The sequence below is a fragment of the Pan troglodytes genome, chromosome 13 (genome assembly GCF_028858775.2).
Source record: "Pan troglodytes isolate AG18354 chromosome 13, NHGRI_mPanTro3-v2.0_pri, whole genome shotgun sequence".
NCBI lineage: Eukaryota > Metazoa > Chordata > Mammalia > Primates > Hominidae > Pan > Pan troglodytes.
In genome coordinates, this window is record NC_072411.2 from 120,349,258 (window position 1) to 120,420,509 (window position 71,252).

At 45.5% G+C, this 71,252-nt stretch overlaps 3 protein-coding genes across 9 annotated transcripts in view; 2 read left to right on the forward strand and 1 right to left on the reverse strand.

Moving 5' to 3' along the window:
- Positions 1–3,574, forward strand: part of RUFY4 (RUN and FYVE domain containing 4) — a 22,480-nt gene extending 18,906 nt beyond the window's left edge. For 5 of the 6 annotated variants that reach the window (XM_063790302.1, XM_063790299.1, XM_063790303.1 and 2 more), the window contains 2 exons: positions 2,196–2,306; positions 2,896–3,574. In XM_063790302.1, coding sequence (XP_063646372.1) covers positions 2,196–2,306; positions 2,896–2,998 — 214 coding nt within the window. In that variant the 3' untranslated portion in view covers positions 2,999–3,574. Of the gene's footprint in view, positions 1–2,195; positions 2,307–2,429 lie in introns of all 6 variants that reach the window. The other variant, XM_063790304.1, reaches the window with a different exon arrangement.
- A 15,647-nt stretch (positions 3,575–19,221) lies between these two features.
- LOC129143258 (fatty acid-binding protein 5-like) lies at positions 19,222–19,833 on the reverse strand. Its single transcript, XM_054678836.2, has one exon. It carries the CDS (start codon positions 19,771–19,773, stop codon positions 19,366–19,368), a length of 408 nt encoding a protein of 135 aa, XP_054534811.1. The 5' UTR covers positions 19,774–19,833; the 3' UTR covers positions 19,222–19,365.
- A 19,888-nt stretch (positions 19,834–39,721) lies between these two features.
- CXCR2 (C-X-C motif chemokine receptor 2) lies at positions 39,722–50,944 on the forward strand. 2 transcript variants are annotated; one of them, NM_001102661.3, is given in 3 exon segments: positions 39,722–40,052; positions 43,014–43,065; positions 48,461–50,944. In NM_001102661.3, a coding segment is annotated over 1 exon segment (1,083 nt). In that variant the 5' UTR covers positions 39,722–40,052; positions 43,014–43,065; positions 48,461–48,485; the 3' UTR covers positions 49,569–50,944.
- Positions 50,945–71,252: the final 20,308 nt, after the last annotated feature.

Below are 71,252 nucleotides of genomic sequence, written 5' to 3' on the forward strand. Positions count from 1 at the left end.
TGTAAATATTATTCATTAATTTTTTTCAGTGTTAGAATCAACTTAAAAGCAAAGCACAGAAAGCAATTATGTAATTATAGAAACAGAACATAAATGCTACCACCTTAACAATATTATGTATAGAATAGAATCCAATAGAATGTTCTATAAAGGTTGTATATTTATGCTGTCCAGTATGGTAGCTGATAGTCACATGTAGAGATGGAGCACTTGAAATATTGAGCTGGTGCAACTAAGGAACTAAAGTTTTTATTTTATTTATTAATATTTTAATTAAATTAAATGTAAATAGCCACATGTGGGGTAGTGGCTACCATTTTGGATGCTGTGAGAAAAGATGGCAAGTTAGAAGGTGGAGGAAAGAGGTGAGATGAAAGGAAGAGATGCTGCATCATCATATTACAGAACAGGAGTCATAAGGATACTACCTATAGTTAGTAGATGAAGAAATAAATATGTGAGTATATTCTGTAAAAATTACAATGGTAGGCTAGGCACGGTGGCTCATGCCTGTCATCCCAGCACTTTGGAAGGCCAAGTCAGGTGGATCTCCTGAGTTCAGGAGTTTGAGACTAGCCTGGCCAACATGCTGAAACCCCATCTCTACTAAAAATACAAAAATTAGCCAGGCATGGTGGCACATGCCTGTAATCCCAGCTACTTGGGAGGCCAAGGCAGGAGAATCACTTGAACCCCGGAGGCAGAGGTTGCAGTTAGCCAAGATCATGCCACAGCACTCCAGCCTGGGTGACAGAGGAAGACTCTGTCTCAAAAAGAAAAAAAAAAAAATTACAATGGTAGCCAATAGAGGAACCAAAAATAGGAATATAACTATGTTAGGAGGGTGAGTTAGTGAGGATGGTAATAAATAAGCTAAATCCTCTGATATCAAAAGGAGGAGCTCTATAGAGAATGTTCTCTATTGGTAAACAAAGAAGGAGATATAGGAGCATATTACTTAAATTTGGAAGTAATTTCAAGGAGAGAAAGCAAAAAGACGTCAGAAATGGTTTGCCACTGACAACAAGAAAGAGAGGGGAGGCCTTTTGATATGAGCACTTTTGTACGATTTTATTTTTAAATCATATGCATGTATTATTTTGATAAAAATTTAAAACAACCCGTCTTCCTAAATATCCTTACAAGAGGGAGTGAAGGTGGGGAATGGTGGCTCATGCCTGTAATCCCTGCACTTTGGGAGGTTGAGGCAGGGTTCAAGACCAGTCTGGGCAACATGTCGAAACCCCATCCCTACAAAAGATTAGCCAGGCACGTGCCTATAGTCCCAGCTACTCAGGAGGCTAAAGTGTGAGGATCACCTGAGCCCAGGAAGTAAAGGCTGCAGTGAGCTGTGATCATGCTACTGCACTACAGCCTGGGCAACAGAGTGAGATGCTCTCAAAAAAAAAAAAAAGAAAAGAAAAAAGAAAAAAGCAGTGAAATTAGTTTTGCAAGGGCATACATGTAAATAAATACAAGACAGTTTGTACTAAGTGCCAGATAAGAGACAGTAGGCAAGATGTGCTGTAAGTGTCTGGAGCAAGAAACCCCAGGGGCCTCTGTGATCAGGGAACACTCCTTTGTGCTTAAATAATGGGTCCTTAAATCATGGGTCAAGGTTATTTTGGGCAAAGAGGAGGCCAGGTGTCAGATGCATTCTGATCTCTTGCATGTGTCTCTCACTGTCTCTTCATTTCTCTCTGTCTTTCTCTGGCCCCTATGTCTCTTTCTCTATCTCTCCATCTGTCTCCATATCTGTGTCTTCTCCTCTGTCTCCATTTTCTCTGTCTCTGTGTCTCTTTCTCTGTGTGTGTCTCTCTCCCTCTATATATCTCTCAACTTCTCTATGTCACTCTCTGTCTCTCTCCAATCCTCTCTCTCTCTCTCTCCCTCTTTCCCCTTCTCTCCAACCCTCTCTCTCTCTCTGAGTAACCATCTTTCTCTGTCCATCTTTGTATCCCTCTCCATTGCTGTGTCTCTATCTGCGTCTCTGCTCTTGTTTCTGTCCCTGTCTCTGAATCTCTTTTTATTTCCGTGTGTGTCCATGTGATTCCCTCCATCACCCTCTCTGTCTCTCTCTTCCTCTCTGTGTGATTCCCTCTGTTCCTCTCTGTCTCTCTGTCTGGGTCTTTTCCCATTTCTATCTTTTGATCTCTGTCTCTGTCTGTGTCTCTCCACCTTCATCCCCCCATCAGAGAGAAGGACCGCCTGTGGCAGAGGCTCCAGCATCTCTCTTCCATGGCTCCTGGGTGCTGTGTGGCCTGTAGCAAGATCTTTGGCCGATTTTCTCGGCGGTATCCATGCAGGTAAAGGGAAGGGCACAGAATCCTCCCTCTGGGACAGCCCAGTTTCCACCAGCTGACAGCCCCCACCCACCCCATGGAAGGGAGGGACACAGGAACTGGGTGTTTATAAAAGGCCACTTACAGCTGACTACTCATTCTACCACATCTGGCTTCCAACACTAAGCAGAGCCACAAAGGAGAAGAGCAGAAGGATCAGATAAGGAATGGGGTCCGGGGAGCGGGATTGGGTCCCCCTCCAAGGGCCGATTGAGAAATGGGCCTCTCATCTGGAAGGGAGCATCTGTACAGCGTAAGCTGCTCCCCCTCCTTCCTCTGTGAGCACAGTGCTAGGACCAGCCTTGGGAGAGAGGAAAGTGAGCCACCAGGAGAAGCTGCCATGTGGAGGTGGAGGCTCTGGAGGGGTCGGGCATCAGGACACCCTTCAGGAGAGGGGAGACCTCCTGAGACAAACCAAGGGCATTCCACTGGGAGATGAGAAACAGATGTCTCAGGTGGACCAGAAGATGCTGAAACTCCATGACCTCAGCGCCCACTTGGGGAAGTGCCAGCTGCAGAGGCCGCCCCAGGCTTTCCTGCCTCTGCCTTCCAGGCTCTGCGGAGGCCTGCTCTGCCACGCTTGCTCCGTGGATTACAAGAAGAGAGACCGCTGCTGCCCACCCTGCGCCCAGGGAGGAGAAGCCCAGGTCACCTGACCAAGACCAAGACCAGCCCATGACTGGCCTCCCACCCGCCTGCCCATCCCACTCAATCCTCTCCCTGCCCGTAGCTCTTCCCAGCCCTCTTGTTTGTCCAGTCCTCATTCTAGACACTGAAGATCTAAGGCACCAGCACTTCTGTGGGCAGAGTAGGGTGTGGGGAGTGGTTCCAGCCCTGCAACTACCACAACGAGCCAGGTGACTTTGGCGAAGCTCTCAGTGCTCAGGGCTTCTTCTCTAACGTTAAGAGTTGGGCCCCATCCTCTCTAAAGTCCCTCTGGGCTCAGCAAATCCATGACTGTGGATAAGACCCCAGCAGCCCTGACATTTCTCCTCCACACTCCCCACTCACCCAGCAGCGGTGCCCACCCTTCCTGATTCACGAGAAGTGAAGCCTGCACTATCTTGGACTCTCCAGCAGCTTCCTGTCTGGAGTCAGCTTCAGGGATCTGTGTTTGTGTTGCTGTGTTTCTTTTTATGTTTATTGAAGTACTACTGACATATGATAAACATCACAGAGTGTACAATTTGATGAGTTTTGATTTTAATAAACACCAATGAAACCATCTTCATAAACATATCTATCCACCCCAAAGTTTCCTTGTGCCCCTTTGTGGTCTCCCTCCCTTCCCTTCCCTCCATACCTAGGCAAACACTGATCTGCTTTCAGTCACCACAGGCTAATGTGCATTTTCTAGAATTTTATGTAAGTGAAATCATACAGTATGCCCTCTTTATTGCCTGCCTTCTTCTGCTGAACTTAATGATGTTGAGATTCGTGCCTGTTGCTACATATATCAAGAACATATTTTATTGTCGAGAGGTATTCCACCGCATGGATATGCCACAGTTTGTCTCTACATTCACCTGTGGATGGACATCTGAGTTGTTTCCAACTTGGGGCTATTACAAATAAGATTCACGTGAGTATCTGCTGACATACACTTGTTTCTCTTAGGTTTCTCTTGTGTAGACATATACTTGTTTCTCTTAGGTAAATTCCTAGGAATGACATGGGTGAGTCATTATGTTTAACTTTTTTTTTTGAGACGGAGTCTCGCTCTGTCACCCAGGCTGGAGTGCAGTGGTGTGATTTCGTCTCACTGCAAGCTCCGCCTCCTGGGTTCTTGCCATTCTCCTGCCTCAGCCTCCCAAGTAGCTGGGACTACAGGCGGCCGCCACCACGCCCGGCTAATTTTTTGTATTTTTAGTAGAGACGGGGTTTCCCCATGTTAGCCAGCATGGTCTCGATATCCTGACCTCGTAATCAGCCCACCTCAGCCTCCCAAAGTGCTGGGATTACAGGCATGAGCCACCGCGCCTGGCCATGTTTAACTTTTAAGGAACTGCCAAACTATTGCCCAAAGAGGTTGTACACTTGCCCTTCCCACCAGCAGCATGTGAGAGTTTCTGTTGCCCCCACCCCACTCCCACCAGGACTCCTGCATTTGGAGGGCAGGAAAGAGGCACAGACACAGAACTTGGACCTCTCTGTCCTTTCCTACCAACCGCTATAGTTCTTTATTGATCTCAAGTTGAGAGTACCTGGAGGGAAAGGCTGAGTCTAGATCACTCTCTGTGCAGTGTTCATTTGGCCAGACTTTGATAAGGACCATTGATGTGGACTATGTAGTACTGTGGCATAAGATCACATCCCTGTATTGTCCAAGAAGGCTTATGAAAGGGGTAGGTCATTCACTAGGCGCCTGATTGTGGTGCTTCTGAGAATAACTGTTTTGGAAGAAGTGCAGACCACACTCTATGATAAGGTGATTAGCTGCCCTACACAGATTCTAAGACACATTTTGTGGCCCCCAACAGGCAGTCACACTGTCCTTATCTGCTCTGTCTTGCAGGCACTGCCAGAGCCTCCACAGCGGTTGGGCAATACTGTGGCTCTGACCAGAGCTCTGGACGGCTTCTTGGGGTTAGGCCGCCCAGATTGCATCCCATTACCTTCACATGGAGCAAGAGTTTTGCAACAGTAGTTTCTGCCCTAGAGAGTTGGTGAGAACTTCTGCTTAGCAAACAGAAGGGAGGCTGTGGGGGGCTCCTGGAGCAATCAGATCAATAGAATTGCCACTACCCTAAAGGGCAGCAGTCCCTTTCTGGAAATGAGGCTTACTCACATGTCTTTACTAGGGCAGGATTCTTACTATAGCAGAAGAAGTCATATTCTAGCAGGAACTGCAGCACAAAATTCAGACCTTCCTGATGAATTGATTGGATGTTCGTGGGGTGGTGATGGGGGACTGGCTGAAGCCCATTTCACAGAGCAAGGAGGCTGCTCCTGGAAGAGAACTCATCAGATGGGAATCAGGGGCCAGGATTGGGGGAGCTGGACCTTCTCCCACTGTTTGGGGAAAAGAAGAGCAATGCTGAAGACCAACATCTAGCTCAACACTGCCCCTGAAGAGTCTGCACCAAGTCCAATGAAGAGCAAAAGAGTTCCAAAAAGAAATCAGAAAAGTCTGTTAGACTTTGGGGACTCTCAAGCAGAGAGACCCACGAAGATCACCATAGACCTCCCAGAGCCTGGCACTGCAAGTGCACCCGTCCTTCTTCAGTGGTGACTCTAGGGTGCATGTCCAGCAACTGCAAAGCCCAGAGAAGCATGTGGTAGACACCCCTAATAGACTCCCCCAGTCCCTGAGGAGCACATTACAGGGCTGAAGCCCAGCATGAATGCATGGCCACCGCAATCCAGGTTGTTTCTATTGACGTGACTTCATCTGTATTCATAGGCTGGGGATGCCCTGGGTAATTGGTGCAACATAATTATTTCTTTAAATTAGATGTCACTGGGATGCTCCAACGTACATCAGTTTCCCCTACCTGTCAATTCATTTAGTGCTCAACAAAAATGTATTCAGCATCTATGATATGCCAAACAATGATTGATTTGGAGATACGAAGATAAAAATATGAAAGCACTGCTTTCAAGAATCTTACCATGTGGGAAGGAGCAGCCAAATGGATGAGGAATTATAAACCCTTGGCTACATTTGCAAGGTAAAGGGAGAGTTGTCCAAACCAAAAGAGTGGGAAAGAGCATCCCAGGGAAAAGGGAAACACATGCCAAGACCCCAGAGGAAACTAGAACAGCCCCTTGGGGGTTGAGGGGACTGTAGGTGGTTCCCTGTGGCTGGAGTTAAGGGTTCCGTATTGGGGGTGGGGGGAGCCTGAAGTGACAGGGTTGGAGAAGTAACAGGAGTTAGATGGAGGGTACCAGGTGACCGGCTCGGGAGTCTGACTTTACCTGAGTGTAACCAGGGTCCTTGATGAATTTTAAGAGGAAAAGAAAGTGATCAAATTCATATATTAGGAAGCTCGTTCTGGCAGTAGATTGGAGGGTGGGTTAAAGGGGGAACTATTTGAGGTAGAGAACATTTAGGAGAGGAGGGGGAGGGGGAGAGGAGGAAGAGGAGGATGAGGAGCAACTAACAGAGCCAAGCATCATTCCAAGTGTTTATCAGTATAGACTCATTTAATCCACATAACAACCCCATGTAGGAGCTGCTCTTATTATATCCACTTCACAGATAATGAAACTGAGACCCAGTGAGATTAAATCACTTGACCAAAGTCCAGGACTAGGTAGATGGATTCTAACTCACACAGCCCAGTCTGGAACCCACAACTTTGCATGACCATTGCCTTAGGTGAGGTGAGAGAGAATAAAGTATTGCCTAACACTCTCAGTGAAGATGGTGAGGAGGAGATAGTCCGGAGTGTTCTTAAGGAGAGGAAGAGTAAGGAGCAGGTACATTTCTGGTTTGGCAGATGATTGAACAAGGAACCACTCAGGAGAAAGACGTGTCAGGAAATACAATGAGATTAGTTTTCTACATGTTGAATTTGCAACATCTGTAGGCCCTCAGGGAGATTTAAGGAGATAATTGCATGTCAGAGTTTGGAGCTTAGGGGAGACACTTGTTGGGAGCAGTAGCTATGGGAGACCCTGGCACATGTCGGATGGCAGCTGAAGCCATGAAAACCAGTGGACTCACCAAGAGGGGGCAGTAGAGTGAAAAGAGAAGAAAACCAAAGTAGAATCCTCAGGAACCTCAATATTTGAGGAATAAGTTAAGAAATAGAGCAATAAACAAGACAAGAGAGGTCAAGGGGAATAGAGGAGAATGGGTTAGTGGGATTCAGTGATATAGAGATCAAGTAAGACCTGAACGGTAACTTTCCACCATAAATAAAGATGAAAAGCATACAGCAGGCAGGAAGAAAATATCTTAACATAATTGACAAATATTCAAAACATAATTATATAAAGAGCTCCTATAAATCAATAACAAAATCAATCAATAACAAAATAACAATCCAAGGCTGGGCATGGTGGTTCACACCTGTCCCAGCAGTTTGGGAGGCCAAGGTGGGTGGCCAGGGATTCGAGACCAGCCTGGCCAACATGGCGTGAAACCCTGTCTCTACTAAAATTACAAAAATGACCCAGGAGTGGTGGTGAACACTTGTAGTCCCATCTACTCGGGAGGCTGAGGCATGAGAATGGCTTGAATTTGGAAGGCAGAGGTTGCAGTGAGCCAAGATTGCACTCCAGGCTGAGCAACAGAGTGAGACTCTGTCTCCAAAAAAAAAAAAAATTTTATTTCTTGCCATGAGCAGTGGCTTATGCCTGTAATCTCAACACTTTGAGAGGCAGAGGCAAGAGAATCACTTGAGGCCAAAAAAAAATAACAAAATAACAATCCAAAGCAAAAGGGAAACAGATAAGAATAACTAATTCAGCTGGGCCCAGTGGCTCACACCTGTAATCCCAGATATACAGGAGGCTAAGATGGCAGGATCACTTGAGGTGAGATATATACATATACATGATATAGTAGATATATCTTCTTTATTAAGAAAAGAAGGAAGGAAAACATGTTTGTATTTGCATAGAGAGAATTCCAGGAAAATGTACACACCAAGTTGTAGACAGTAGTTATCTGAGGAAAAGATATGGGTGAACAGAGGAACGGAAGAGAGACTTTCCAGCTGTGCTTTATATGCTTTTGTGCTTTTTTATTGCTTGTATTCTTTACAATATGCATGCTTTGTTTTGTCATATTAAAAGTTTTGTGTGTTTGTGTCTTTCTTTTTTGTTTCAATAGTTTTGGGGTACAGGTGGTTTTCTGTTACATGGATAAGTTCTTTAGAGGTGATTTCTGAGAGATTTTTATGCACCTGTCACCCAAGCAGTGTACACTGTACCCAATATGTAATCTTTTATCCCTCACCTCCCTCCCAACCTTCTTCCCTGCATCACCAAAATCTGCTATATCACTCTTAGGCCTTTGCATCCTCATAGCTTAGCCCCCACTTACAAATGAGAACATATGATATTTGGTTTTCCATTCCTGAGTTACTTTACTTAGAATAACGGCTTCCAGCTCTATCCAAGTTGCTGCAAAAGACATTATTTTGTTCATTTTTATGGCTGAGTAGTATTGTATGGTGTATGTAGGGAAAAGAAAGAGAGATCAGACTGTTACTGTGTCTATGTCGAAAAGGAAGACATAAGAAACTCCATTTTGACCTGTACCCTGAACAACTGTTTTGTCCTGAGATGCTGTTAATCTGTAACTTTGCCCCAACCTTGAGCTTATAAAAACATGTGTTGTATGAAATCAAGGTTTAAGGGATCTAAGGCTGTGTAGGATGTGCCTTGTTAACAAAATGTTTACAGGCAGTATGCTTGGTAAAAGTCATCGCCATTCTCCGGTTTCGATAAACCAGGGGCACAATGCACTGCGGAAAGCCACAGGAACCTCTGCCCTGGAAAGCCGGGTATCATCCAAGATTTCTCCCCATGTGATAGTCTGAAATATGGCCTTATGGGATGGGAAAGACCACACTGTCCCCCAGCCCGACACCCGTGAAAGGTCTGTGCTGAGGAGGATTAGTAAAAGAGGAAGGCCTCTTGCAGTTGAGAGAAGAAGGCCTCTGTCTCCTGCCTGCCCCTGGAAATGGAATGTCTCAGTATAAAACCCGATGGTACATTTGTTCAATTCTGAGATAGGAGAAAAACTGCCCTGTGGCAGGAGGCGAGACACGTTGGCAGCAATGCTGCTCTGTTATTCTGAGATGTTTGGGTGGAGAGAAGCATAAATCTGGCCTATGTGCACATCTAGGCATAGTATCTTCCCTTAACCTTATTTGTGACACAGATTCATTTGCTCACATGTTTTCTTGCTGACCTTCTCCCCACTATCACCCTGCTCTCCTACCGCATTCCCCTTGCTGAGATCATGAAAATAGTAATTAATAAATACTGAGGGAACTCAGAGACCAGTGCTGGTGTGGGTCCTCCATATGCTGAGCGCCGGTCCCCTGGGCCCACTGTTCTTTCTCTATAATTTGTGTCTGTGTCTTATTTCTTTTCTCAGTTTCTCATCCCACCTGATGAGATATACCCACAGGTGTGGAGGGGCAGGCCACCCCTTCAGGTGTATATAAACCACATTTTCTGTATCCACTCATTGGTTGATGGGCATTTAGGTCGGTTCCATATCTTTGCAATTGTGAATTGTGCTGCTATAAACATGTGTGTGCAAGTGTGCTTTTCACATAATGACTTCTTTTCCCTTGGATAGATACCCAGTAGTGGGATTGCTGGATCAAATGGTAGTTTCACTTTTAGTTCTTTAAGAAATCCCCACATTGTTTTCCATAGTGGTTGTACTTTGCATTCTCACCAGCAGTGTAAAAGTGGTCTCTTTTCACCACATCCATGCCAACATCTATTGTTTTTTTGACTTTTGAATTATGGCCATTCTTGCAGGAGTAAGGTGGCATCTCATTCCAGTTTTCATTTGCATTTCCCTGATGATTAGTGATGTTGAGCATTTTTTCATGTTTGTTGGCTGTTTGTATATCTTATTTTGAGAAATGTGTAATCATGTCCTTTGCCCACTTTTTGACAGGATTATTTGGTTTCTTCTTGCTGATTTGTTTGAGTTCCTTGTAGATTCTAGACACTAGATTCTAGTCCTTTGTCAGATGCTTATTTTGCTGATTTGAGTTCCTTGATTCTGGATACTAGTCCTTTGTCTGAATACACAGTTTTCTAATATTTTCTCCCACTCTGGGCTGTCTGTTTACTCTGCTGGTTATTTCTTTTGCTATGCAGGAGCCTTTTAGTTTAATTAGGTCCCATTTATTTATTTTAGTTTTCGTTGCATTTGCTTTTGGGATCTTAGTCATAAATTCTTTGCCTAAGCCAATATCCAGAAGAGTTTTTCCAAAGTTATCTTCTAGAATGTTTATGGTTTCAGGTCCTAGATTTAAAGTCTTTGATCCATCTTGAGTTGATTTTTGTATATGGTGGGAGATGGGGATCCAGTTCCATTCTTCTACATGTGGTTTCCCAGCACCTTTTATTGAAATGTCCTTTACTCAGTTTATGTTTTTGTTTGTTTTATCAAAGGTCAGATAGCTGCATTTGGCTTTATTGCTGGGTTCTCTATTCTGTTCCCTTAGTCTACATGCCTATTTGTATACTAGTACCATGCTGTTTGGTAATTGTAGCCTTGTAGTATAATTTGTAGTCAGGTGATGTCTTCAGATTTATTCTTTTTGCTTAGTTTTGCTTTGGCTTTGTGGCCTCTTTTTTGGTTCTATACGAATTTCAGGATTGTTTTTTTCTATTTCTATGAAGACCGATGATGGTATTTTGATGGGAATGGCATTGAATCTGTAGATTGCTTTGGGCAGTATGGTCATTTTCACAATATTAATTTTTCCATCCATGAGCATGGGGAGTGTTTCCATTTGTTTGTGTAATCTATGATTTTTCAGCAGTGTTTTGTAGTTTTCTTTGTAGAGATGTTACACCCCCTTGGTTAAGCATATTCCTAGGTATTTTATTTATTTTTTGCAGCTGTCATAAAAGAGATTGAGTTCTTGATTTGATTCTCAGCAAGGTCGTTGTTGGTAGATAGCAGTGCTACTGATTTGTGTACATTGATTTCATAACCTGAGACTTTACTGAATTCATTTATCAGATCTAGGAGCTTTCTGGAGGAGTCTTTAGGGTTTTTTAGGTATACGATCATATCAGCAGTGAACATTGACAGTTTGACTTCCTCTTTTCCAATTTGGATGCCATTTATTTCTTTCTCTTGTCTGATTGCTGTGGCTGGGACTTCCAGTACTATGTTGAATAGAAGTGGTGAAAGTGGGCATCCTTGTCTTATTCCAGTTCTCAGGGGGAATGTTTTCAACTTCTCCCCATTCAGTATGATGTTGGCTGTGGGTTTGTCATATAATGGCTTTATTACTTTGAGCTAAGTCCCTTTTATGCCTATTTTGTTGAGGGTGCTGGATTTTATTAAATGCTTTGTGTCTATTGAGATGATCATATGGTTTTCCTTTTTAATTCTATCTATGTGATGTATCACATTTATTGACTTGTGTATGTTAAATCATCCCTGCATCCCTGGGATGAAACCCACTTGATCATGATGTATTATATTTTTGATGTGCTGTTGGATTTGGTTAGCTAGTATTTTATTGAGGATTTTTGTATCTATAGTCATCAGGGGTATTGGTCTATAGTTTTCATTTTTTGTTATGTCCTTTCCTGGTTTTGGTATTAGGGTGACACTGGCTTCATACAGTGATTGGGGTGGGTTGGAATTCCTTCTTTCTTTATCTTTTGGAATAGTTTCAGTAAGACTGGTACCAATTCTTCTTTGAATGCCTGGTAGAAATCAGCTGTGAATCCATCTGTTCCTGGACTTTTTTGGGTTGACAATTTTTTATTACTGATTCAATCTCACTGCTTATTATTCGTCTGCTCAGAGTTTCTATTTTTCCCTGATTTAACCTAGGAGGATTGTATGTTTCCAGGAATTTATCCATTTCCTCTAGATTTTCTAGTTTGTGCACATAAAGGTGTTCATAGTAGCCTTGATTGATTTTTTGTATTTCTGTGTGATCGGTTGTAATATCTCCAGTTTCATTTCTAATTGATCTTATTGGATCTTCTCTCTTCTTTTCTTGATTAATCTTGCTAATGGTCTAGCAATTTGGTTTATCTTTTCAAAGAACCAGCTTTTTGTTTCATTTATCTTTTATATTGTTTTTGTTTGTTTCAATTTCATTTAGTTCTTCTCTGATCTTCATTATTTCTTTTCTTCTGCTGGACGTGGGTTTAGTTTGTTCTTGTTTCTCCAGTTCCCTGAGGTGTGACGTTAGGTCGTCAATTTGTGCTCTTGCAAACTTTTTGATGTAAGCATTTAACGCTATGAAATTTCCTCTTAGCGCTGCTTTTGCTGTATCCCAGAGGTTTTGATAAGTTGTGTCAATATTATCATTCATACTAAAGAATTTTTTAATTTCCATCTTGATTTCATTGCTAACCCAAAAATCTTTCAAGAGCAGATTATTTAATTCCCATGTATTTGTATAGTTTGAGAGTTCCTTTTGGAGCTAATTTCCAGTTTTATTCCACTGTGCTGTGGTCTGAGAAGATACTTGCTATTTTGATTTTCTTAAATTTATTGAGACTTGTTTTGTGGCCTATCATATGTTTTGTCTTGGAGAGTGTTCCACGTGCTGTTGAGAAGAATGTACATTCTGCAGTTGTTGGAAAGAATGTTCTGTCAATATCTGTTAAATCCACTTGGGTATAGTTTAAGCCCATTGTTTCTTTGTTGGTTTTCTGTCTTGATGATCTGTCTAATGCTGAGAGTGGAGTATCAGAGTCCCCCACTATTATTGTGTTGCTGTCTATCTCATTTCTTAGGTCAGGTACTAAATGTTTTATAAATCTGGGAGCTCCAGTGTTAGGTGGATGTAAATTTAGAATTGTAATATCTTCTTGTTGGACTAATTCTTTTATCATTATATAATGTCCTTCTTTGTCTTTTTTTACTGTTGTTGATCAAAAGTCTGTTTTGCCAGAAATAAGAATAGCTACACCTGCTTGGTTTTGGTTTCCATTTGCGTGGAATATCTTTTTTTCCTTTACCTTGAGTTTATATGAGTCCTTATGCAGCAGGTCAGATTTTCATTAGCAGCCAAGGTCAGTTTCCACTAACCCTTTACTATAATTTTGATGAATACATAAGTTAAATATTAAAGAACTGGAGAAACCAGTGTCTGGGTGTATTAGTCCATTCTTACACTCCTATAAAGAACTACCTGAGACTGGGTAATTTATGAATAAAAGAGGTTTCATTGACTCACAGTTCTGCAGGCTATACAGGAAGCATGGCTGGGAGGCCTCAGGAAACTTACAATCATGGCAGAAGGTGAAGGGCAAGCAAGCGTGTCCTACCATGGCAAAGCAGGAGAGAGAGAGTGAAGGCGGAAGGGCTACACACTTTCAAACAACCAGATCTCATGAGAACTCACTCACTATCATGAGAGCAGCAAGGGGGTTATCCACCCCCAAGATCCAATCACCTCCCACCAGCTCCCTCCTCCAACACTGGGAATTACAATTCGACATGACATTTGGGTAGGGACATGGAGCCAAACCATGTCATCGAGTATGAGGACTAGAATGCAAAAACAAACCCATTAAGACCTTGTCTGGGTTTTCTCAGACCCTAAAGTCTGATCAAATAATAAAAGCATTCTAAAACATATACCTCATACCAGGGCCCACTTAAGATTAAGAAACTTTCCAAGGCTCTAGAGAAAGTTTTCCAGACCCCAAACTCTAGTTAAAGATTAGATATAGATTGAATGAAACACTCTTGCTTGTAGCTGCACTCCCACATGTAGTCATAGAGTGTAAAATATATATAAGCACTGGGGAAAAATTTGTAACTTTGAGTTGGTCTGGTGAGTTGCTCCAACCTTCTCCCTGTAACCATTTACAGAAATAAACTCCCTTCTTTCCCAGTCTGTCTGCATCTTGTTATTGGACCATAAGTGCAAGCAGCCGGACCTCATTCATCTGGGAACACTTATGTGTTATTTGTGTCTCTTGAAGACAGCAGATATTTGATGGGTGGTTTTTAAATCAATCCTGCCAGTCTGTATCTTTTAAGTGGAGCATTTAGGCCACTTACATTCAATGTTAAAATTGGGATGTTCTGTCTGGAATTGGTTCCTTCCAGTGGGTTCTTGGTCTTGCTGACTTCAAGAATGAAGCCGCGGACACTCGCAGTGAGTGTTACAGTTCTTAAAGATGGTGTGTCCGGAGTTTGTTCCTTCAGATGTTCAGATGTGTCCAGAGTTTCTCCCTTCCGATGGGTTCGTGATCTCGCTGACTTCAGGAGTGAAGCCACAGACCTTCGCAGTGAGTGTTACAGCTCTTAAAGGTGGCGCGTCAGGAGTTTTTTGTTCCTCCTGGTGGGTTCGTGGTCTCACCGACTTCAGGAGTGAAGCCACAGACCTTCGCAGTGAGTGTTACCGCTCTTTTTTTTTTTAATTTTACATTTTGTTTTATTTTATCAAAGTTATGCTTGGTTCCAGATCTGTGAGACAATATTTTTAATATGGAAAACAGAACATCAACAAAACAAACAAGAAAATGACTTGCAGCCTTGAAGTATACTCAGGGCAAGGTAGTGTGGGTGACCATCTGATTAAAGAAGCTAAGTCAGAGCCAGAAATCACTTTATGTTTTAAGTATAATAATCAACAAGTCAGAATCACAGCTGATAATTAAACTGCTTAGGCAGTTGCTTCATCATAACATTCATTTCTGCATACATACTTTCAGGTTGGAAGTAGAAATTCTCAGATGTCTGAATAACCAATATACAAAAACAATTCTGAAGACGTTAATTAAAGAAGCACCTTCATACAGTGTTCTCTGATTCAAAAAGTTTTAAAAGGGGCTTGGATTTGGAGGAATGCAGGAGGCAGCCAGATGGATGGGGAGAAAGGAGGATGGTCAAAGAGGCAGAGCCCTTTGCTATGAGAATCAACTTCAACCAGAAAAGATCCACTTTTACTAATTTTACAAAGTAGGATTTCACATGAGTTATCTTTAAAAATATCTTCAAAGAAAGTGTTTACTTACTTTAAAAAGAGAGTCCAAAAATCACTGTCCTAAAGAATGGATATGTTTTGTTACAAAAGTAGAGGCAATAAGAAATTTGTAGTATAGTGATGTTAAGGAAGAAAACTAACTTCTGAGCTATTGTCTACATTTCTGTTCATTTAATTCCATTCTCTCTGAGCCATCCCGGTGCCTCCTTGTTATGAGAATACCCCCTTATCTTATACCATCCAACAAACAGAATCCTGTAATTCCTTTGGTAGATTTGGGATTCTGGTTTACATAACTATTGACTATGGCAGAAACACCTAGGATACTATCTCAGTGTGTTTACATGGTTCCTTTTGATTCTACATTTAGATGGTGCCTTTTTGCTTATTATGCTTGTTACTTATAGGGAATGCGGTTTTACAAGCTAAGATCTTCTTGGCTGTGGTATTATTCCATGTAGAAATTAGCTCAGCTCCTTCTAGTCACTAAGAGACCAAAGGCTGTAGTAACTCTGTCTCCCTATCACCTCTCTGGATTTCTATGTGGTCCATGACTTCTGTAAGACTAATTTCTTTTTTTTTTAAATTATACTTTAAGTTCTAGGGTACATGTGCACAATGTGCAGGTTTGTTGCATATGTATACATGTGCCATGTTGGTGTGCTGCACCCATTAACTCGTCATTTACATTAGGTGTATCTCCGAATGCTATCCCTCTTCCCTCCCCCCACCCCAGGACAGGCCCCAGTGTGTGATGTTCCCCACCCTGTGTCCAAGTGTTCTCATTGTTCAATTCCCACCTATAAGTGAGAACCTTGCAATAGTTTGCTCAGAATGATGGTTTCCAGCTTCATCCATGTCCCTACAAAGGACATGACCTCATCCTTTTTATGGCTGCATAATATTCCATGGCGTATATGTGCCACATTTTCTTCATCCAGTCTATCATTGACAGACATCTGGTTTGGTTCCAAGTCTTTACTATTGTGAATAGTGCTGCAATAAACATATGTGTGCATGTGTCTTTATAGCAGCATGATTTATAATCCTTTGAGTATATACCCAGTAATGGGATGGCTGGGTCAAATGGTATTTCTAGTTCTAGATCCTTGAGGAATTGCCACACTGTTTTCCACAATCGTTGAGCAAATTTACAGTACCACCAACAGTGTAAAAGTGTTCCTATTTCTCCACATCCTCTCCAGCACCTGTTGTTTCCTGACTTTTTAATGATCGCCATTCTAACTGGTGTGAAATAGTATCTCGCTGTGGTTTAGATTTTCATTTCTCTGATGGCCAGTGATAATGAGCATTTTTTCATGGGTCTGTTGGCTGCATAAATGTCTTCTTTTGAGAAGTGTCTGTTCATATCCTTTGCCCACTTTTGATGGGGTTATTTGATTTTTCTTCTACATTTCTTTAAGTTCTTTGTAGATTCTGGATATTAGCCCTTTGTCAGATGGGTAGAAAGCAAAAATTTTCTCCCATTCTGTAGGTTGCCTGTTCACTCTGATGGTAGTTTCTTTTGCTGTGCAGAAGCTCTTTGGTTTAATTAGATCCCATTTGTCAATTTTGGCTTTTGTTGCCATTGCTTTTGGTGTTTTAGACATGAAGTCCTTGCCCATGCCTATGTCCTGAACGGTATTACCTAGGTTTTCTTCTAGGGTTTTTATGATTTTAGGTGTAATATTTAAGTCTTTAATCCATCTTGAATTAATTTTTGTATAAGATGTAAGGAAGGGATCCAGTTCCAGCTTTCTACATATGGCTAGCCAGTTTTCCCAGCACCATTTATTAAATAGGGAATCCTTTCCCCATTTCTTGTTTTTGTCAGGTTTGTCAAAGATCAGATAGTTGTAGATGTGTGGTATTATTTCCGGGGGCTCTATTCTGTTCCATTGGTCTATATCTCTGTTTTGGTACCAGTATCATGCAGATTTGGTTACTATAGCCTTGTAGTATAGCTTGAAGTCAGGTAGCGTGGTGCCTCCAGCTTTGTTCTTTTGGCTTAGGATTATCTTGGCAATGCGGGCTCTTTTTTGGTTCCATATGAACTTTAAAGTAGTTTTTTCCAGTTCTGTGAAGAAAGTCATTGGTAGCTTGATGGGGATGGCATTGAATCTATAAATTACCTTGGGCAGCATGGCCATTTTCACAATATTGATTCTTCCTATCCATAAGCATGGAATGTTCTTCCATTTGTTTGTGTCCTCTTTTATTTCATTGAGCAGTGGGTTACAGTTCTCCTTAAAGAGGTACTTCACATCCCTTGTAAGTTGGATTCCTAGGTATTTTATTCTCTTTGTAGCAATTGTGAAGGAGTTCACTCATGATTTGGCTCTCTGTTTGTCTGTTATTGGTATATAGGAATGCTTGTGATTTTTGCACATTGATTTTGTATCCTGAGATTTTGCTGAAGTTGCTTATCAGCTTAAGGAGATTTTGGGCTGAGATGATGGGGTTTTCTAAATATACAATCATGTCATCTGCAAACAGGGACAATTTGACTTCCTCTTTTCCTAACTGAATACCCTTTATTTCTTTCTCTTGCCTGATTGACCTGGCCAGAACTTCCAACACTATGTTGAATAGGAGTGGTGAGAGAGGGCATCCCTGTCTTGTGCCAGTTTTCAAAGGGAATGCTTCCAGTTTTTGCCTATTCAGTATGATATTGGCTGTGGGTTTGTCCTAAATAGCTCTTATTATTCTGAGATACATCCCATCAATACCTAGTTTATTGAGAGTTTTTAGCATGAAGGCTATTGAATTTTGTTGAAGGCCTTTTCTGCATCTATTGAGATAATCATGTGGTTTTTGTCTTTGGTTCTGTTTATATGATGGATTACGTTTATTGGTTTGCGTATGTTGAACCAGCCTTGCATCTCAGGGATGAAGCCAACTTGATTGTGGTGGATAAGCTTTTTGATGTGCTGCTGGATTCGGTTTGCCTGTATTTTATTGAGGATTTTTGCATCAATATTCATCACGGATATTGGTCTAAAATTCTCTTTTTTTGTTGTGTCTCTGCCAGGCTTTGGTATCAGGATGATACTGGCCTCATAAAATGAATTAGGGGGCATGCCCTCTTTTTCTATTGATTGGAATAGTTTCAGAAGGAATGGTACCAGCTTCTCTTTGTACCTCTGGTAGAATTTGGCAGTGAATCTGTCTGGTCCTGAACTTGTTTTGGTTGGTAGGCTATTAATTATTGCCTCAATTTCAGAACCTGTTATTGATCTATTCAGAGATTCAACTTCTTCCTGGTTTAGTCTTGGGAGGATGTATGTGTTGAGGAATTTATCCATTTCTTCTAGATTTTCTAGTTTGTTTGTGTAGAGGTGTTTGCAGTATTCTCTGATGGTAGTTTGTATTTCTGTGGGATCAGTGGTGATATTCCCTTTATCATTTTTTATTGCATCTATTTGATTCTTCTCTCTTTTCTTCTTTATTAGTCTTGCTGGCAGTCTATCAATTTTGTTGATCTTTTCAAAAAACCAGCTCCTGGATTCATTGATTTTTTGAAGGGTTTTTTTGTGTCTCTATCTCCTTCAATTCTGCTCTGATCTTAGTTATTTCTTGCCTTCTGCTAGCTTTCGAATGTGTTTGCTCTTGCTTCTCTAGTTCTTTTAGTTGTGATGTTAGGGTGTCAATTTTAGTTCTTTCCTGCTTTCTCTTGTGGGCATTTAGTGCTATAAATTTCCCTCTGCACACTGCTTTAAATGTGTCACAGAGATTCTGGTATGTTGTGTCTTTGTTCTCATTGGTTTCAAAAAACATCTTTATTTCTACCTTCATTTCATTATGTACCCAGTAGCCATTCAGGAGCAAGTTGCTCAGTTTCCATGTAGTTGGGCGGTTTTGAGTGCGTTTCTTAATCCTGAGTTCTAGTTTGATTGCACTGTGGTGTGAGAGACACTTTGTTATAATTTCTGTTCTTTTACATTTTCTGAGGAGTGCTTTACTTCCAAATATGTGGTCAATTTTGGAATAAGTGCGATGTGGTGCTGAGAAGAATATATATTCTGTTGATTTGGGGTGGAAAGTTCTGTAGATGTCTATTAGGTCTGCTTGGTGCAGAGCTGAGTTCAATTCCTGGATATCCTTGTTAATTTTCTGTCTCATTGATCTGTCTAATGTTGACATTGGGGTGTTAAAGTCTCCCATTGTTTTTTTTTTTTTTTTTTTTTTTTTTTAACACAAACACATTTATTTATTAACCAAAGGGATGATCCTAATTAATCCAACACACTTTGAAATAGCTGCATGTAAAATGTTTATGATAAAGATAATTGAACACAGTAATGAAAAAAAAAAAGAAAGAAACAGTATGGAGATTTGCTCATTGAACTGAGCTTGGTCATTCTCTTAATTAACTCCTGTCCAAAGTGATGATGGAATTTTTATTCTACTTTTTCATAGATCCGAGTACAGGTGACATTGTTCATGACACACTCCACCACTAATTTCCCATCTTTCAATTTTCTTGTTATTGTGCTTTCCTTCCCATCCCACTCCTGATGCTGAACCAATGCACCATCTGTAAAGTTGCAGACAGTCTGAGTTTTTCTGCCATCAGCTGTGGTTTCTTCAAACTTCTCTCCCAGGGTACAAGAAAACTGTGTTGTTTTCAAAGTGCTTTCAGTTTTTATGGTGAGGTTTTTACCATCACAAGTGATGATACAATCTGGCTTGGCCATTGCGCCCATTTTTCGCAAAGCTATTCCCACTCCTAGCTCCTTCATGTATTCATCAAAGCCTTTGCTGTCCACCAGGTGCCATCTTCCTTCCAGCTGCTGAACTGTGGCCATGGTGGGTGCGGGCGGGCTGGCGTGCAGAGAGGGGTCTGCGTCGGCGTGGCAGCGTGCTGTGTAAGTCTCCCATTGTTATTGTGTGGGAGTCTAAGTCTCTTTGTAGGTCTCTAAGGACTTGCTTTATGAATCTGGGTGCTCTTGTACTGGGTGCATATATATCTAGGATAGTTAGCTCTTCTTGTTGAATTGATCCCTTTACCAATATGTAATGGCCTTCTTTGTCTCTTTCAATCTTTGTTGGTATAAAGTCTGTTTATCAGAGACTAGTATTGCAACCCCTGCTTTTTTCTTGTTTTCCATTTGCTTGGTAGATCTTCCTCCATCCCTTTATTTTGAGTATGTGTGTCTCTGCACGTGAGATGGGTCTCCTGAATACAGCACACTGATGGGTCTTAATTCTTTATCCAATTTGCCAGTCTGTGTCTTTTAATTGGAGCATTTAGCCCATTTACATTTAAGGTTAATATTGTTATGTGTGAATTTGATCCTGTCATTATGATGTTAGCTGGTTATTTTGCTCATTAGTTGATGCAGTTTCTTCCTAGCCTCGATGGTCTTTACAATTTGGCATGCTTTTGCAGTGGCTGGTACCGGTTGTTCCTTTCCATGTTTAGTGCTTCCTTCAGGAGCTCTTGTAAGGCAGGCCTGGTGGTGACAAAATCTCTCAGCGTTTGTTTGTCTGTAAAGGATTTTATTTCTGCTTCACTTATGAAGCTTAGTTTGGCTGGATATGAAATTCTGGATTGAAAATTCTTTTCTTTAAGAATGTTGAATATTAGCCCCCACTCCCTTCTGGCTTGTAGAGTTTCTGCCGAGAGATCCACTGTTAGTCTGAAGGGCTTCCCTTTGTGGGTAACCTGACCTTTCTCTCTGGCTGCCCTTAACATTTTTTCTTTCATTTCAACTTTGGCGAATCTGACAATTATGTGTCTTGGAGTTGCTCTTCTCGAGGAGTATCTTTGTGGCATTCTCTGTATTTCCTGAATTTGAATGTTGGCCTGCCTTTCTAGTTGGGGAAGTTCTCCTGGGTAATATCATGAAGAGTGTTTTCCAACTTGGTTTGATTCTCCTCGTCACTTTAAGGTACACCAATCAGATGTAGATTTGGTCTTTTCACATAGTCCCATATTTTTTGGAGGCTTTGTTCATTTCTTTTTACTCTTTTTTCTCTAAACTTCTCTTCTCACTTCATTTCATTCATTTGATCTTCAATCACTGATACCCTTTCTTCCACTTGATCAAATTGGCTACTGAAGCTTGTGCATGCATCACGTAGTTCTTGTGCCATGGTTTTCAGCTCCATCAGGTCATTTAAGGACTTCTGTACACTGTTTATTCTAGTTAGCCATTCGTCTCATCTTTTTTCAAGGTTTTTAGCTTCTTTGTGATGGGTTCCAACATCCTCCTTTAGCTCAGAGAAATTTGTTATTACCGATTGTCTGAAGCCTTCTTCTCTCAACTCGTCAAAGTCATTCTCCATCCAACTTTGTTCCATTCCTGGTGAGGAGCTGCATTCTTCTGGAGGAGAAGAGGCACTCTCATTTTTAGAATTTTCAGTTTTTCTGCTCTGGTTTCTCCCCATCTTTGTGGTTTTTATCTACCTTTGGTCTTTGATGATGGTGATGTACAGATGGGGTTTTGGTGTGGATGTCCTTTCCGTTTGTTAGCTTTCCTTCTAACAGTCAGGACCCTCAGCTTCAGGTCTGTTGGAGTTTGCTGGAGGTCCACTCCAGACCCTGTTTGCCTGGGTATCACCAGTGGAGGGTGCAGAACAGCAAATATTGCAGAACTGCAAATGTTGCTGTCTGCTGATCCTTCTTCTGGAAGCTTCATCTCAGAGGGGCACCCGGCTGTATGAGGTGTCAATCGGCCCCTACTGGGAGGTGTCTCCCAGTTAGGCTACTCAGGGGTCAGGGACCCACTTGAGGAAGCAGTCTGTACATTCTCAGATCTCAAACTCCATGCTGGGAGAAGCACTACTCTCTTCAAAGCTGTCACACAGGGACATTTAAGTCTGCAGAAGTTTCTGCTGTCTTTTGTTCAGCTGTGCCCTGCCCCCAGAGGTGGAGTCTACAGAGGCAGGCAGGCCTCCTTGAGCTGCAGTGGGCTCCACCCAGTTTGAGCTTCCCAGCTGCTTTGTTTACCTACTCAAGCCTCAGCAATGGCAGACATTCCTACCCCAGCCTCGCTGCTGCCTTGCAGTTCGATCTCAGACTGCTGTGCTAGCAGTGAGCGAGGCTCCATGGGTTTGGGGCCCTCCAAGCCAGGCACGGGATACAATCTCCTGGTGTGCCGTTTGCTAAGGCCACTGGAAAACCTCAGTATTAGGGTGGAAGTGTCCCAATTTTCCAGGTACCATCTGTCATGGCTTCCCTTTGCTAGGAAAGGGAATTCCCTGACCCCTTGCGCTTCCCGGGTGAGGTGATGTCCTGCCCTGCTCCATGGGCTGCACCCACTGTCTGACAAGCCCCAGTGAGATGAAGCCGGTACCTCAGTTGGACATGCAGAAATCACCCATCTTCTGTGTCGCTCACGCTGGGAGCTGCAGACTGGAGCTGTTCCTATTCAGCCATCTTGGAACCTCCCCCCGAGTGTTACAGCTCTTAAAGGTGGCATATCTGGAGTTGTTTGTTCCTCCCAGTGGGTTCATGGTCTTGCTGACTTCAGGAGTGAAGCCGCAGACCTTTGCAGTGAGTGTTACAGCTCATAAAGCTAGTGGGGACCCAAAAAGTGAGCAGCAGCAAGATTTACTGTGAAGAGCAAAAGAACAAAGCTTCCACAGGGTGGAAAGGGACCAGAGTGGGTTGTCGCTGCTGGCTCAAGTGGCCAGCTTTTATTTCTTTGTTTGGCCTCACCCATGTCCTGCTGATTGGTCCATTTTACAGAGCGCTGATTGGTCCATTTTACAGAGTGCTGATTGGTCCGTTTTACAGAGTGCTGATTGGTGCATTTTTACAGAGTGCTGATTGGTGCATTTTTACAGATTGCTGATTGGTGCGTTTACAAACCTTTAGCTAGACAAGGAGCGATGATTGGTGCATTTTTACAGAGTGCTGATTGGTGCGTTTACAGACCTTTAGCTAGACACAGAGTGCTGTTTGGTGTGTTTGTAATCCTTTAGCTAGACAGAAAAGTTCTCCAAGTCCCCACCCAACCCAAAAGCCCAGCTAGCTTCACCTCTCAATCCCCCCTCTAAACAGGACACTGCAACTGCTGTGGGAATTGGGCGATGACCACTCTAGCTACTTCCTGCTGGATAGGGGAGAAGAAGGGGCCCTGCAGTTGTAGTGTCCTCCAGAGGGGAACTCTTTAGGCCAGTGAAAGAGCCAGCAGGTTGGTCCAGAGGTCCTCGGTAGAAGTTGTTAGTTGAGCTCATTTGGGGTTCCACTTGTAAGACTATCTGTAGCTTGATGGCTTCGATTCTAGAGGAAACAAATTTGACAAGGAGGTTAAAAATACAGGGCCCAAAGACGAGTAATAGCAAGATGGTTGCCACCAGACCTAGAAAGGGGAGAAGCCATGTTGCCCAACTCTAGAGATTGGTATAAGAGTTTGAAAGGCATCCTCTGATTTCAGAAGCCTTTTCCTGTAAATCCTGAGCAGCATCTCATACTATCCCTGACTGGTTAGTGTAAAAACAACACTCTTCCCCTAAGAAGGTGCAGAGTCCTCCTTTCTCAGCAGTGAGGAGGTCTAGGCCTCTGTGATTTTGGAGAGTCACTGTTGCCAAAGAGTATATTTGGGATTGTAGAGTAAGGATAGATTTTGTTATTTCTTGTAAACTGTCTGAGAAATTCTTTGAGAGTGTGTGGTAGTAGGATAATGAAGTAGATAAACTGGCTATTCCAGTTCCTGTAGCAGTAACCATTCCTAACCCTATAAATAGGGTTAAGTTGTATTGGTTGTATGGCTTTGCACTGATGGACTTGAGCTTTGAGGGGTACTGATAGGGTCTGATTTCACGGGGCAATGTTAATGTTGGGACTTAGAAAGACTAAGGTGCTGATGCCTGTCCAGTTAGTGGGGAGGCAGATATAGGTCAACATTCCACATAAGAAGAATATAACTTGGCTGGGTAGACAGAACTGGTTGTGTATGTTAAAAAGGTGTGTGAGTTTGTTGTTTTCATTTTTTCATATTTCTAGAGTACTTGCCAGGGTTGCTCCAGTGAGTGGCTGGAAAGGGGTGTTGGGAGCAAACCGAGTGGCTCCCTGTGTTCTATTTTATTTTCATTCCGGAAGGAGCTACAGTATACAGTCCTATCACAAAGAGTATGGTTAGTATGCTGCTTAATAATATGATGAAATAGTAAAAGGATTCCATTAAAGGAGCAAGGAGAGGTGTTAAAGATTATGTAGGTTTTCTTTTTTTTTTTTTTAAGGAGGAAGGGGTTTTTCTTCAGGATCAGTGGTAGGAGCCTTTTTTGTCTCGGATGTTTCCTTCCAAAATAGAAGATGCAAGTCCTCCAATTGTTTGCAGGTGTATCAAGGCTGGTCTGGCCGATCTGGGGACTCCTGAGCTGACGGTTCTGCAGGTTCCTCAGAGGATATCCAAAATTTAACTCAGGTGTGGTGAATCCAAGATTCCACTCCTGCCACCTTAACTATAGTGGGGGTAGAGAGGATTACTGAGTATGGTCCTTCCCACAAAGAGTCCATAGACGGGGAGGTAGAGGGGAGATATTTGATCAACACTAGATCTCCTGGTTGAAACAACTCTGTTCCCTTTTTTCTGTGACATCCTTCAGGTAGGTTTTTAAGGTTTTGTTAATATGTTGCCAAAGAAGTTATATATTTGACCAGGTTGGCCATTTCCTGATCAAGTAGGAGGTTATTTGTGAGAAAAGGTCGTCCATACAGCATTTCATATGGACTGAGCCCCATTTTGTGAGGAGAATTTCAGATTTTCAACAAGGCCATGGGCAAAAGAGTAGGCCATGGGAGATGAGTTTCTTGTGTTAGTTTCCTCAAGTGCCTCTTGAGTGTTTCATTTGCCTTCTCGACTTTCCCTGAGGATTGTGGCCTCCAGGCACAGTGAAGGTGATATTGTATCCCTAGCACCCTGGAAATTCCCTGGGTTATCGTGGCTTTAAAAGCTGGACCATTGTCACTCTGTAAGCTTTGGGGAAGCCCAAATCTAGGAATTATTTCATGAATTAAGACTTTAATCACTTCCTGAGCCTTCTCTGTCTTGCAGGTGGAAAGCTTCTATCCAATTTGTAAAGATATCAACACAGACCAACAAGTATTGAAATCCCTTTGACTTAGGCATATGGGTGAAGTCTAACTGCCAGTCCTCTCCAGGATAGTGACCTATCCTTTGTTCCCCCAAAGGGGCCTTACGATGGACCAAGGGATTATTCCTTTAGCACACCTCACAGGCTTTGACTACCTGTCAGGTGGTCCAGAGGAGATTTGGTCCTATAAATAGGGATTTGGCCATTTAATGAGTGTTTTCAATACCCATATGAAAAGTTTGGTGGAGGGTTTTAAGTACTTTCAACTGGCTGGCTTCGGGTATAAGTACCTTTCCTTCTTCTGTCATTAACCACCCCGAGGGGAGAAAACTATGCCCCCATGAATGTCCCCATTCTGTTTCAGTCAGGGAATAGTGGGGCTTAATCTCTTGGAGGGGGTTGTTCCATATCAAGGGTCCTTCCATAGGTATTTCTAATGGGAGGTTCCACCTGGCAGCAATTTTGGCCTCAGCATCTGCCCAGCGGTTTCCTTCTGCCTTTTCTCCTTCACCTTTCTGATGGCTTTGGCAGTGTAAGACTGCCACCTCCTTGAGTTTTTGCACAGCATGCAATAACTCCATAATTTCCATGTGGTATTTAATGGGGGTTCCCCCAGAGGTTAGGAACTCCCTTTCTTTCCATATTGCAACATGGGCTACTAGATAAGCATGCTTGCTATCTGTATATACATTTATTCTTTTTCCCTTTCCCTATTCTAATGCTCAGGTAAGTGCCACTAGTTCTGCTAACTGGGCGCTGGTCCCTGGGGGAAGAGGCTTACTTTCAGGTATAGTTACATCACTAACTATGGCATAACCTTCCCTTCATATCCCATTCTCCACAAATGAACTTCCATTGGTATATACATTAAGGTCAGGATTAGCTAAGGGGACTTCCAAGAGATCATCTTGGGTGGCATAATTCTGGACTATAATTTGTTGGCTGTTGGGAACAGGCCCCCCAAAATCTGGCCATTAACTGGCCCCAAAATGCCATAAACAAAATCTCTGCAGCACTGTGACATGTTCATGATGGCCATGATGCCCACACTGGAAGGTTGTGGGTTTACTGGAATGAGGGCAAGGAACACCTGGCCCACCCAGGGCAGAAAACCACTTAAAGGCATTCTTAAACCACAAACAATAGCATGAGTGATCTGTGCCTTAAAGATATGCTCCTGCTGCAGATAACTAGCCAAACCCGTCCCTTTATTTTGGCCCATTCCTTTGTTTCTCATAAGGAATACTTTTAGTTAATCTATAATCTATAGAAACAATGCTTATCACTGGCTTGCTGTCAACAAATACGTGGGTAAATCTCTGTTCGAGGATCTCAGCTCTGAAGGCTGTGAGACCCCTTATTTCCCACTCCACACCTCTATATTTCTGTGTGTGTCTTCAATTCCTCCAGCACCACCAGGTTAGGGTCTCCCTGACCAAGCTGTTCTTGGCAAGTGGCGTCCATCATGGGGGCTTGAATCCAGGTCAAAGGTCGCCGGAGCGACGGTTGGAGAACATGGAACTAAGCTGGAGGACAACTGAGTACTGTTAAAGCAATCCCCATGGTGAGTAAGAAGAGGAGCTCAGAAGCATCAGGGTAACAATGGGACAAGTGTGGGCTCTGGTTTGTTCCACCTTGGAACATTTTCACACTGATGATGAGGAGGAAGGCGAGTATAATGAAGTAACATAAGAGGTTACAGAGCAGGTTCGTTTGCCAGCTAAAACTAAAGCAGCAAAGGAGGTAGAGGTTCATCCCTACCCTTCTGCACCCCCTCATTATTATTTTAAAGTAAAACAGTGGCCTGACCTTCCAGATCTTTCTTTTCCAGAGGACACTGGGTGAAAAGTAGTTGCCCCAGTGACTGTTCGAGCAGTGCCTCAAGCGACCACTCTCAGTTCTATTCAGGCAGGAATTCAGCAAGCTAGACAAGAGGGTGATATAGAGGCTTGGCAGTTCCCTGTTAGAATACACCCCCCAGATCAACAAGGAAATATTATAGCTACATTTGAGCCTTTTCCTTTTAAATTTGGGAAAGCACATTTAGTTGATTATATCAAGGCCTGTGATGCTATCGGAGGTAATCTGCATAAAGCTACTTTGTTGACACAGGCAGTGGCAGGACTGAGAGTGGATAAAAGAAATACTCTGTTTCCTGGAGCTTGTTTTAACTGTGGGAAGCATGGTCATACTAAAAAAGAATGTAGAAAAAATCAGTGAGTCAGGCCACCAGAAAGGTGAAAAAAGAAAACTGCTGAGCCTGAAATATGTCCAAAATGTGTAAAAGGAAAACATTGGGCTAATCAGTGTCACTCTAAGTTTGATAAAGATGGGAACCTGATTTTGGGAAAGGCCGTGAAGGGCCCATCCCAGGCCCCATTCCAAATCAGGGCATTTCCAGCTCAGGCCATTCCCTCACCCCTGTACAATGTTTGTCCCCTGCTACAGCTGGTAGTGCCACAGTAGATTTATGCTGCACAAAAGCTGTGAGCCTTCTGCCTGGTGAACCCCTGCCAAAGGTCCCAGTCTGTGGACCCTTGCCAGTGGGGACGATAGGATGACTTCTAGGCAGGTCTAGTTTGAATTTAAAAGGGGTACAAATACATACAGGAGTCATTGATTCAGATTACAATGGGGAAACTCAAATTGTTATATCTGCTTCTGTTCCCTGGAAAGCAGAGCCAGGACAGTGCATAGCACAGCTCCTGATTGTGCCATATGTGGGAATGGGGAAAAGTGAAATTAAATGAACAGGAGGATTTGGAAGCACAAATAAACAAGGCAAAGCAGCTTATTGGGTAAATCAAATTACTGATAAACATCCTACCTGTGAAATAACTATTCAGGAAAAGAAACTTAGAGGTTTGGTAGATACAGGAGTGGACCTTTCAATCATTTCTCTACAGTACTGGCCATCCACATGGCCAATTCAACCTGCTCAATTTAACATAGTTGGAGTTGGTAAAGCCCCTGAAGTATATCAAAGCAGCTATATTTTGCATTGTGAAGGGCCCCATGGACAACCTAGGACTATTCAACCAATTATAACTTCTGTACCTATAAATTTATGGGAGAGAGATTTATTACAATAATGGGGAGCACAAATTCTAATTCCAGAACAACTATATAGCTGTCAAGTCAACATATGATGTATAAAGTGGTGTACATCCCTGGTATAAGACTAGGAAAAAATTTGCAATGTTTAAAGGAACTGCTTCAAGCAGAAAGACAAAGTTCCTGCCAAGGTTTAGGATATTTTGATGGTGGCCATTGTTAAGCCTCCAGAACCTATGCCTTTAAAATGGTTAACTAATAAGCCAATTTGGATAGAACAATGGCTGCTGAGTAAAGAGAAACTGGAGCCTTTAGAGGACTTAAAATTGGCCTTTAATAGTCATAGATTTAAAAGACTATTTCTTTACTATCCCCTTAGCTGAGCAAGACTGTAAACGGTTTGCATTTACAATTCCTGCAGTAAACAACCTGCAGCCTGCTAACTGTTTTCATTGTTTTACAGATGGGTCTAGTAATGGTAAAGCTTCTTATTCTGGCTCAAAAATTAAAGTTTTCCAGACTTCCTATACTTCAGCTCAAAAGCAGAGCTTGTAGCTGTAATTGAGGTATTGACTGCTTTTGATATGCCTATTAATGTGATTTCTGATTCTTCATACGTGTTTCATTCCACACAGTTAATTGAAAATGCTCAGTTATGATTTCATACAGATGAACAACTGATGACAAAAACGAAAAAGGGGGAGAAACAGGGATTACAAAACAGCCCATATACAACTGAATCTAGCATTATTAACTTTAAATTTTTTGAGCCTGCCCAAATGCCAGATATTATCAGCAGCTGAACAGCATCTACAGAAACCAGCTGCAAAGACAAAAGCGGAACAGCTGGTTTGGTGGAGAGATCCAATAACAGAAAGTTGGGAAATAGGTAAAATAATAACTTGGGGTAGAGGTTATGCTTGTGTTTCTCCAGGCCAAAAGCAACAGCCAATTTGGATACCATCAAGACACCTGAAAGCTTATCATGAGCCAGATGCCAAGGAAGAGACTCTGGGAGGATCCCCAGGATCCCGAGGAACCCCCAGTTGCAGCCATGTTTAGGCTGATGCTGAGAAGGACCTCAACTGTCATGAGCAACACTCATCGAACACAGCCACCCACCTAGGGACAGATCAAGAAGCTGTCACAGATGGTGGAAGAAAACCTGAGTTAAGCAAGACAACCCGTCACAATGAGTAATTTAATGGTAGCTATGATAGTGGTGATCACCATTGCCATGAGTATTCCTTCAACAAGGGCTGACACAGGAACAATTATACTTATTGGGCATATTTATCAATCTTGGCTGGCAATAATGCCTGGATATAACCACTCAGTGGCATAGTTGCACATGCTTTCTGATCCCAGTATTTACCATAATAAATCTGCTCCTATAATTGAGGCATACCACCCTCAAAAACCTATTTGTAAACAAAATAGAACCTGGCCAGAAATAATGAACATACTTGTTTAGGAAAATTGCATTGCAGAACAGGCAGAGGTGCTGCACAATGATTCCTATGGAATCATTATTGATTGGTCCCCTAAGGGGATGTTTAGCTTAAATTGCCCCTCTCAGTCTGTGTGCCATGGCCACACTATGTTCAGCTGGTCTGAACAAAATGGTCAGATGGTAGAAATGCCAAGAAGTATGGCAAGAGTTCCTATTATCTGGAACCATGGCAGTATAGTGGCCCCTCAACCTCAAATGATATGGCCTGCTCTAGGAGCTTAACATAAGGATTTGTGGAAACTACTAATAGCTCTTAATAAGATCAAAATTTGAGAAAGAATTTAAAAAGCATCTAGAAGGACACTCTACAAACTTGTTTTTGGATATTGCAAAATTAAAAGAACAAATATTTAAAGCATCCCAGGCACACCTGACCTTAATGCCAGGAACTGGAGTGCTTGAAGGAGATGCAGACAGATTAGCAGCTAGTAACTCATTAAAATGGATAAAAACACTTGGAAGCTCTGTGATTTCAATGATGATTGTGCTTTTAATCTATGTTGTTTGTCTTCGTATAGTCTGCAGATGCAGATCCTGACTCTTACAAGAAGTAGCTCACCATAACAAAGCTGCCTTTGCTTTTATCACTTTGCAAATCAAAGAAGGGGGACATGTTGGGAACAGCCCCCCCCCCCAAAATCTGGCTATTAACTGGCCCCAAAATTGGCCATAAACAAAATCTCTGCAGCACTGTGACATGTTCTGGCCATGACACCCACGCTGAAAGGTTGTGGGTTTACCAGAATGAGGGCAAGGAACACCTGGCCCACCCAGGGTGGAAAACCATTTAAAGGCATTCTTAAACCGCAAACAATAGCATGAGTGATCTATGCCTTAAGGATATGCTCCTGCTGCAGATAACTAGTCAAACCCATCCCTTTATTTCAGCCCATCCCTTTGTTTCCCATAAGGAATGCCTTTAGTTAATCTATAATCTATAGAAACAATGCTTATCACTGGCTTGCTGTCAATAAATACATGGGTAAATCTCTGTTCAAGGTTCTCAGCTCTGAAGCCTGTGAGACTCCTGATTTCCCACTCCACACCTCTATATTTCTGTGTGTGTGTCTTTAATTCCTCTAGCACCACTGGGTTAGGGTCTCCCCGACTGAACTGGTCTCCGCAGTTGGCAGTCATGCTCAATTGGTTCCCCATCCTCTGGGAGAAAAGTGGCAGGGTTGAGGGCCATGCATATACATATTTGAAGCACTGGTCCCTCAAGGAGTGGCACCTGGTATCTAAGTAGGTGGTTGTCTGATAGCCATAAACTTCCTTTGGCATCTAGTATGCCATTTACATCATGAATAGTCCAGACAGTGATATACTTTCCCTGTATTATTTTGATAGCCTCTGACACAAAGACAGCCACTGCTGCAACTACCCATAAACAGTGAGGCCAGCCTTTTGCTACTACATCAATTTCCTTACTTAGGTATGCCACTGGTTGTGGGTTGTCCCACGAGTTTCAGTAAGGACTGCAAGAGCTATCCCTGCTCTCTCTGTGATGTATAAAGAGAAGTTTTGTCCTGTGGGAAGGCTTAAACCTGGAGCTTGTACTAGGGCCTGCTTTAAGGTTTTGAAGGCTGTTTCTGCCCCTGGTTCCCATTCTACTAGATGAATATTTGCCCTCTGGGTCTCCTTGATTAGAGTATAGAGAGGCCTGGCTATCTCGCTGTATCTGGGGATCCATAGTCAGCAAAAGCCAGTGATTCCAAGGAACCCCCACAACTGTTTTAATGTCTTAGGGTGAGGATAAGCCAATATAGTCTGTATTTGTTCCTTGCTAAGGGCCCTGGTCCCTCTGGCTAAGATGAGGTCTAGATATTTGACCTGCTGTAGGCAAATATGGGCCTTCTACCTAGATGCCTTGTACCCTTGATTAGCTGGAAAGTTCAAGAGATCTAGAGTAGCCTGATGATATGAGGCTTCCAAACTGGTAGCCAAAAGTAAATCATCCACATACTGAAGGACCAGAGTGCCTGGACTTGAGAAGTGGCCTAGATCTTGGGCCAGTGCCTGACCAAACAGATGGGGGCTATCCCTAAATGCCTGGGGCAAGTTCACCCACATAAGTTGGGACACGTGGTTGTGGGATCCTCAAAGGCAAAGAGAAACTGGGAGTCAGAGTGCAGGGGAATACAGAAGAAGGCATCCTTGACATCCAGAACAGTGAACCATTCTGCTTCCTCTGGTATTTGAGAGAGCAGGGTATAGGGGTTGGGTATAACTGGATATAGAGGAATTACTGCCTCATTGATGAGTCTAAGATCTTGCACTAGTCTCCACTAACCATTTGGTTTTTGTACTCCTAGAATTGGGGTGTTGCAGGGACTGCTGCATTTCCTTATTAAGGCTTGAGCTTTAAAATGTTTAACAATATTCTGTAATCCTTTATGAGCTTCAGGCCTTAAGGGATATTGCCTTTGATAAGAAAAAGTGGTGGGGTCTTTTTGCCTGATTTGGACTGAGCGGGCATTTTTTGCCCTTCCAAATTGTCCTTCCAATGCCCAGACTTCAGGGTTGATTCCCTCCTCAAGTAGGGGACAACAAATGGGTAACTTGTTCCCCATATTCGTGTAGATAATAGCTCCATCTTTGGCTAGTATATCCCTCCCTAATAAGGGTGTGGGACTTTCAGGCATGACAAGAAAGGCATGTGAAAAGAGCAAAGTCTCCCAATTACAACTGAGGAGGTGGGAGAAATACCTGGTTACAGGCTGTCCCAGGATTCCTTGGATGGTAATGGACCTTGAGGACAGTTGTCCAGGACAAGAGACTAACACTGAGAAGGCCACACCAGTGTCCAGGAGGAAGTCAATTTGCTGGCCTTCAATGGTTAAACATACCCGGGACTCAGTGAGGGTGATGACATGAGCTGGTGCTTGCCCCAGGCACCCTCAGTCCTGTTGTTGGATCATCTGGTTGGGGGCTTCTGGCCCAGAGAAACTTTGTCCTCTGGGGCAGTGTGCCTTCTAGTGATTGCCTCGGCATAGTGGACATGGGCAAGGGGGCAGCTTGTTTCTCATTGGACAATCTTTTTTAAGGTGTCCTTGTAAACCACACTGATAACAAGCCCTACTGGGTGACTGGCCTGCTCCATTTTCTGTCCTCTCTGAACCACCAAGGTTTGTTTGTCTGAGGGCCATGACTAAGACTGCGGCCTTTCTCTGACCTCGCCTTTCCTTTTGGGCCTGTTCTTCTTGGTCCTTATTATAGAACACTGAGGTTGCCAGGTTTAATAATGCCTCCAGATTTTGTTCAGGGCCGAGGGCTTGCTTTTGGAGCTTTCTCCTGATACCTGCAGCTGATTGGGTAATAAATTTATCTTTTAGAATCAATTGACCCTCTAATGAGTGGGGTGACAGGGGAGTATATTTTCTTAAGGCCTCCAATAGCTGCTCAAGGAAGTCAGAAAGATTTTCTTCCTTTGCCTGAGTTATGGTAGATATCATTGAATAATTTATGGGCTTTTTCCTAATTCTCCTTAGTCCTTCTAGAACACAGGTCAACAGATGTTTATGACTCCAGTCCCCATGATCTGAGTCAAGGTCCCAGTGGGCATCCATACTGGGGACGGCTTGCTGACTGGTAGGGAATCTGTCCCTTTCTTTGGATGTCATTCTATCATTTACTTGACTAAGATACCAGGTATCTCCAAACTCTCAGGCTGCAGCTAAAGCCGCATTATTTTCATTAAAGGCCAGGGTTTGATCTAACAATAGCATGACATCTCTCCAAGTGAGATCAAAGGTTTGCCCTAGACCCTGTAGAATATCTATATACCTATCAGGATCATCTGAAAATTTCCCCAGGTCTGCCTTGATCTGCTTTAAATCAGAGAGGGAGAAGGGGACATGTACACAGGTTGGGCCAAATTCCCCTCCCCCTACAGCTTGAAGGGGACATAACCGATAGTCCAGGGCTTTTTGTGGTCCTTTGGAGATTTCTTTGCTTATTTCCTTCTGGGCAAGGGAGATTAGACGAGGCTTATCATTAATAGGAAAGGGAACCATAGGGAGGCTAGGATATGGGGGTAAGCTGAAAGGTCCTCCTGTGGGATGTAAATTGCAAGCTTTGCATAGTTGTGTATTCTCCTTCAATGAAAAGAAAGCTTGGACATAAGGTATTTCACTCCATTTGCCTTCCCTCTTACAGAAAAGGTCAAGCTGCAGGATAGTATTGTAATTTATACTTCCCTCAGGTGGCCATTTTTCCCCATCAGAGAAAGAATATTGGGGCCAGGCAATAGTGCAGAAAAAAATGAGCCACCTGTTTTTCAGGGTTTGCAGGTCAAATTGGTCCCAATGGCTTAGGATGCATTTTAAGGGTGAGCCTGTTGATGCCTGAGTGTTTCCCATCTGAAAGACAAAACTGCCCGTGGTTTTGGATTGTTTGTTTCTCCCCCTGCCCAAGAACCTGCAATGGTCCCTGGACCCTGCTGATTGGAATAGTTGCACTCACTGACACAGCAGCAGAAACATCTCTTGCCCAAGGACCCGCAACAGTCCCTGGACCCTGCTGATCGGAATAGTTGCACCCACCGATGCAATAGCAGAAACACTAGTTTTCCTCCTAGACCACAAAGAGGACCAAGGAAGATCGGATTTAGTGGCCCTTACTGATGCATTCTCGAAAACCTGCACCCTTGCCTGTCCTCCTAGACCCCAAAGAGGACCGAGAAAAATCAGATTTAGTGGCCCTTACCAACGCATTCTCAAAAACCTGTTAGAGTCCTAAGCATTCTCCTGTTAGTACTGGGATCTTACCCGTGTCCTATAAAGATGTTATGCCCCAAAAATGAAGTGGAGGGCCATACCCTGAGGGAGGGAAGGGATCTCCAGAGTTGGAAGAGTGATGCCTTTTGTCCTTATTTATATGAATAGTAAGGATACAATTTCTGAGGCTCCCCATATCCTAGCTTCAGGAATAGCTTTCGTTAGGCCTGCTTGTCTGAGGAGGGATCCTAAAATTCCAGATAGTCCCCCCATGATGGTGCTTTGGGCAAAAATTATGCCTTTCTGATTGGTGAGCCAGGGTGCCTAAAGAAGGTAACAGAGTCCTGAAGTTTATACTAGAAATCATTCTTACGGGAGAAACTAGAAAAGCACCAGAGACAGGGAGTGGTTTTTAGAAGCGGGACTAGCCTTGGAGAAGAGAGGCGAGAGGAAGTTTGTCTGACAGGCATTAGGACCCAGGAGGCAACAGTCAGGATAGATAGGATAGATGGGCGAGTCTCACTTGGGCGACATGACTTTGAGAGCTCCGCTCATGGCCATAGGTTCAACCAACTTGTTGTCAGGACCCCAGAGCTGAATGGCTTTCCTCTCTGTTGACCCTCAGCTCAGCCCAGTATTACAGGAAAAGCAGAAGCTGGTTCCAGGCAAACCAACGCTCCCAACTCCGAAGAGTCGGGGATTGTTAGAGAGCCCTTCCCAAGAAAGCCTGACACCCGTGTCTTTAGTCCGGCAGCTGCGCTAGTTGCTTTTAACTGGCTGACAGGTGCCCGGTATTTAGCCCTCGAATTCTAAGGAAAAACAGGACAGAATAGCAAGTGAAAGGGGTCTGATGGTACTCACCACTTGGCGATAGGCAATAGTCCCTTCATGGTCACCAAAATGTGTCCAGAATTGGTTCCTTCCAGTGGGTTCTTGGTCTCGCTGACTTCAAGAATGAAGCCACGGACGCTTGCGGTGAGTGTTACAGTTCTTAAAGATGGTGTGTCCAGAGTTTGTTCCCTCAGATGTTCAGATGTGTCCAGAGTTTCTTCCTTCCGGTGGGTTTATGGTCTTACTGACTTCAGGAGTGAAGCTGCAGGCCTTCACAGTGAGTGTTACAGCTCTTAAAGGTGGTGCATACAGAGTTGTTTGTTACTCCTGGCAGGTTCGTGGTCTCGCTGACTTCAGGAGTGAAGCCGCAGACCTTCACAGTGAGTGTTACAGCTCATAAAGGTAGTGCAGACCCAAAGAGTGAGCAGCAGCAAGATTTATTGTGAAGAGTGAGAAAACAAAGCTTCCACAGCATGGAAAGGGACCCGAGCGGGTTGCCGCTGCTGGTTCAGGTGGCCAGTTTTATTTCCTTATTTGGCCCTGCCCATGTCCTGCTGATTGGTCCATTTTACAGAGTGCTGATTGGTCCATTTTTACAGAGTGTTGATTGGTGCATTTACAAACCTTTAGCTAGACACAGAGCACTGATTGCTGTGTTTACAATCCTTTAGTTAGACAGAAAAGTTCTCCAAGTCCCCACCCGACCCAAAAATCCAGCTGGCTTCACCTCTCAATGTGAGTTAGTGTTCTATTCATCATATTAGTTGTTACCTAGATACTTTGTTTTTTTCATTGTGTTATTGTTTTATAGGCCCTGTGAGATTTATGCTTTAAGGAAGTTCTATTTTGGTGCACATAAAGCTTTTGTTTAAATATTTAAAACTCTTTTTAGCATTTCTGATAATGCTGGTTTAGTAGTGGCAATTTCTGTCAGCATTTGTTTGTCTGAAAAAAGACTTTATCTCTCCTTCATTTATGAAGCTTAGTTTTGCCAGATACAAAATTCTTGGCTGACAATTATTTTGTTTAAGGAAGGTAAAGATAGGACCCCAATCCCTTCTGGCTTGCAAGGTTTCTGTGAGAAATCTGCTGTTAGTCTGACAGGTTTTCCTTTATAGGTTACCTGATGTTTTTGTCACACAGTTCTTAAAATTCTTTCCTTCTTGTTGACTTTAGATAACCTAATGACTATGTGGCTAGGTGATAATCTTTTTGTAATGAATTTCCCAGAAGTTCTTTGAGCTTCTTATATTTGGGTATCTAGATCTCTAGCAAGGTCAGGGAAGTTTTCCTCAATTATTCCCTCAAATACGTTTTTCAAACTTTTAGACTTATCTTCTCCCTCAGGAATACCAATTATTCTCAAGTTTGGCTGTTTTACATAATTTTATATTTCTTGGGGACTTTGTTCATTTCTTTTGGTCTTTTTTTTTTTATCTTTGTCTGATTGGGTTAATTCAAATGCCTTGTCTTTAAGCTCTGAAATTTTTTCTTCTAATTGTTCTAGTCTATTGTTGAAACTTTCCACCACATTTTGTATTCTCTAAGTATGCTTTCATTTCCAGAAGTTTTGATTAGTTTTTGTTTATGATATATACCCTCCAGAAATTTTTTCATTCATATCCTGAATTGGTTTTTTTAAATTTCTTTATGTTTGTTTTTACTTTTCTCTGGTATCTCCTTAAGTAATTAATGATCAACCTTCTGGGCCGGGCAGAGTGGTTCACATCTGCAATCCCAGCATTGTGGGAGGCCGAGTCAGGCAGATCATTTCAGGCCAGGAGTTCGAAACCAGCCTGGTCAACATGGTGAAACCCCATCTCTACTAAAAATACAAAAATTAGTTGGGCATGGTGTCACATGCCTGTAATCCCAGCTATTCAGGAGGCTGAGGCAGGAGAATCACTTGAACCCGGGAGGCAGAAGTTGCAGTGAGCCGAGATCACACCATTGCACTCTAGCCTGAGCAACAAGAGTGAAAATCTGTCCCAAAATATTATTAATAATAATAATAACAACAATAATAATAATCAACCTTCTGAATTCTTTGTCTGGTATTATAAAAATTTCATCTTGGTTTGGATTTATTGCTGGAAAGTTAGTGTGATCTTTTGGGGGTGTTACAGAACCCTGTTTTGTCATATTGCCAGAATTACTTTTCTGGTTCCTTCTCATTTGGGTAGACTATTTCTTCAAGTTATTCTTGAATTTATTTTTGATTTGACTTTTTTTTTCTTTTTGAGATGGAGTTTCGCTCTTGTTACCCAGGCTGGAGTGCAATGTCTGATCTCGGCTCACTGCGACCTCCACCTCCCCGATTCGAGTGATTCTCCTGTCTCAGCCTCCCGAGTAGCTGGGATTACAGGCATGCACCACCACACCCGGCTAATTTTGTATTTTTAGTAGAGACAGGATTTCTCCATGTTGGTCAGTCTGGTCTTGAACTCCTGACCTTAGGTGATCTGCCAGCCTCAGCTTCCCAAAATGCTGGGATTACAGGCGTGAGCCACCACGCCCAGCAACTATGTTTTTTTTTTTTTTCTTTTTCTTCCCTCTTAAGGATCTGACTTTAATATTTATAGTTTATTTTAGCCTAATTTGATCCTTGGTTTTTAGGGGTGAAGACTTTTGGATTTTAGGAGTGAAGACTCTGTATGAGTTCGTTAGTTAGAGACAGTCCTTGTGTGCTGGCTTTCCCAGATCCTGGTTGTAGCAGTTATGTACTTGGTGTGTGGGAAGGTTTACTGTCTCCTACAGGGTTGGAATGGCAGGAATCTCTTTAAGCTTACCTCATTCTCTCGTGGGGTACTCTTTATTTATTTATTTAATTTTTCCCCAGTATTTTACTTACTGAGTTGATGATTCAGGTTTGGACCAGTAGGGGAAGTATCCCTGGGTAGGCACCAGATGTAGCTAAAGTAGGTGGGTAGGCACCAGTTGTAGCTAAAGCAGGTGGGCAGAGATCCCAGCCTTGATGAGAGTGCCTGGGAGAGCTCTCAATTAGATGTGCTGAGGTTTTGTCAGGGTGAAGGGTAGGAGCTACCTCAGGTCCCCCACCAGGCCAGCTGGAAAGCTATCCACCTCCCAGCTTCACTCCTGTCCCAGTGTTCCAGCTATTCAGATCAGACAGGCAGTTATTTTCATCTGTAGAAATGTTGATGTTCCAAGTAGAGAGGAATTGTGACTGCCTGTCATGCAAACCTGAATCTGGGGAGTGCTCCTCCCGTGGGGATGCAATCACCCTGATTTGTTCCAGGAAGGCTGTCTATAGGTGCATCAATGCTGCTTTCCTTTGGGAGAAGCCCCAGCTCTGTCTGCAGTGGCGTACCAGGGGGAACAAGGATCCCTTCTCTAAGACCCTTCACAGTACCAGAGGCTGCCTGCCTATTGGGTAGAGGTGCAAACTTTCCCCTACTCTGCCCAGCACAGCAATTGTCTCTGCAATAGGAAACTTCCCACCAGTGAAAAGATCTGGGACTCAAGCCCTGCCATTCAGATTCTTTTGTTCCACAGGGTATTCCCTTGATGTGATGTTCTTCCCCTTCCTCTAGGAATGGGACTTCCTGAGAGCCAGACTACAGTGCTCTTCTGGGTCTAGCCACCCAGTGGGCCTACCAGACTCTGGGCTGGGGCTGGGGAATGTCTGCAAGGGATCCAGTGGTGTTACCTGTCTTCAAGACTCCCAGCAGTGAATACCAGCACCATCTCTGACAGAAGTGGGAGGGGAGTGATGCAAACTCTGCAAGATTCCTTGGTTGTAGATAGACTTAGAGTGTTGACTTTCTCAAATGCTGGTTATAATTATAGTGAACTTATCACGTGGACAGACGCAGGACTTCTGGTTAGCCAGGGTGTTGTAAGCAGTGGTGATAGCTGAGAATATGCAGCCGTTTTCTCCTTCCTGGGTGCAGTGCTATTCTGCCTAGAGGTGAGTTTTTGCCTGTCTCACAGAGTAGGCTGCAGCCTGCCACTTCTTTCAAAAGTTCTGTGGATTCTTTCAGCTTTCCTGTTCAGTTCCTGCATTCGTTCCTGGAGAAAAAAAAATTATAGTGTGAATCTCTACACGCTATTCTGTCCTTCCAGATGGGAGGGGCATGCTAATGCTGCCTCCAATCTGTTGTCTTGGGAGGAAAGAAAGCAATTTGTTTTTTTTTGTTGGTTTTTTTTAATGGATTTGCTGGGTTTAGTAACCCAGAGGTCATTGGGAACCTTGGCGAAAGTTATTTCAGTGGAGCAGTAGGAAGGAAGCCAGTTGCAGTGTCTTTGTTGAGCAGCAGAGGGGAGGTGAGGAAGTGGAGAGAGCAGCTGTGGTGGCTGAAGGGTGCTAGGACAGAGGGAGCATGATAAAGCCATAAGTAAGATGTGGTAGAAGGGAAAGAGCCAGGACAGAGGGGAGAGAAAGCAGGACCCTCAAGGACCAGAGAGGCAGTGGGTCCCACAGTCAGGTGCGGAGATTCAACAGAAACAGAAGGAGGGACGTTTCTCACTCTGACCCTGGAAAGAAGGAAGAAACTGCGTGCGAGTTCAGACAAGTCCGTTGGCGGGGGCTGGGATGCCTGCATCTTCCTTGTTAAAAAAGGAAGTGCAGGTTCAAAACATTCAGAGACAGAAGGTGGGTCGACAAATCTCCACCTTCAGACTGGTAGGCTCCTCCAGAAGCCATCAGACAGGAAGATGTGAAAATCCCCAGCACTCATCCCAGAATCACTAAGTGGCACCTGTCCTGGGCCAAAGTCCCAGGACAGACCTCATTGTTCCTCTGTGGGAATACCTCCCCAGGAGGGCATCCTGGATTTCCCCCTTGCAACCCAGGTCAGAAGTTTCATCGTCAAGGTTGTTTCATCTTTTTTTTCCTGTCTAACAGCTCTGACTACCACCCAACCTTGAGGCACAGTGAAGACATCGGTGGCCACTCCAATAACAGCAGGTAGGTGACTTGTTCAGTCTGAGATGCTGGCGACATATTTCTAATTGAAGAGATCTGGAAACTTCAGCCTCCTCTGAGGCCCCTGAGAACTGGGGTGATGAAGTGTAGAAGCTTAGAGCTAAAGACAACTAAGTCTTCACCTAGACAGTGCTGCACAAAAGAATTTTCTGCAATAATAGAAATGTCCTAGACCTGCCCTGCCCAGTATGGTAGCCACTAGTCACAGGTGTCCACGGAGCACTTGAAATGTGACTAGTATGACTGCGGATCTCAATTTTTATTTCATTTTATTTTATTTTATTTTTTCTTTTTGAGACAGGGTCTCACTCCAATGCCCAGGCTGGAGTGCTGTGGCATGATCTTGGCTCATTGCAACCTCGACCTACAGGTCTAGGTGATTCTCCCACCTCAGCCTCCCAAGTAGCTGCAGCTACAGGCATGTGCCGCTACACTCAGCTAATTTTTTGTGTTTTTTTGTTTGTTTGTTTTGTTTTTGTTTTTGTAAAGACAGGGTTTCGTCATGTTGCCCAGGCTGATCTCAAACTCCTGGGCTCAAGCGATCCGCCCACCTCGGCCTCCCAAAGTGCTGGGATTACAGGCGTGGGCCACCTTGCCTGGCCTTTATTTTAATTAATTTTAATTTAAATAGCTACACATGGCTAGTAGCTACCATGCTGAACAGAATAGAATTAGAAGAAGCTCCCGTTTTCCAAAGGCACACAAGGCCCAGAAAGAATGACTTCTCCAAGCAGGATTAGAAGCCAGGTTTTTGTTTTGTTTTTGTTTGAGACAGGGTTTTGCTCTGTCGCCCAGGCTGGAATGCAATGGCACAATCTCGGCTCACTGCAACTTCTGCCTCCCGAGTTCAAGCAATTCTTATGCCTCAGCCTCTGGAGTAGCTGGGATTACAGGCGTGCGCTGCCACGCCTGGCTAATTTTTGCATTTTTAGTAGAGGCGGGGTTTCACCATGTTGGCCACGCTGTTCTGTAACTCCTGGCCTCGAGTGATCCACTCACCTCAGCCTCCCAAAGTGCTGGGATTACAGGCATGAGCCACCGCACCAGAAGCCAGTTTTTTAATTCACTCCACCCTACATATAACCGCAGTGATCTCCATGGAAATGAAATTGACCTAAGGAGCATGAAGAAGGAGGCTGACTGGGAAATGTCAAATCTGGGCTCCCCTCTCTACATCCTTTGTATCTGACTTTCTGGGACACAGGGAGGTACCTAATGGAGCTCAGAAACTTTAGGCTGGGATCCTGCTCCTTATTACAGTGAACAGGAGATAGGATTTGAGAGCAGATTTTTAGAAGTTTTTTAAACTGAAAACCTAGTTCAGCTGTGTCACTCTAGGTATGTTGCTTAACCTCTCAGAGTCTTCATTTCCTCATCCAGAAAGTGCCTGCTTCGTGAGGTTATCCTGAGGATTAATTGATACAAATTCTGGAAAGCACTTTGCCCAGAAGCTAGAACCTGGTAGACACTCAACATTACAGCTAATATGACAATTAATATCCAGGTCAAAGTAAATTAGATGTCACCAAAGTCAGCCTTGAAAGCAGACCCACTGCCGACTGCTTTCCCTTGACTGGGGTTGTAGTGAGAGAGGCCGCATGTTATCAGCATGGAATAAACTATTCCAGTAATAATGATCACAACAATAAAGGTTAACATTGTACTTTATGTATGTTTCACGTGATTTACAAGCAATCCCTCATTTCATCCTCACCACAACCCCATGAGTTGGATTCTGTATTGGCCCCATTTTACAGATGAATAAACTGAGACTCAGAAAGGAAAAGTCACTTGCCCAGAATTGCTCAGCTAGCCCTAGTGTCATCTGCCTCTCTCCATATGTAATAAGCCTCTATCTGGTTTTAGCATCAACTGGCCAGGTGGCATTGCATTCTTCCCCAGCTTGGGAAAGAGAGGTGACAAAGACTAAGAAACATTTGCTGAACAGTTGGACTCAAAGATTCTTTCTTTGGGGTAGGCAGGCAATTTAAGTGCGTCTGCCACAGGCATTGAGTCCCCTCTGGGCCCTGGGATGCATGGAGCAAGAGATAGGGTAAGGAATAATGGAGGGAATTGAGGTGTTGTTCACTGGGGTGGGCACTTGGGAGAGAGCAGAATTAGTGTTCATGGCTCTGCCTGGATTAATTCATTCATTTGTAATCAATAGCAAATTGATAAAATACATTCTTAGGGTCACTTAACATTGTTTTTAAAAATGCATTTGGACTTTGGTGGAATCTTCCCTTTTACCAAAAGGCTTTCTTTCCAAATTAGAGGGTCTTGGCTCCAAGGGTGGTAAGCTGCTGCAGAGTTGGTGTCCTCAGACCCAATGCCAAGTGTGCGAACCAAGAAAGAATATCAATACCCAGAGATAGACTTGTGGTCAGAGCAGATGGTTGGGGAGTGAGGGGGGAAAGACGAGAGGCAGGAGTGGGGCCAAGAAGTAGAGGCATCAGGTCCAGGGAGGAACGCCACCAGACTCACCAGAAGCTTTAGTCCATCTCTGTCATTTTAATGCACTGCTCCCTTTGACATGTGAAAGACATTGAAGAGCTATAGTACTACCAATGGTATGATGGGGAAGCCTGAGGCAGCTGGAATGCCAGGAGACTCAGACAAGGCAGCTGAAGGAGCCAGCGGCTCTGAGATACAGCAAAGATGAAAGAAATCCATGCAATCCTGGGCAAGCCATTTCCTTTGGGCTTCAGTTTCCCCATCTGTAAAATGGAAAGACTAGCTAGAAAACCCCTCAGGTCCCTTCCCAATATAAACTCTACGAGTCTATGAAATGACTATGCATCCGAGAGCTGATCTGGGAACTAATTATTCAAAGTTATCAAAATCACCCGCACCCTCAGGAGCTCCACCCCTGAATTGCATTGAGCAATCTAATCTACCACTCACTTCCTCCACTGTGTTCTCACCACCACCTCCCTTTCATAGGTCACAGCTGCCCTTCTGGAGGTGTCCTACAGGTGAAAAGCCCAGCGACCCAGTAAGTCTTGGAACACCCACCCTTCCCACCAGCTAGAATGTCTCTGTTCTCTGTTTCCCTTGATACCCAGCCTACATTTATCCTAAGCATCTCTCCCCACCCTTGGTGGGCCCCTCACCCTCACCCCTTGGCCTCTTCATTTTCTCCCTTTGGGGCTCTCCATCTCCAAAGGAAGAACTTCTGTTCCTCCTCCCTCACAACCCTCTCCAACCACTCAGGGCCACTTGCTGCCCATGCTTTTCCTTTGGCCTGGCAGCCTTCCAAGATTCAGCCAGCCCTCCTGGCCTGGGCTAGGACTGGGTCTGAGGATGGGCCGAACACTGTTCGCTTCCCACTTCCCAACACTAAATGCAAATATTTGTGGATTATATTTATAGAGAGAAAGAATACTGGAACTGTACTAAAATGACTCTTTTGTTGTTAAAAAGATTGCCTTAGATGTTTGAGATGTTGTAAATGTCTCTCGTTCTATAGCATTTTCATGTAATAAATTAGAATTCATGCCATCATCTATGGAGTTTCCAAACTACCATGAGTCACTAAGGGGCTGGCATTTTCCCTAAGTCAAGGAAGCCCCCTTTTTATCCTGGAATATATGACTGTGTGGTCAGCCGGACCCAGCCAGTTCAAGGATGTTTGGTTTATCATCCCTGCAAGAGCTGTTTCTTTCATTCTGGGCCAAAGAAACGGCAAAAGAAAACAATGCATAAAACATGAAAGAATGTGAGTGGACCATATACAGGTTGATTTAATGATATCTCAAGAACTTAGCTTTGCTGGGCGCGGTGGCTTACGCCTGTAATCTCAGCACTTTGGGAGGCTAAGGTGGGCGGATCACCTGAGGTCAGGAGTTCGAGACCAGCCCGACCAACATAGTGAAACCCCATCTCTACTAAAATACAAAAATTGGCCGGGTGCAGTGGCAGGCGCCTGTAATCTCAGCTACTTGGGAAGCTGAGGCAGGAGAATCACTTGAACCCGGGAGGCGGAGGTTGCAGTGAGCCGAGATCACGCCATTGCACTCCAGCCTGGCAACAGAGCGAGACTGCATCAAAAAAAGAAAAAAAGAAAGAAAAAAAGAACTTAGCTTACAAATATGTTTAATAGATGAGGTGAACTTTTTTTAAGAGGAAGGGCTATAGACTACAAATAATCCAAGTGTAGTCCTTTACACCTCACTGGAACAGTGGTTTCACCACTTCTCCACCCTGTGATCGCAGGCTGGTTACTGAGCCTCCCTGTTAGGTCAGCTGATCCTCCTTGTGCCTCAGTCTTCTAGAAACAGGGCCTAATTGTATCTATTTGTAATGAGCCATGGAGATCACGTACCTGTGAGGCACAAAGCAGACCTCAGATGTGTCATCTCCTTCCCTTAGTTTGTCTCTCTAACTGCCAAGTCATCCTCTGTAGAGATTGGTAAACTAAAAAACAACACCAACAACAAACACCCCTCTCCCTACCCTAGGAGCTGGAGGTCACTGGCCTGACCTGGTTCTCCTTGCTGGGTTCTCTACCTTCTGTCCTGACTTGCATGCTCTCCCTCTGGAACCTGAAGCTGACCCATAATGCCTGGGAGCATGAGCTCACCCATACACCTCCAGCCCACCCCCAACACAGCTGAGCACTGGATTATCCACAGTGAGGATTTACCTGTGAAACAAGCTCTGCCACTGCTGCCTGTGCTGACATGGCAGTTTCTGCAGCAGCCTCAGTCCTGGCTTCTCACAGCCAATATTCATACATACAAGGCCCTGCTCTCTAAGAGCACAAGCTCTCTGCACCCAATATGCCCTGCATCTACTCTCAAAGATGGGTCTTCTGTTGGGTCATTTGTTCCCTTAAGAGCATCTGTAATCATCTGCTCCCAGAAGTGATCCACCCTTGACCAATCTTGACTTCATTGGACATACCCTGGGCCTCTGAGCAAACTTGCTCTCAACCATGGGACTGCGGAGCTGGTGACTTCTTTCAGGTCTTGCTGACCATACTGGTCCAGCAAGCTGTATTCCCAGCCCTCTCAATACCTCCCCAGCCTTCTGGCCAGGCAGGGCCAGAAATGAGGGATTGCTTATAAATTACTTAAGACATACATAAAGTACAATGTTAACTTTTTTTTTTTTTTTTTTTTGAGACGGAGTCTCCTCTGTCGCCCAGGCTGGAGTGCAGTGGCGCCATCTCGGCTCACTGCAAGCTTCGCTTCCCGGGTTCATGCCGTTCTCCTGCCTCAGCCTCCCGAGTAGCTGGGACCATAGGCGCCCGCCACCACGCCCAGCTAATTTTTTGTATTTTTAGTAGAGACGGGGTTTCACTGCATTAGCCAGGATGGTCTCAATCTCCTGACCTCATGATCCACCCGTCTCGGCCTCCCAAAGTGCTGGGAGCCACCACGCCCGGCCCAAATGTTAACTTTTATTGTTGTGATCTAGTATAGTACATTACAACTGATTGAATCTTCTCCATCAGTTGTCTTGGCATGCTGGGAAGGCAATGTATCTGGCCCCTAACTCTTAAAAGAGAAACTAAAAACTTGTCAGGAAGGTGATGGCTAAGAATTCCACCACTCTTGGGGGAAAAGTGGCATTATTTTTCCAGTTTTGCTTAATCTTCTTCAGCTTTCTTCTTTGCTACATATGATTGATGACAACAGAGACTTCCTTTCTGCTAAAAAGAAATCCTCCCTGGGACTTTTGTTGTTATTGTTGTAATATTTGTATTTGCTTTGCAAGGCCGTGTACCCTTTGATTAATCTTTTTTTTTTAATTAAGACATAAGTCACATACCCCAAAAGTCACCCATTTAAAGTTTTTAGCATATTCTACAACCATTGCCACTAATTCCAGAACACTTTTATCACTCAAAAGAAAAACTCCGTAGTCATTAACATTCCTCTCCCAGCTCCCCTTGACCCTGGAAACCACCAATCTACTTTCTGTCTCTACCAATTCTACCCATTTGCCTATTTTGGTCATTTCACATATATGGAATCACACAATAAGAAAACTTTTGTGTCTGCCTTTTTTCACCTAGACTAACATTTTCAAGGTTCATCCATGTTGTATTGTGTATCAGTACCTCATTCCTTCTCATGGCTGAATAATATTCTGTTGTACATAATACAGTCATAAGTTGCTTAACAATGCGGATGCATTCTGAGAAATATGTCATGTGAACATGGTAGAGTATATGATGTTATAGCCTACTACACACATGGGCTATATGGTAAAGAGTACTGCTCCTAGGCTACAAACCTACTCAGCATGTTACTGTACTAAATACTGTAGGTAATTATAACACAATGGTATTCGTATATATAAACATAGGAAAAGAACACTAAAAATACAGTATTATAATCTTATGGGACCACTGTGGCATTTGTGATGTGTCATTGACCAAAAAGTCTTTCAGTTGCTCGTGACTGTTCCTCAATTTGTCTGTCTGTTCATCAGTTGATGGATATTTGGTTTGTTTCCACTTTTTGGCCTTAATGATGAATGTTACTACGAACATTAGCTTTCAATTCTCTTGGGTGTATACCTAGGTTGGGGTTTGCTGGTTCATGTGGTAACTCTATGTTTAACTTTTTTAAGCAACTGCTAAACTGTTTTCCAAAGCAGCTGCACCATCTTACATTCCCACCTGCGATGTGGGAGAGTTCTGACTTTTCCACTTCCTCACCCACATTGTTCTTGGGCATCTTTTTCTGACTGTGCCCAGCCTGGTGAGTGTGAAGTGGGTTCTGGGACCTTTAACTTCCTGGTTTTTCTCTGACACTGGGTTCCATTTTGGGGGTAGATTACGGACTTGGACATAGTTGGTGGTAGGGTGGTCATCCCATACTCTAAGGCAATGGCCGGAGGGTGATCTATTTTGTGATTCAAAAAGAAGCTAATCAGGGACTTCTTTGAGAAACTGGGATTTTTTTTTTTTTTTTTTTGAGGCAGAGTCTCGCTCTGTTGCCCAGGCTGGAGTGCAGTGATGTGATTTTGGCTCACTGCAACCTCCACCTCCTGGGTTCAAGCAATTCTTGTGCCTCAGCCTCCCAAGTAGCTGGGATTACAGGTGTGCGTCACCATACCTGGCTAATTTTTGTATTATTAGTAGAGACAGGGTTTCACCATGTTACCCAGGCTGCTCTCGAACTCCTGACCTCAAGTGATCTGCCACCTCGGCCTCCCAAAGTGCTGGGATTACAGGTGTGAGCCACCACTGGGATAATATTTTTGAATAACTGCAACCCACCCTCTACACCCAGCCTTCCCCAGAGCAGGATCTGTGCTGTCCCTGTGGCAAGGGCAGAGCCCCGGGAGCTAGACTAAATCTGAGAGGAACAGGGGAGTCAGGGCTGGATGGAGGCACACACATGCAGGACTGGAAGGGTCCCCAGCAGGGCTGGAGAGCCACCAAGCAAGGGTAGTGCAACCCCTGTCTTCTCTGCTTCCTGCTGCCCCTCTCTCTTATTGGGTAGCAGACTGGCTGTGTCTGCTTATCCCTCATGGTGGCACATGGCTGCCCAGAGCTCCCCAAATAACCTGTTACATTTCCACCCACAGGGAGAATCAGGCAGCCCGCTTGCTTATTATTTTTAATATACTTTTCCAAACTACACAGACATTCCCAAAGCAGGTCTCCTTCTACTCAAAAGAGAAACGCTGGGCCTTACTAATTAACTGAAGACTCTGCTAGCTCGAGCCTTCCAAAACTCCATGCCACAATTGTTCAAACCATTTTCCAGAATACGTCTTTTAAAATAACTTTCAGAAAATTGAACAAAGGGATTCATGTCTCAGCTTTATAGTCAAACCATGATCTTTTCTGAGGGTATAGCCCATTTGGAGTTCCTGCTTAATCCTCTGATTAAAAACGGAATGGGGCTGAGTGCAGTGGCTCATGCCTATATTCCCAGCACTTTGGGAGACAGAGGCAGGAGAATTACTTAAGGTCAGGAGTTTAAGACCATCCTGAGCAACATAACAAGACCCCATCTCTAAGACAAAAAAAAAAGAACTGAGTGACATCTCACATCTCACATTTCTGAACATTAAACCCAGCCTTGATAGCCAAAGATGCTCGCCACTGAAGGATCCAGGTAGTATTGAGTGTTCTGTGGGGATTATCCAAAGAGAACTTTCTACAAAGTTTTAGGTGATGGCGATGCTAAAAGAAATGCTAAGAATTTCTCTCTTATATTAAAGAGAACTATGGTCCTCTCATAAAATGTACCATTTATCACCAAATTTATCTCATAACCTAAGAGCTACCACTTACAAATTTGAAGGGAAAAATTACTTCATTGTAATACTCAAGCCAACACAAAGAATCCTATCCCAGTTTCTTGAGTGGATGGGCAAGAATATGGGGAATTTATTGTGCAGTAACCTTCATCTCTCTTCTATAGGTCAGGATTTAAGTTTACCTCAAAAATGGAAGATTTTAACATGGAGAGTGACAGCTTTGAAGATTTCTGGAAAGGTGAAGATCTTAGTAATTACAGTTACAGCTCTACCCTGCCCCCTTTTCTACTAGATGCCGCCCCATGTGAACCAGAATCCCTGGAAATCAACAAGTATTTTGTGGTCATTATCTATGCCCTGGTATTCCTGCTGAGCCTGCTGGGAAACTCCCTCGTGATGCTGGTCATCTTATACAGCAGGGTCGGCCGCTCCGTCACTGATGTCTACCTGCTGAACCTAGCCTTGGCCGACCTACTCTTTGCCCTGACCTTGCCCATCTGGGCCGCCTCCAAGGTGAATGGCTGGATTTTTGGCACATTCCTGTGCAAGGTGGTCTCACTCCTGAAGGAAGTCAATTTCTATAGTGGCATCCTGCTACTGGCCTGCATCAGTGTGGACCGTTACCTGGCCATTGTCCATGCCACACGCACACTGACCCAGAAGCGCTACTTGGTCAAATTCATATGTCTCAGCATCTGGGGTCTGTCCTTGCTCCTGGCCCTGCCTGTCTTGCTTTTCCGAAGGACCGTCTACTCATCCAATGTTAGCCCAGCCTGCTATGAGGACATGGGCAACAATACAGCAAACTGGCGGATGCTGTTACGGATCCTGCCCCAGTCCTTTGGCTTCATCGTGCCGCTGCTGATCATGCTGTTCTGCTATGGATTCACCCTGCGTACATTGTTTAAGGCCCACATGGGGCAGAAGCACCGGGCCATGCGGGTCATCTTTGCTGTTGTCCTCATCTTCCTGCTTTGCTGGCTGCCCTACAACCTGGTCCTGCTGGCAGACACCCTCATGAGGACCCAGGTGATCCAGGAGACCTGTGAGCGCCGCAATCACATCGGCCGGGCTCTGGATGCCACCGAGATTCTGGGCATCCTTCACAGCTGCCTCAACCCCCTCATCTACGCCTTCATTGGCCAGAAGTTTCGCCATGGACTCCTCAAGATTCTAGCTATACATGGCTTGATCAGCAAGGACTCCCTGCCCAAAGACAGCAGGCCTTCCTTTGTTGGCTCTTCTTCAGGGCACACTTCCACTACTCTCTAAGACCTCCTGCCTAAGTGCAGCCCCGTGGGGTTCCTCCCTTCTTTTCACAGTCACATTCCAAGCCTCATGTCCACTAGTTCTTCTTGGTCTCAGTGTCAATGCAGCCCCCATTGTGGTCACAGGAAGCAGAGGAGGCCACGTTCTTACTAGTTTCCCTTGCATGGTTTAGAAAGCTTGCCCTGGTGCCTCACCCCTTGCCATAATTACTATGTCATTTGCTGGAGCTCTGCCCATCCTGCCCCTGAGCCCATGGCACTCTATGTTCTAAGAAGTGAAAATCTACACTCCAGTGAGACAGCTCTGCATACTCATTAGGATGGCTAGTATCAAAAGAAAGAAAATCAGGCTGGCCAACAGGGTGAAACCCTGTCTCTACTAAAAATACAAAAAAAAAAAAAAAAAAAAATTAGCCGGGCGTGGTGGTGAGTGCCTGTAATCACAGCTACTTGGGAGGCTGAGATGGGAGAATCACTTGAACCCGGGAGGCAGAGGTTGCAGTGAGCCGAGATCGTGCCCCTGCACTCCAGCCTGAGCGACAGTGAGACTCTGTCTCAGTCCATGAAGATGTAGAGGAGAAACTGGAACTCTCGAGCATTGCTGGGGGGGATTGTAAAATGGTGTGACCACTGCAGAAGACAGTATGGCAGCTTTCCTCAAAACTTCAGACATAGAATTAACACATGATCCTGCAATTCCACTTATAGGAATTGACCCACAAGAAATGAAAGCAGGGACTTGAACCCATATTTGTACACCAATATTCATAGCAGCTTATTCACAAGACCCAAAAGGCAGAAGCAACCCAAATGTTCATCAATGAATGAATGAATGGCTAAGCAAAATGTGATATGTACCTAACGAAGTATCCTTCAACCTGAAAGAGGAATGAAGTACTCATACATGTTACAACACGGACGAACCTTGAAAACTTTATGCTAAGTGAAATAAGCCAGACATCAACAGATAAATAGTTTATGATTCCACCTACATGAGGTACTGAGAGTGAACAAATTTACAGAGACAGAAAGCAGAACAGTGGCTACCAGGGACTGAGGGGAGGGGAGCATGGGAAGTGACGGTTTAATGGGCACAGGGTTTATGTTTAGGATGTTGAAAAAGTTCTGCAGATAAACAGTAGTGATCGTTGTACAGCAATGTGACTTAATGCCACTAAATTGACACTTAAAAATGGTTAAAATTGTCAATTTTGTTATGTATATTTTATATCAATTTTTAAAAAAAACCTGAGCCCCAAAATGTACTTTAATCACCAAGGCTGATTAAACCAAGGCTGGAACCACCTGCCTATATTTTTTGTTAAATGATTTCATTCAATATCTTTTTTTTAATAAACCATTTTTACTTGGGTGTTTATATTACTGCTTCCAAATTGCTACAGAGTGGTGGGGCAAGGGTGAGTGGAGGTCTTGGGTGAGAGTCTTTACAAGAAGTAAATCTCTTTGTTATTTGCTGTGTCATAGAGAAAAGGATGGAATAGAGATGGAGCCCAGCCTTGCCATCCCCTCACCCCCAACCCAAGCTTCCTGCTGTAGACCACACATCATGGAAAGAAATGCGTTCTGGGATGCTCTAGGGCGTCTCGTGTCGTTGGGTGAGGCAGTAGTCAGGAGTGTCAGGGGTGAGACTTAGAGTTAGAAGGTGCAGAGCGTTCAGTAAGTTCACCAAATCCCCCTGATCAGGTAGCAGGAAGGCAGAGAGCTCTCCCAGCTCAACCAGCAGCACCCACTGTGAGTGCCCTATCCTCTTCCCTCTCTCCCACCCAAACACACACCCATCATTCCAGGTTTGACAGGACAGCCCAAATGCAGAATGGGGAAGTGGTTTATAATCTGTCATTAGGAGAAAACAAAAGATTCGAATCATGCCTCCAACAGCATGGAGTGCTGACTGTTCGGAGAGTGGGGGGATACAGCAGAGACCAAGACAGACAGTGCCTTGCCCTGGGGGAGCTCACATTCCTAGGGCTTGTCTCTGCAGGGTCTTTGTCAAGAGGGGCTCTGGGTCTGAGCAGCCTGAGAAGGAAGGAAGGAGGCAAGAGGGATCTCAACGTCCGCAGTTCCCAAACAACCCCCTTTAGGTTAACAACTAAATCTAGGAGAAAACAGGGAAGCAGGAGCACACCTCTGAGTGGGAGGGCTTGAGGGGCAGAGAACTTCCACTCAAAAGCCACAGAAGTGCCTTTCCTATTGCATTCAGCAACAACAATCCCTTCTTTCCTGCTCATTCTATGCTGGGCACTTGCTAAACTCAGGACCAAGCATGACTCAACTGCTCTGGCTGAGTCTTCGGAACAGCTTCTGATTCAGTAGCAGGGAAATGCAGGGGAACGTGTATTTACCAAGGACCTGACTTGCCAGAGGAACCAATGGTGCTCTGCCTGGACAAGGCTGATGGACCAGGTGGCTCCCTGAGACGACTCCCAGAGGGAGGAGGCCAAATTACACCTCACTCTGGTTTCAGGACTCTGCTCTTTCCTCTAACAATGACTGGAGGAAACATGGTTCTCCAAGGATAATAAAAGGACACCATCAGCCTAGGAAATGAGGCAGAGATTAAATTACGCTTACGTGAACTCTGTTATTCATCTCTATCTCCTCTCTCTCTCTCTCTCTCTCTCTCTCTCTCTCTCTCTGTCTCTCTCTCTCTCTCTTTCAGACTCTCTCTCATAAGAACAGTCTTGGCACAAATAATTTACCAAACACGCCATCCCTAGGACAGGCGAGTCTGGGGATTGCCTTTGAGTTGTTGACTTCTTTCTTCCCTCTGATGTTTTTGATCCTGAGTCCCAGGCTCTCAGGGTCCAGCACCTTTCTGCCTGATCTGCCTGCTCGGTCTGTCAAAGAGGCCTGAAGTCCCCATTTCCATACATAAATGAGGAAACTGAGGCTTTACCAAAGCAACCTGGCCAAAATCTCATGGCTAGACAGTAGTGGAGCTGAAATAAGATTCCTAGTCAGTTCGTTTTTTACCAAATATTTCGCTTTTCGGTTCGAGCACCTGACAGACAAGATGGAAAATTACATGTAGATATGACCTTTTCAGACCATTTCACTCACACGGGTAAGACCAGTCTACATTTTCTGCACCTGCACTCATCTGTGCCTGGAGCTGGGGTTGCTGGAGTCTCAGTCAGCGAGGCCCAGAGGAGGCTCAGGGGCACAGATGTGGGAGCAGCCTCAGGCTGGGTTCTCCTATTCTCGGCTGGCAGGCAGCACAGTTAAAGACACAATCGTGGCCAGGCACAGTTGGTCATACCTATAATCCCAGCACTTTGGGAGGCCGAGGAGAGCAGATCACCTGAGGTCAGGAGTTTGAGACCAACCTGGCCAACATGGTGAAACTCAGTCTCTAACTAGAAACACAAAAATTAGTTAGGTGTGGTGGTGGGCACCTGTAATCCCAGCTACATGGAAGGCTGAGGCAGGAGAATCACTTGAACCTGGGAGGTGGAGGTTGCAGTGAGCCGAGATCACGCCATTGCACTCCAGCATGGGCAACAAGAGTGAAACTCCATCTCATAAATAAATAAATAAAGACGCAATCAGAGCCCAAAACAAAATTCAGAGACAGGCACAACTAACCCCTCTACAGAGGACACATATCTTATCAGGCAGGGGCCAATTAGAGAAGCAAAACCACTGGGAGGAGGAATTTGTGACAGGCATTTGACCATAGGCAACTGTGGGAGCTGGCTAAACCATTAGTGTCAGGCTGTCGGCTTTGTTTCTTGGCTGGGATCTGAAGCTGGTAGGATGGACAGCCTGGAAGGAAAGATGGATGTAAAGTGGGAATAGTGAGGAGGAGCTGGAACCTACCAGGACAGGCTGATACCTGCGTTGGTCCAAGTTCAGTATGTGAATGGCCTGTGGAGAAGCTGGCACCTGCACCAAGCAGGTAAACCCACACCTGAGGGGCTGCAGGCCAGCTCAGGCCCCATGCCTACAGGAGCCGGCAGATAAGTGACATCATATGGTGGTGTCTGGTGCCTTGCACTGCCCTTCCTGAGCTGAAACAGAATGTAGATGCTGCTCCACTTCCACCTTCCAGATCTCACATACAAGGTCCCTTCTGGCCCCTCGCTGACCTGGAAATGTGAAAGGAAGAGAATTTGGGGAAATACAGTTCTATCTTATCTGTGCTGACTCAATACAAATCCTCTGCACAAACTTATGTGTGAACTCTAAAGAAAAAGAACGGTTCCCACAAAGGTTCAGGTGATATTTATTAAAGGGTTGGGAAAGGGAGGAACACATGGGGGCTTTAGAGGGCACTGATAATGTCCTCTCTCTTATCCTACGTCATAGATGCTTAAGAGCCATTATATTATTATTTTTTAAGCTATAAATGTTAGTTTTCTGTAATCTGTGCTATGTATGCTATTCACAAGAAAAGTGTTTTTAATCATTAAAATGAAGGGAAAAAATACAGAAACAGTGATCAGAACAAAAGGACAACCTGGGTCATTTCAAGGAACCACCGCAGGGAGTGGACTGCAAGCTTTTGTGTTGTATAGTTTGGGGATCAGAATTCACCAGACTAGAAGATATTATCATCCACTGCCAGTAGGAGAGGAATTAGGAACGATCCTTCAAGAAGGCAATTTTGTGATATATACTTTAATGCATACAATCTCTGATCCAGGAATTATATACTACTACAAATCTATCCTATAGAAATACACATCTAGGCAGACAAACGTGTACAGGATATTCATCACAGCATTTTTTATAAAAGTCAAAGCTCAGAAACAACCTAAATATCCATCAGTGGGGAATTGGTTAGAAACACTTTGAAGGTGCAGCCACACTGTGGAATACTGTGAATGCAGTGGTTTGAACATGATGTTTAAAACATGCAAAGTACGGCCAGGTGTGGGCTCACGCCTGTAATCCCAGCACTTTGGGAAGCTGAGGTGGGTGGATCACCTGAGGTCAGGAGTTTGAGACCAGCCTGGCCAACATGGTGAAACCCCGTCTCTGCTAAAAATACAAAAATCAGCCAGGCGTGGTGGTGCACACCTGTAATCCCAGCTACTCGGGAGGCTGAGGCAAGAGAATCACTTGAACCAGAGAGGCGGAAGTTGCAGTGAGCCAAGATTGTGCCATTGCACTCCCCCCGGGCAACAGAGCAAGACTCCGTATCAAAAAATAAATAAATAAAATAAAAATAAAACATGCAAAGTGGAAGCTGCTGATCAGTATGATTCTATTTACATAAAATGTCCAGAAAAGACAAATCTATACAGACAGAAAGCAGATGAGCAGTTGCCCGGGGTTGAGGGTGGGAAAAGGGATTGACTACAAACAGGCACCAGGGTTCCCTTTGGAGTGATAGAAATATCCTAAACCTGGATTATGGTGATGGTTGCACAACTCTGTAAATTTACTAAAATTCACTGGATGGCATTCTTAGGACAGACTGATCTGATAATAGGTTAGTGATATCTCAGCAAACTGTTCTTTAAAAGAATCTTTAAAAATAATGAAGTAGGGCCAGGCATAGCGGCTCACGTCTATAATCCCAGCACTTTGAGAGACCGAGGCAGGTGGATCATTTGAGCTCAGGAGTTTGAGACCAGGCTGGCCAACAAGGTGAAACCCCATCTCTACTAAAAATACAAAAATTCACCGGGCATAGTGGCAGGTGCCTGTAATCCCAGCTACTCAGGAGGCTCAGACACAATAATCGCTTGAGCCCAGGAGGCGGAGGTTGCAGTGAGCTGAGATCACGTCACTGCACTCCAGCCCAGGTAACAGAGGGAGACTCTGTCTCAAAAAAAAAAAAAAATTAAATATAATATAATATAAAAATAATGAAGTCGTTCTATGACTGGACATGGAAAGATCTTCAATAAATAATGTTGAATGGAAAAGGAAGGCAGATGATTCATGAATTGCTGCTTGCTCAAATACAGTGTTTAAAATTGCAACGACAAAAAAGAAAAAGGAAGGTAGAACAGCATGTGTAGTAAATGGCTTACCTGCCTGTGTAAAAAACACTCTAATCTATATGTGGGTTTGTAAGTGTTCAGAAAAATGTCTGAGAGAACATATACCAAGCTGCCAATAGGAGTTATGGCTGGAGAGAGCTGGAGGATGGGGTAGCATTCATCACTGGTTTGTACAATTTTGCATTGTTTCCATTTATTTGGTTGGGGCTGGATTTTTCCAAAAATGAAGGAGCTGAAGCTGATTTTGGAGGGGTCTGCACAGGCCTTATCATAGACAAGGAGGCTGGGCTTTGTGGACATGACCATTTCTGTGTTTTATATTCTTTCTTGAACAATATTCATATTCTTTTTTTTACTTCATTTCCTGGTGAAGTTGCTTTTTGAAAAACATCTCCTTAGTCCCAAATGAGTTAAGCAATAAAGAGACTTGTTGATATTTGACCAAAAAAGAACTAGGCACCACTGATGGCCATGGGACAGCATTTCTAAAATACTCCATGCTTAAAATGGGCTTCTTGTCCAGGTGGTTCCTGCCTGTAATTCCTACACTTTGGGAGGCCAAGGCAGGAGGAGGATTGCTAGAGCTCAGGAGTTCGAGACCACCCTGAGCATCAGTGAGACCCCATCTCTACAAAAAATGTTTAAAATTAGCCAGACATGGTGGCATACACATGTAGTCCTAGCTACCCAGGAGGCTGAGATGGGAGGATCATTTAAGCCCAGGAGGTGGAGGCTGCAGTGAGCTGTGATCAGGCCACTGCACTCCAGCTGGGACAACAGAGCAAGACCCTGTCTTAAAATAAAATAAAATATAATAAAATGGCCTTCTTCTTCAAAATATAGATTTATGGATAATCCCCAGTTTCCTGGCAGAAACTAGGCAGTGCACTTGAGCTAGGCAAGGAGAGAGAGTTTTATCAACTTCAGTAAGAGTTGAATAAAGGGACCTGGAACAACAGTGTGGGAAGGATTTGGGGAAAATAATGTGAGATTCAGTACCCTAAGGACTGTGACAGTGGGGAGCAATCACTATCCCTAGGCCTAAAGCAGCAAGGTGAGGAACCATGACAGGAGCCCAAGAGAGAGCACTATGATGTGGGCTGCCTGACAGGTGTCAACCCCAGCAACCAGCAGGGACAGGGCTGAGCAAAGAAATGCCCTGACTTGACACTGCTCCTGTTTAGGGTTCCTGAAGCCTCTCTTACCAGGGTTCCCATTGGCTGAACTCAGTCCCGTCTCCCACTTGGATCCCCCTGATACTGGGTTGAGCTCAACCCAATCTCCTACCAGTGAAAGAGGAGGAGTTCCCTTATCCCCCTCACGAGGCATACAACAGGGGTGTGTCTCGCTTCTTCAGTGCCCCACCGCTCAAACCTTGAGGGGGAGCATGCAGGTGGGCAGGTCGTGGGGAGGATTTTTGGGCTCCAACACCACGACAGCACCTAGGGTTGAGTGTTTACAGCTCCCAAAACCCCAGTGGGCATGTGTTACACTGTGCTCTTTCAGTTTTGCCATCTGCAGGTGGCTTGTGTTAATCAGCTCAATTAGATCCTCTGCCTTATCACAAGGACAGAGGGCTTTCTGTATCCCAAGTTCTTGCCCTAGTGTACCAGAAAAATCAGATCACACATGGGCTTGGAGGATGGGTGCAAGGTTTTATTGAGTGGTGGAGGTAGCTCTCAGAGAGGTGGATGGGGAGCCAGAAGGAGGATGGAGTGGGAAGGTGGTCTTCCCCTGGAGTCAGGCTGCCCAGCAGCCAGACTTTCCTCCTACCACCCCCAACCGAATTCCATGTTGTCCCACCCTCAATGGCCTGCCGGTGTTCGCTGGTGTCTGTTGGTGTGTTGTTCTGCTCCTCTTGATGTCCAGCTACTTGTGTGTGTACCCGCTAAGGTCTCTCAGGTTTATATGGGCACAGGATGGGGGACGTAGGGGGCCAGAGTGGGCTTGGAAAATGCAACAGGAATGGCTCTCCTCATTTAGGTCCATGGACACAGGCCCAGTGTGGAGCCCTCACCAGGGACCCCACCCTTCTCTACCCAGCACTTCCCTGCCCCACTCCCGTATCACCAGGATTCCCATTGGTTGAGCTCAGAAACCAGAGGACAAGGGAGTACCCTGAGACAGTCCATGTAGGTCAGCATCCCAGGGCACAGAATTCAGTAAAGAAAGGTAGAGAGTGTATCTGGAGGAAAACATAGATGATATCCAACTCACCACCCAAGCTTCAAGTTAAGAGTGATGGTTCCAGTTCTACCAAATCTGTATGGCTGAGAGTGGATCCTGGGAATCTGGAGCCCCGATGACTCTGATCATGACTCAAGTTTAAAACCCACCAGCCCAGAAGTAATAGCAGCAGAGCTCTCAAACTGGAGACGAGAAATGCCCTCTTGGAATCAGAATTGTTTCTGAGGGTGATCCTTTTTTTTTTTTTTTTTTTTTTTTGAGGCAGAGTCTCACTCTTGCCCAGGCTGGATGTGGTGGTATGATGTTGGCTCACTGCAACCTCCGCCTCCCAAGTTCAAGTGATTCTCCTGCCTCAGCCTCCCAAGTAGCTGGGATTACAGGTGCCCGCCACCAGGCCTAGATAATTTTTGTATTTTTAGTAGAGACAGGGTTTCACCATGTTGGCCAGGTTGGTCTCGAACTCCTGACCTCAGGTGATCTTCGCTCTTTGGCCTCCCAAAGTGCTGGGATTACAGGCGTGACCCACCACGCCCAGCTGTTGGGAACAGGCCCCTCAAAATCTGGCCATAAACTGGCCCCAAAACTGGCCATAAACAAAATCTCTGCAGCACTGTGACATGTTCTTGATGGCCATAATGCCCACACTGGAAGGTTGTGGGTTTACCAGAATGAGGGCAAGGAACACCTGGACCACCCAGGGCAGAAAACCGCTTAAAGGCATTCTTAAACCACAAACAATAGCATGAGCAATCTGTGCCTTAAGGGCATGTTCCTGCTGCAGATAACTAGCCAGACCCACCCCTTTATTTCGGCCCATCCCTTCCTTTCCCATAAGGGATACTTTTAATTAATCTAATATCTATAGAAACAATGCTAATGACTGGCTTGCTGTTAATAAATACCTGGGTAAATCTCTGTTCAGGGCTCTCAGCTCTGAAGGCTGTGAGACCCCTGATTTCCCACTTCACACCTCTATATTTCTGTGTGTGTCTTTAATTCCTCTAGTGCCACTGGGTTAGGGTCTCCCCGACCAAGCTGGTCTCAGCATCCAGCCATGATTTTGGGCTAGCCAAAAAGAAGATGGCCTTGCATTGGAGCCTCTTGTGGTCATTCCGTCTTCCCTAGGTAGAGCAGCTATGGGAGTCCAGAGGGAAAACAGAGAGGAGCAGAAATCATGGCCCCAACTCAAGGGCCCTCCCCTAAGGACAGCTTCAGAGACATAAACAAAGGAGCACCTTCCGGGAGAAGACAAACACACCACTGATTTCTCAACAGGGCCTTGCTAGGTCTGATGTCAGACATGTTCCCTGCTCATAAACAGAAGAGCCAGCTTCCCATCAACACTGGCTCTGTGCCAGGCAGACCCAGAGACAGGGCTAAAGTCCTGGTTCCCACGAGGTGGTCAGTGTTTTTTCTCTATTCTGCTACAGTCATGATCCCAGCGGGCATTTCTAGAGGACTTTCTTAGAAGTCCAGCACCATGCTAAGGGACTTGCTCTGCTGGACTGCACAGCTGTCTATGGCACTTGGAATACCTCACTTCCCCATGCTTAATTCCATGCTTGCCCAACAGTCCAACCCAATTGCCAAAAATCCATAAGCAGGGGAGACAGGGAGCTTCTGCAAGGCTCAGGGGTCTCAATATCATAGTAGTTCCCAGGGACCATGGTCAGGGGTGCCCAGAAACCCTCTGTTTATGGAAAGATTCTACTCATTCAGTTTAGGACATATACACAGAAGTGTGTTATTCATATCATACTCTCCACTCTCCACTCATCACTTGTGTGAGTGGTGGCCTTGAACTGCTTTACCTAAATCCACACTGTCTGGGTGGAAGGAATCTTGAAGATCCACTTCTGAACTGACCTCCCCTTTTGACAGGTGAATGACTGGAGGCCCAGAGTAGGTGGACACTTGCAAGAGATCTCAAACTACAAGTGACAGAAGCAGCACTGGACACTGGTCTCCAGATTCCCCATTCATTACCCTCCTCACTACCAGGATGCCACTCTCAAGTTACTGAGAAAATGATTCTTATGGGACTGGTGGCAAGACTCATAAGATTATTCCCATGGCCTTTTTCTTCCAGTACCTGTAGATAAAGATTCAGAGAAAAAGAAGACCCAGGAATAGAGACACAGAGTACAGTCCTAAAGCTACTCCTTCACTTATTCATTTTTTTCCTGTTCATCATGCAAGTCAAGTAAACATTTGGATCTGGTTTAGTGGTAAACATTGGCATGATGACAGCTTCTTGCAAGAGCTTTTAATGCCAAGATGCCTTGTATTCAAACAGAGAGATATTTCTTTTTTTTTACCCAAAAACATAAACATGAAAGAAGTGTTAAAAGAAAAACTCTTTTAAAGTATGGTGAAACAAGACATAACTGAAATAACAACCATTAATGAATAAGTATTGGAAGAAAGGTACCAAACTGTGTCTTGAGGCAGTCTAGCAGAGTGGTTAAGGGTGTAGGCCCTGGGCCCAGAATGCTAAATGCACATCCCAACTCTAGTTACTTAAACTTCTGTGCTTCAGTTTCCTCCTGCGTAAAATGGGCTTATTATAGAACTAGCCTTACAAGGTAATTTTAAGGATTAGGTTAGTTAGGAAATACATATATAAAGCACTTAGCCCAGGGCCTAGAACATGGTAAGCTCTCAATAAATGTTAGCTATTGATCTTTATTTAAATCTTTAATTTTGTTTCAAGTTCACAGATAAAATAATTTGGGCTAAATTTTGTAAATAGAAATTTTGATATAAAGTTCAAACAAGATCCTAGCTATAGTATTTTTTTTTTGAAATGAGAAATAAAGAAATCCACAATTATATTTTGAAACATCAATGCTAACAAAATCGTCAACTTGGTAAGAAACTACATTCTGCCCAACAATAGCAAACAAAATATTCTTTCATAAGTGCACATGGGACATTCACCAAGATATTCTGGGGCAACACAAATCTTTTTTTTTTTTTTTTTTTTTTTTTTTTAATTGATCATTCTTGGGTGTTTCTCGCAGAGGGGGATCTGGCAGGGTCACAGGACAATAGTGGAGGGAAGGTCTGCAGATAAATAAGTGAACAAAGGTCTCTGGTTTTCCTAGGCAGAGGACCCTGCAGCCCTCCACAGTGTTTGTGTCCCTGGGTACTTGAGATTAGGGAGTGGTGATGACTCTTAACGAGCATGCTGCCTTCAAGCATCTGTTTAACAAAGCACATCTTGCACCACCCTTAATCCATTCAACCCTGAGTGGACACAGCACATGTTTCAGAGAGCACAGGGTTGGGGGCAAGGTCACAGATCAACATGATCCCAAGGCAGAAGAATTTTTCTTAGTACAGAACAAAATGAAAAGTCTCCCATGTCTACCTCTTTCTACACAGACACGGCAACCATCCAATTTCTCAATCTTTTCGCCACCTTTCCCCCTTCTTTCTATTCCACAAAACCGCCATTGTCATCATGGCCCGTTCTCAATGAGCTGTTGGGTACACCTCCCAGACGGGGTGGTGGCCGGGCAGAAGGGCTCCTCACTTCCCAGTAGGGGTGGCCGGGCAGAGGCGCCCCTCACCTCCCGGACGAGGCGGCTGGCCAGGCGGGGGGCTGACCCCCCCCACCTCCCTCCCAGACAGGACGGCTGGCCGGGTGGGGGGCTGACCCCCCCACCTCCCTCCCGGATGGGGCGGCTGGCCGGGTGGGGGTCTGACCCCCCCCACCTCCCTCCCGGACGGGGCGGCTGGCCAGGCGGGGGGCTGACCCCCCAACCTCCCTCCCGGACGGGGCGGCTGGCCGGGTGGGGGGCTGAGCCCCCCACCTCCCTCCAGGATGGGGCGGCTGGCCAGGCGGGGGGGGCTGACCCCCCTCACCTCCCTCCCGGACGGGGCAGCTGGCCGGGCAGAGGCGCCCCTCACTTCCCAGTAAGGGCGGCCGGGCAGAGGCGCCCCTCACCTGCCGGACAGGGCGGCTGGCCGGGTGGGGGGCTGACCCCCCACCTCCCTCCCGGACGGGGTGGCTGGCCGGGCGGGGGGCTGACCCCCCAACCTCCCTCCCGGACGGGGCGGCTGGCCGGGTGGGGGGCTGACCCCCCCACCTCCCTCCCGGATGGGGCGGCTGGCCGGGCGGGGGGCTGACCCCCCAACCTCCCTCCCGGACGGGGCGGCTGGCCGGGCGGGGGGCTGAGGCCCCCACCGCCCTCCCGGACAGGGCGGCTGGCTGGGCGGGGGGGCTGACCCCCCCCACCTCCCTCCCGGACGGGGCGGCTGGCCGGGCAGAGGGGCTCCTCACTTCCCAGTAGGGGCAGCCGGGCAGAGGCACCCCTCACCTCCCGGACGGGGCGGCTGGCCGGGCGGTGGGCTGACTCCCCCACCTCCCTCCCGGACGGGGCGGCTGGCCGGGCCGGGGGCTGACCCCCCCACCTCCCTCCCGGATGGGGCGGCTGGCCGGGCGGGGGGCTGACCCCCCCACCTCCCTCCCGGACGGGGCGGCTGGCCGGGCAGAGGGGCTCCTCACTTCCCAGCAGGGGCGGCCGGGCAGAGGCGCCCCTCACCTCCCGGACGGGGCGGCTGGCCGGGCGGGGGGCTGACCCCCCCACCTCCCTCCCGGACGGGGCGGCTGGCCGGGCAGAGGGGCTCCTCACTTCCCAGCAGGGGCGGCCGGGCAGAGGCACCCCTCACCTCCCGGATGGGGCGGCTGGCCGGGCGGGGGGCTGATCCCCCCACCTCCCTCCCGGACGGGGCGGCTGGCCGGGTGGGGGGCTGACCCCCCCACTTCCCTCCCGGACAGGGCGGCTGGCCGGGCAGAGGGGCTCCTCACTTCCCAGCAGGGGCGGCCGGGCAGAGGCGCCCCTCACCTCCCGAATGGGGCGGCTGGCCAGGTGGGGGGCTGACCCCCCAACCTCCCTCCCGGACGGGGCGGCTGGCCGGGCGGGGGGCTGAGCCCCCCACCTCCCTCCCGGATGGGGCGGCTGGCCGGGCGGGGGGGGCTGACGCCCCTCACCTCCCTCCCGGACGGGGCGGCTGGCCGGGCAGAGGGGCTCCTCACTTCCCAGTAGGGGCGGCCGGGCAGAGGCGCCCCTCACTTCCCAGCAGGGGCGGCCGGGCAGAGGCGCCCCTCACCTCCCGGACGGGGCGGCTGGCCAGGCGGGGGGCTGACCCCCCCACCTCCCTCCCGGACGGGGCGGCTGGCCGGGCGGGGGGCTAAGCCCCCCACCTCCCTCCCGGACGGGGCGGCTGGCCGGGTGGGGGGCTGACCCCCCCCAACCGCCCTCCCGGACGGGGCGGCTGGCCGGGCGGGGGGCTGACCCCCCACCTCCCTCCCGGACGGGGTGCTGGCCTGGCGGGGGGCTGACCCCCACCTCCCTCCCGGACGGGGTGGCTGCCGGGCGGAGACGCTCCTCACTTCCCAGACGGGGTGGCAGCCGGGCAGTGGGGCTCCTCACTTCTCAGACGGGGCGGTTGCCAGGCGGAATGTCTCCTCACTTCTCAAACGGGGCGGCCGGGCAGAGACGCTCCTCACCTCCCAGACGGGGTCGCGGCCTGGCCAAGGCACTCCTCACATCCCAGACAGGGCGGCGGGGCAGAGGCGCTCCCCACATCTCAGACGATGGGCAGCCGGGCAGAGACGCTCCTCACTTCCTAGATGGGATGGCAGCCAGGAAGAGGCGCTCCTCACTTCCCAGGTGGGATGGCGGCTGGGCAGAGACGCTCCTCACTTTCCAGACTGGGCAGCCAGGCAGAGGGGCTCCTCACATCCCAGATGATGGGCGGCCAGGCAGAGACGCTCCTCACTTCCCAGACGGGGTGGCGGCCGGGCAGAGGCTGCAATCTCCACACTTTGGGGGGCCAAGGCAGGCGGCGTAAGGCTGACTGTAGACGTACTCGGGATCTCTCGTCGACTTGTCCTCAATGACCACGCTCAAGCGTACCTTCACCCTAGAGAAAAGCCTCCACGTTGGGCACCAGATGAAGGGGTGGGTTGCCCCTCCACACCTGTGGGTGTTTCTCGTAAGGTGGAATGAGAGACTTGGAAAAGAAAAAGACACAGAGACAAAGTATAGAGAAAGAAAGAAGGGGACCCGGGGAACCAGCGTTCAGCATATGGAGGATCCCGCCTAGCTATAGTATTAATACAAAATACACATAGCCATCATCAACTAGCCTGTCATATAAAGGTAGTGACTTTTTTTTTCTTTTTTTTTTTTTTTTTTTTTTTTTGAGACAGAGTCTCACTATGTCAACCAGGTTGGAGTGTAGTAGCGCAATCTCAGCTCATTGCAACCTCCACCTCCCAGGCTCAATCGATTCTCCTGCCTCAACCTCTCGAGTAGCTGGGATTACAGATGCCTGCCACCACACCGGGCTAATTCTTGTATTTTTAGTAGAGATGGGGTTTTGTCATGTTGGCCAGGCTGGTCTTAAACTCCTGACATCAGGTGATCTGCCCGCCTCAGCCTCCCAAAGTACTGGGATTACAGGTGTGAGCCACAGCACCCAGTTAAAGCTTGTGACATTTTTAAATCTGTTCTAGATAGGCACAGATCACACCTATAATCCCAGCACTTTGGAAGGCTGAGGCAGGAGGATCACTTGAGCCCAGGAGTTCAAGACCAGCCTGGGAAACATAGGGAGACCCCATCTCTACAAAAAATTTGTAAAAATTAGCCAGGCATGATGGTGCACACCTGTGATCCCAGCTACTCAGGAGTCTGAGGTGGGAGGATCCCTTGAGCCCAGGAGGTGGAGGCTGCAGTGAGCCATAATCATACCCCTGCACTCCAGCCTGGGCCTCAGAACAAGACTGTCTGAATAAAAAATTAATTAACTTAATCAAATCTGTTCTAAACCAGGCCTATTCTACTTTCAGCCATTCATTTATTTACACCACCTAATAAGTCAGATTGGGCAATTTTAATCTACAAAGCCACAGATAACCCTGTAGTATTGCGGAAAATGAATCCTAAGTTACGTAGCTTCCTGAGGGCTGATACTCCTGAGACTGATGAGCTATGAGGAACAGGCAGCCAATGCAGTAAGCAAGCTACCTGTGGTATTCTCTCTTTTTCTAACACATGCCCTGCATCCTGCCCAGGGTGGATGAAAACTAATGGGCTGTTTCACTCCTTCATTTAAAAATTGAATCTGTCGGCAGGGCGCGGTGGCTCATGCCTGTAATCCCAGCACTTTGGGAGGCCGAGGCAGGCGGATCACAAGGTCAGGAGTTCGAGACCAGCCTGACCAACATGGTGAAACCCTGTTTCTACTAAAAATACAAAAATTAGCTGGACGTAGTGGCACACACCTGTAATCCCAGCTACTCAGGAGGCTGAGGCAGGAGAATTTCTTGAACCCGGGAGGTGGAGGTTGCAGTGAGCCGAGATGGCACCACCGTACTCCAGCCTGGCTGACAGAGCGAGACTGTCTCAAAAAAAAAAAAAAAAAAATTGAATCTGTCCCTATTTTAGACCTGGCTCTTCCCCTGACTCTAGAGAAAAAGAGATGAACAGGTTCTGAGCCTACCCCCAAGGATCTCATGGTCTACTGAGAGACAGACAAGAAATCAGTGGATATGACCCAAATATGATGTGCTATAATCAAGGTTTGCTATGGTTTTACAGGAACACATGGAGGGGGCTCCTAATTCAGCCAGAGGAGGCTTCCGGGAAGGTCTAACTCTTAAGGATTTAGCCAGATGGGCCCAGTGAGGTGGCTCACCCCTGTAATCCCAGCACTTTGGGAAGCCAAGGCAGGTGGATCCCTTAGGATCAGGAGTTTGAGACCAGCCTGGCCAACATGGTGAAACCCAGTCTCTACTAAAAACACAAAAATTAGCTGGGCGTGGTGGTGCACACCTGTAGTCCCAGCTACTTGGGTGGCTGATGCAGGAGAATCGCTTGAACCCAGGAAGCAGAGGTTGCAGTCAGCTAAGATGATGTCATTGCACTCTAGCCTGGGCAACAGAGTCAGACTCTGTCTCAATTTAAAAAAAAAAAAAAACAATTTAGCCAGATGAAGACACAGGGAAGGGTATCCAATGAAAAGAAATAGTATACTTAAAGATTCACGTGGAGAGTTTAGGGATTTTTCTGGGGCTGTCCTCCAAGCCTTCTTTCTCCAAGCTGTGTTTGTTCTCCATGAGGCTGCCTCCCTGGCCATAACTGGGCCAATCACAATTGCTTTCCTGGAAATGGGAGACTGCGATGCTACCTGGACTTTTCAGGTGATCTGGGGTGATGTAAACTCAGGGAGTGTCTGTGGGCAGAAAAGGGCAGGGAAAGATAGTGTGCTTAGAAAGAGGAGTGACATGGATCCGCTAAATGAAGTAGAGGTGAGGAATCAGTGGCCCCAAAGAGAGTGAGCCTGAAGAAGTCACCACCTTCCTACTCCTGGTGCTGGTCCCTCTTGGAATCTCAGGACCCTGGGGCCCATCAGATACCCTTTGATCCTTCTGCTAAATTCCCCCTTGGCTTCAGCCTTTTCAAAGCAGGTTTCTGTCCCTTGCAACAAAAGAAACCCAGTCAAAGGCAGACGACATGAGGCATCAAGGGAAAACTAAGGAATCCAGAATGACCAGAGCAAAGGCCATTCCAGATGTGGGATGAAAGAGATAAGACATGCGCCTGGCCCAGAAGGCAAGGCCAAACCACAAAGGGCTTTGAGTGCTGTGCTAAAACGTTTGCATTTTATCTCACAGGCAACGGGAGCCCTGGAAGAGCTTTCAGCAGATGCATAATGCAATCCCATCGCTCCCCTGAGCTTATGTGTGAATGCACCGAAAGGGGTAAAGGCTCAAGGCAGGAGTCCTGTTAGGAGGCTAGAGCAGAGGTAGTGAAGACCTGGACGAAGTAACGACAATGGGGGTGGAGATGGGGGGCGAGTTCAAGAGATCTTTAAGGGAAGTCCAGACTTGGCTAGCAACTGGAAGGAGAATGGGGCAGTGAGAAAAACTGAGGGATTCAAAAAGGATTCTTCGGCCCACAGCTTGGACAAATGGCTTGAAGGGGCAGGTTTGGGGGGAAGATGCTGGCTTCAATTCTGGTCTTGTGGTGAGGATACAAGTAGATGTGTCACTGTCCATTGGGACACTTAGCTTTGGAGCCCAGGAAAAATATTTTTCAGAGCCTCAACCCACTTTTTCAAAGATCATTCTCCCAGAGATGGCAGATTAAAGCTACAGGAGGTGATGACATCGCACAGGGAAATTGGAGAACAGAGAATGGACAGAAAATGGGAGAGAGCAGAATCTTGGAGAACGCCAGCATTTGAGGGACTAAAAGAGGAAGAGGGGCTTTCAAAGGGGACTGAAAAGAAGCCAAAGACTCTGGATAAGAAGAGGAGGCCTGAGAAATAGAACTTGAAGAAAGAGGAAGTGTAACATATGAGAAAATAATGCTCTGCTGCACTCCCAGTGGGAGTGGAAATCTGACCACCTTTCACCACCTCCTCCCCCATCACCTTCATCCAAGCCACCATCACCTCTCTCTTGGAACGACTGAAATAACCTCCTAACTGGTCTTCCTTCCTCCACCCTTTCCTGCATTCTCCCAGAGGCGCCTCCCTGGCCATAGCTGAGTCAACCACAGTTGCTTTCCTGGAAATGGGCAACTGCGATGCTATTTGGACTTTTCAGTTGATCTGGGGTGATGTAAACTCGGGGAGCATCTGCAGGCAGAAAAAAGCAGGGAAAGGTGGTGTGCCTAGAAAGAGGAGTGACACAGACCTGCCAAATGGAGTAGAGGTGAGGAATCAGTGGCCCCAGGAAGAGCGAGCCTGAGAAAGGCACCACCTTCCTGCTCCTGGTGCTGGTCCCTCTTGGAATCTCAGGAAACTTGAAAAAGTAATGACTTAGGGTTGTGTCTTAGGGAGAACTTGAAGGTGACAGGAGTTTGTAAAATAACAGGAGCCTCTACACATCAGGGATAATAAGACAAAACTCGTCTTTTGAGTAAAGGTAGACTTCATCAACTCTGAATTTGCTTGGTGATATTTAGGGCTTATAGTCATAGACTTAATTATCTTCAAAAATTATCATTATGTACGTTCCTAAACAGCAATAACTGTTATTGTGAATTTGAGCTCTCTGGATTACAACCCTTCTTCTCCCCTTTAAGATACTTTTGGTATAACGAAATTTCTTGGGAATACAATATGGTGTTTTGGCAAAACAGACTGTACTGAGAGAAAAACAAATAAGGCTACAAAATACCACATTTTTATTTTGTTTTTTAAAGTGTTATATGCATAGACCAAGGTACGGCAGGATATACCACGAGTAGACAGTGGTTATCTATAAGTGGGGAAATAGACTATTACGGTCTTCTTTAGTTTTTCTGAATCTTCTCATTTTTTAATGTTTTTTAATTGTGTTAATTTTTTATAGAGACAGGGGTCTCACTATGTTGCCCAGGCTGGTCTCAAACTCCTGGCTATAAATGATCCTCCCTCTTTGGCATCTCAAAACACTGGGATTACAAGTGTGAGCCACAACCCCTAACCCCCAAGATAATCTTTTATAAATTTTTTATAAATTTATAAAATTTTCTCCTTTTCATACTATGAATCTGGGGATTTGTGGTTTTTAAAAAAATCAGGCAAGAGGAGGCCGGGCATGGTGGCTCACACCTGTAATCCCAGCACTTTGGGAGGCAGAGGCGGGTGGATCACAAGGTCAGAAGATCGAGACCATCCTGGCAAACACGGTGAAACCCCGTCTCTACTAAAAATACAAAAAATTAGCTGGGCGTGGTGGTAGGCGCCTGTAGTCCCAGCTACTCAAGAGGCTGAGGCAGGAGAATGGCGTGAACCCGGGAGGCAGAGCTTGCAGTAAGCCGAGATCACGCCACTGCACTCCAGCCTGGAAGACAGAGCGAGACTCCAGCTCAAAAAAAAAAAAAAATCAGGCAAGAGGTGTGGATTTAGGCTTTTGTAGGGCAGGGATTTGTGAACACTTTGCTCCTGCTGTTCCTCAGGTACTGCGGGAGGCCTGACACACAGACATTGCTCCATTTCTTTTTCATAAATGAAGAAAGGATACAAATAGGGTCAAATGCTACAGAGAGGAAATGTTGTCCGGAAATCCCATATGCAGAGACCTAGGGAAGGAGCTGAAGACTGGGAGAAGTTGACACAACAGTGGGGTAAGAGGGGGCAGGAAGCCAGAGCAGGTTCAACATTGCTGAGGAGGTGGGTGGATCAGGCACTGTAGGGGGATTCAACCAAATAGAAGGAGCAGAGGCCACCTCCTCCCTGGACATCAGATGAGAGACAGGGAGGAGAGGAGAGTAAGTGTGGATGCTGGTGAGGCATCAAATTGCTGAGGAACCTCCAGCCCAGCAGCCTTAGTTTCTTAGGTCAACGGGAGGCAACTAGCTGGGAGAGAAAGCAAGACCATGCACAACCTTGGGATGGCAAGCTAGAGTGGAAAGTGACCGAAATAACAAGAGGCCAGGAGAAAGCCGGAGAAAATCACTAAGTGGGAGGAATATAACAGGCAAGGAAATGTTAAATATGATAATAACATGAAATCAAAGCATGATGTAGGCTGATTTTTAAAAATGAAAAAAGATTAAAACATAATAACATGAAAACTGCATTAAATTATTCAACGAAAATAGTATGAACCTAAGCTGTACTGACAAGACATTGTGATGCTATGACACATAACATTGAAACATTCAAGAAGAAATACCGCAATGAAAAAATGTGGCTGGGCGCAGTGGCTCACACCTTTAATCTCAGTACTTTGGGAAGCCGAGGCTGGTGTATCACCTGAGGTCAGGAGTTCAAGACTATCCTGGCCAACATGATGAAATCCCATCGCCACTAAAAATGCAAAAATTAGCCGGGCATGGTGGCAGGTGCCTGAAATCCCAGCTACTCGGGAGGCTGAGGCAGGAGAATCGCTTGAACCCAGGAGGCAGAGGTTGCAGTGTGCCAAGATCACACCATTGCACTCCAGCCTGGGCGAGAAGAGCAAAATTCTAACTCAAAAGAAAAAAAAAAAGTAAAGTAAAGAAAAATTACTAGAAGGTTTTCTGTTCAATTTTGCTGTGAACCTAAAACCGCTCTGAAAAATAAACTCTTTATTGTTTTTTAATGCTAGAAGGCAATAAACCAAAATGTGCACTGGGTTGACTTTGAGTGGTGGAAATATGAGTGTTTTTTTTCTTTTTTTACCCTTTTTTTGGCTCTTTCTGTGTTCATACTCTGTACCTGTGTACCCCATGAGTCAGCCTGTGACTCAGCACCTCAGGTAGACTTCCAAGGTCCCTCCTCCCACATGCATCCCTGAGGCTGCCTGTACCCATTTGCCAAGTTGGCCTCCACCCTCTACGAGTTCCAGCCCGGCCACCTGCAGGGGAACAGGGCCAGGTTTCCCTGAGTGTGTTGCTGGCACTGCCAAAATCTCCCCAGTTTTTTTCACTTTCACTCCCAGCCCCATCTCCCTACTACTTAGGTGAGAAGCCCTGGACCTGGGTTGGTCTTGGCCTCAGCACTCAACTCCTGTAGCCCTCAAGGTCTCCCTAAGCCCCAACCCTGAGGCATTGCCTTTAGCAGGCTTGTGTGCTTTCCTCCTGACCCCCAGAAATGAGCTCCTCCCTAAGAGCTCTCAACCCTTCATTTCTTTCAGGGACATTGCTTGCACTGACTTACGTGAATTCCAGAGTGAGCCCAGTTTAGGTTCAAACTGAGACTCTGCTCAATGTTGCTAATCTCCCCTCACAGACTTGAAGCACCCTCTGAGCAGTGGGCCTCAGACCTCAGCTGCAAAGTGGAGCAGAAAAATAGGACCATAGCTGATGAGATGTGGGATCAAGGGAGGGTTGTTATAAGATGGGAACTCCTACAACAGGCTTGTGCGCTGATGGGCAATCCAGAAGAGAAAAAAATGGATGTCACAGGAACAAGGATATACCTTGATCACTTTCCAAGCTTTATCTTTTCATCTCAAAACATCTCTTGGAAAGAGGTATATCTCAACTCTCCTCCCAACTCCCTGGTGCTATGACATCATGTAGGAAACACTGCCATCACAGTTAGAGGATTTGGAGTTACATCCCGATTTCCCAGTGGACTTGCCTTTCCAAGACTTCTCTGCTGTGATAAATAATGTTTGCCATTTATGGAGACCTTAGTCTACCCTGAAAGCCTGGCATACATTACCCTGAACCTTGACAACAAGCTTCCAATGCTGCCATCCCTTCAAGGAGGGAGGGGTCCAGAGAAGTTAAATTACTTGCTCACGATCACACAAGTCGGGATAGACTAATCCCTAGGCTACCGCAAATTCACTCTGTGGCTCTCTCTCCACCACAGCACCTCTCTGTGTCACACAGCAGTTGAGAGCTTAGACTCCGAAGGCAGCTGGTCCTTGACTTAAACTCCAGTTTTGCCACTTACCCGCTGCTGTTATCTTGAGTGAGGGACTTAATCTCTCTGGCCCTTATTTTCCTCTTCTGTAAAATAAGGATAATAATAATTCCTACCATCAGGTCTTGATGACCATTAAATAAAATAATTTATGTAAA

Bases quoted from the DNA above. Each gene is read 5' to 3' on its own strand.
- LOC129143258 (XM_054678836.2), bottom strand. From the start codon at position 19,773: ATGGCCACAGTTCAGCAGCTGGAAGGAAGATGGCACCTGGTGGACAGC.
- CXCR2 (XM_009444263.5), top strand. From the start codon at position 48,486: ATGGAAGATTTTAACATGGAGAGTGACAGCTTTGAAGATTTCTGGAAA.